Genomic DNA, 72,089 nt, shown 5'->3' with positions numbered 1-72,089 from the left:
ATCCAGTGTAGACAGCATTGCTTTTGTTTGAGGGCGCTTAACACACTCAGGCTCCCCTGCAGAAACGGGCCTGGCAGCTCACGTCAGGTCTAGACACGGTGAAAGTTACCTGATTGTGATGGATGGCCGAATTTACATGACACATTATAAATTAGCATTATAGTCTGCGATAGATACAGTGCCAAAAAGAAGAGAAGTGGATAAAAGGGGATAAAGACAGAGGTAAAGTAATGTAATGAATGAACAGTTTATCTAATTGCATTGTAGTAAGATACTATAATTTAATGGCAGTTATTTTTACCTCAAACTTTATGCTAGCAGTTGTTCTGAGTTCTCCAGAGGCCCCAGACAGTGTGATTTTGTAACAATCATGTCAGTTTTTAGACACATTTTTTATGACTTTTTTTAATTAATGTTGCAGTTTTGGGGTTGATATATGGCATTTTAAAAATTATTTGCCAAAATTAGTAATGATATTTATATACAGGTTTATTAAAAATAGCAAAGTTTTATGTAAAATTCACATTAAATCTGTATTGTAAAAAGTGCTATAAAAATAATGGGGACTTGACTTGAATGCTAGATGTAATGCTCTTGCTATTTGTGTTTAGGCTGTAATGTGTGTGTATGTATATATATACACCGGCCCTGATATTAGCCCTCTTGTGTTAACACTGTATTGGCTCCCTATTAAACATAGTATATTTAAAGCTGCACTCCGCAGTTTTTCCTCTTTGTCGCCATCTCTGTTCGAAATCTGCAATTGCAGTTATTCGCGGAATTATCAACTTTACGTGCGTTGTGCCTCGGCATGGCACAGCGCGGATGAATCCAATGTTTTGAGGAGAATGTGCTGCTGTCAGTCACCGCGCCGGTGTGGATACTGGCATTCGCAATCACAGATTCTACTTTTTGGAAGTATGACCAACATAAGAATTTTCACCAGAAAATGTCGTCTGAACAAGTAAGTAACATCCACTTTTGTTCTGACCAACTAAGGGGAAAAAAGCATTGCAGTAAATCGCGCCGATTAAATCTAACGATTTCTTATCATATCACATCAAACCGTACAAATTATACTTTGTTCTCAAATTGTTAATGTTAACAACATCAGCATTGCGTGACTACATTTAATGCCCTTCCGATATTTGTCCTTGTTTTCGCATGGGCCCGGTTGCAGTCTCTTTTTTTCTCCCAAGTCCGAAGTCTTTCGCGTTTTACAATGGGTGAATCCCCAGTTGTCACTCCACCACCAACATCCTCACACTCAAGCCGAGACACCTTCTTTATGTGTACAGATGTGACGTAATGACGCAAAGACATGCTCGAATTTCCTGCGGAAATCCACCAGTACCACTGGAATTAAAAACATTATTACAAGCTTACCATTTTGAATCGAGCTACGGCAAGCAGATAGTTTTGAACACTGGCTGGTTATGTATTTGCTCAAAAAATTATTTTGGATCATTTTTAACCGCAAAAAGCTACGGACTGCAGCTTTAAAATACCCATACGAAAAATATGTTTTTTCAAGTGTTCTTTTAGTATACTTCTTTTAAACTAAAAATAAGAAAGTATACTTTCAGTCTACATTTTATATACTTCTCAAAAATATACTTTATGTACTTCTCAGAAATATACTTAAAATTACACTTAAGTGTACTTGACTTATACTGAGAGAAAAAGTATATTTGGCCTTTACTTGTGCATAATCTTTTGATCGAGATATTCTTAAAAGTATAATTAAGTATTCAAAGTATACTTGGCTTGTAGTTGTCTTAACTCTTTTGATCGAGTAGCCTATTAAAAATACTTTTTTTACATAGTTTTTCATATACAGTCTTATGAAACTGACATTGTTTGAAAATATTGATTAGAATATTAATATAAAACAGATATGTTTCTAATTCTGCGTATCTGAATTTTTGTGTAGGCTAGTCCACTGGAAGTGTATAGGAATTGACTCTAATTCTAGTTTTCCCCTAGCCTGGGTTTCCCCATGCTGCCTTGAGTGCAGCGCGATTTTATTCACGCTGCTAGGCAGCCTGGATACCATGGACTAGATTTTCCCCTCAAATAGGGAACCAATCACAGAAAGGGGAGGGAGCAGCAAGACGATGACGAAGTCTATGCGACACACCGAAGCAGTTTGTTTATCTATGGATCCAACATGACAGACGTAAAAATATATGCATATTTTTAGGAACACATCTACAAAAATATGCCTGTATTTCAAGTTGATAAAATAATTTAAAATCCACATCAGTTTATTTGTGCCGACGCGCCACGCCCTCCCAGGATCTATAACGTTACCTAGGCTACTTTCACTTTTAAAAATTCCTCATACCCGCGCGTGCGATCTGCTTGCAGTTGTCCAGATGGATGCTGAGGAGTTGAAGAAAAGAATAGCTAGTGGAGATTGTAAAGTTGTCGACAATACGTCATCAAAAATCAAGTCCAGTGTGTGGGAGAAATTTGGAGTTATCTGAAGAAAGTATTGTGAAAGGCTTATTTGCTGCAAACATTTTCGTGTTGGATTAGCCGCAGATGTGGAACTTCATCCCCGAGGAAGCACGCAGAAACTGTGGTAACAAAGCAGTTCTATCGAACGGTATTTTTTTAATTTAATACTGTTAAGTATGTGTGGTGTGCAGGGCGTGTTTGAACCCAAAATTGTCAGATGTAGGCTAGACGAAATTGCGTGGCATATACAGTAGTGTTGTAGCCGCGTCTGTTCGATTGGTAAAATGTTATAAGGCTACTCAGTTTTGTGGTACGCTTAGCCAGCGATGTTCTTCATGTATCGGCCTGTTGACAGCTTCGGCTGAAGTTGTCCTTGTGTTAATTGTCGTGTAATAATAACTTCTGTATGACCTGGCAATAAACATTTTTGTAAGTGTGTCTATAATGTGATAGTCTAAACTGATTTTATTTCGGCTGGGGGTCGGGTGTCGGTTCTATTTTAAGTGGGTCGGTGCAGATTTTAATTAGTGCTGCTGTTGGAAAACGGGGCGGGTGCGGATTTACAAAATTGGACCCGTGCAGGACTCTGGTGTACACATAAATCTCTGACCCATCGTCGTCTTCTTCGTTGAGTATCTGTCGCTCTACATACGTCATCTGGTATAATTGAAACGATTGGCTATGAGCTACATACAGGCGCATTTGATAGACATTCGTAGCGCCCAATAAACGGCTCTGGGCATTCGTAAACCACGCCTCAAATACGAGAAAATGAACATATGGTTTCCAGACCACGTCTCAAAGAGAAAGAGGTCTGACGTTAGCCAGGCTAGTTTTCCCCACCATTGACTGAATTTTCCAGCTAAATCTTTTCACTGTTATACGGTAGGGGGCGTTATGACACATCTTCTCCGGTACAGAATCTCCGGATCAAAACACAGGAGAAGAAGAAGCTGAAAGAAGTGATAGAAGATTGTTCACTCAAATGTAAAATAACGTGATCATCAAACATTAAAGGAGCTGTATGTAAGATTGTGGCCAAAACTGGTACTGCAATCACTTTCAAATTACTGTATAGAGCGGTGTATCCCCTCCCCCTCCCCCTGACTCGAGGTTGCCAGATAGGCTGCAGGATCCAGCAGGAACGTAGGCTGCAGTTTGTAGCTACAGCTGTGGTAACTAGAGCAGAGCTGGCAACCTGGATGCTGAAACACTACTGACTTCGTGATTGGTAGATAGATGGAGGGCGGCGCTTCAGGCCAAAACACAAGATGACAACATCAACATCAGTTGAGGGCTGCAACTTCACTTTTTAAATGACAATATCCTGGCCGTACTACTTTTGTCAGTGATATAAGTATTTGAAATGAACATGATTTCTTAATGTCTAGTGACATATCAGGGCCATTTTATGATTAATTGAAATACATTTCTTACATACAGCTCCTTTAAACAGCGTGTAAATCAAAACTGCTTAATATTACCAAATAAAAATGAAGCGTAACCCATGAAGAGAAAACGACTGTGGAGCTTTGGGGGTGTTGGACTCGATCCACTCCATCTGTGTTTTGATCATCGTTCTGAATCTGATCAAGGCGTCTTTGACAAAAATGTGATTTTCACAATTTTTTTGTTTAAAATATTGCCTTTCTTTATGAAACTTACCGACATTCAAGTGTTGATTGAAAAAGGATGCATGTAGCTAATAAAATGTTTTTAAAATTAAAGTACAGTTAAAGGTATTTTTCAAGTATAAAAAAATATTATCTCATTTGAACATAGTAGTATACTGCAAATGCAAAAATAATATATAAATAGTAAACTATAAGTATAATGTTATGTTAACTTAAAGAAAACTTACAAGTATACTTGCAGTATAAACTACTAAACTAGTAGTTTACTGAGAGTACAATTCAGTGTGTACTTTCAAAAACAAAAATAAATTTACTACTTGTTTTAAAATTGTAAACTAAGTAGTTTACTACTCTTACACTTATAGTACACTTAAACGTATACTTTTATATACTAAAAGTGGGCCAATTTAGTCCCAAGCAGTATTGAAATAGTACACTTACAAGTTTACTACAAGTACACATTGATATTAGTATACTTACTACATAAAATATACTTAAAAATATACTTGAACATTACTTAAGTATGCTTCATAAAATTAACTTGAAGTAGGCTATACTTCTTTTTCGTAAGGGTATTGCTGATACTTACAAAGTATACTTACAATCATGGTTCGAATTACGTGGGAGCCAGTGGGAGCTGAGCTCCCATAGAGAGAGGATGAGCTCCCATGAAAGCAGTAAAATCATACACCTGTGGGGGTCTCTAAAAATTATCAGCACCGTTATTTTAAATTACAAATAAAGCACCTTTTCCTTCAGACTACTGTAGCGTGACTTAAAAGATAGGACAAGATGTCAAACACATAGATCTCGCGGGATCTCGGATCGTCATCACACTATATATTTATGCTTCGCTTTCAGCCAGGACTTTTACTGACTTTTTTCAACTCACAGAAGTGACGTCAACGTCCGATCTAGCAGTAGCATAACCCATCAGGCAAGTGTTATTTTAACATAGGCGTAATTTCCGGGTGGGACATGTCCCCACCACTTTTTTGCTAAGGTTGATATTGTCCCCACCAGATTTGAAACATCTCGCGGCACTAATATACCAATACAAATAAATAAAATATCTCCAGTTAACTAGCAGAGCATTCATTTAATTCGTTTGTTAAATATAAGGCAATCTAGCGCTGAAATGTGTTGTTTTTTAAATAAAGTGATCAAAGTGCTCGTTGCCGCTGTGATCAGTGGCGCAGATACTGTGTTCTCTTGTGGCTCGCGCACAGTCTTCACTTGGACGCGCGCTTCAGTCCGTTGTGGAGATTCTCTATTCGTTCCAGTGAAATTACAAAACAAAATGCACACAAACGTGTCCCTGCCTGATATACAACCACCGATAAACATAATTTGTTTTGATGAGAAAAAACAACAAAAAACTATAGCCTACGAGTGCGGATTAGAACCCAGGACCTCTAACACGCTCGGCAAAAGTTCTGCCACTGGACCACTTAATTAAACGCTTAAAATTGTCGGAATTATTTATTTATACACGTGAAAATGGTCACCACGATTATTATTATACATATATTAGACCTCATTAAATAACAAATTAAACCAAATGTACTATTTAAATTGAATTGTGTTGGTAACGCTTATTTATTAAACATTTTTATTTATTTACATCAGTAAGCTACTAGGCACATATCGTGACTGCAGCATGGTTGTGTATGAACTTTACCACCAAGCCACTAGGGGGCACAGGAGCACACTATCATTTTTTTGAACTTGCGAACGTTAACCCTTTTAGAAGAACTGGTAAACATTTGTTTCATGGCTAAAATAAAAAGAAATTGTGTAAAGTTTAGAACCAGCAGCCATGCCATCAAAAATAAAAATAGTGCTACCAACATCAGGTACAACTTTGGCAAAATTCGGGTTTATTTCAAAAAAACAAAAAACATCATCAGAGGACAGTCTAAATCCACCTGCTAGCATGGTGCATAGCACTGGGACTGAAGACGACTCTACCACTGTTACCACCACTAGTTCTGCTGCTGCTGCCGCTGCTGCTGGTACTGAATGTGGGACAGAGATGAATGTTACCTCAGAAAAGGAGGATAAAAAAGCCGGGTCTGACACTATGGACAAAACTGAGCAACTGCCAAAGAAATGGGGACTAAATCAGTGGAGGTCATGGAAGGAAAGAAACCCCTGGCTGGTTACAGGGGAGGGTGGACTTGGATGCATCATCTGCAAGGAAGCTAAGACTCTCTCACTTTCAGAGAAGAAAATTGGCGTGCATTTGTCGGATGCCTGGATCAATGGGACAGTGAGTAGCCCTGTGCAGAAGCAGTTGCGCAAAAAAATCTGCATACACCGTGACAGTCTTGCCCATAAACGAGCTGCTGAAATAGCAGATCTCAAACAAAAAGAAATACTTCCAAGCAATGTTGTCAAACTAAGTTCGGCTATGTTTGAGGAGACAGCCAGTTTATTCAGGGCAGCCTATACTGTTGCTAAAGAAAGGTTGCCTTTCTCAAAATTCAGTCCCATAATGAAAGTTAATGAGCTAAATGGTGCAACAGCGGGCCCTGCTCACCGATCTGATCACTCGTGTGCCAACATGGTTGAGCACATTGCAGAACAGATGAAAAAGAAAATAATTTCTAATGTGAAAGCACTTGATTCCCGTATTAGCGTTACACTTGATGAAAGCACAATTCATGGCCGTGCTTACATGATTATTTATGTGAGATGCGATGTTACTGGGAAGGGAGATCTGGACAATTTGTTTTTTGACATTGTTGAGTTGGACCAGGGTACAGATGCGGAATCTCTGTATAACGCACTGAAAAACAATCTTCAGGTGGCTGGGATGGATGCAGCGTTTCTTCGTAAAAATTTAATAAGCATAGCCACAGACGGTGCTGCTGTCCTAACCGGGAAACAGACGGGACTCGTAGAAAGACTGAAGACTAAAACAGGATTTTCCTCGACTTCAGGCAGTACATTGTGTTACGACCTCTAGGGGTCAGCCGCAACAGGAAAAGGAAGAGAGTCACACTACCAGAGAGATGACTTGTAATATGAATTTTATTGACCATGAAGGGTTAGCGTCAGGGGCAGACAAGGCCAAAATAACAAACAAAACAATCTTCTTTTTATAATCTAAATGACCTTAAACAAAATAAAAAAAATGAAAATACAGTTTAACTTACCTAACTCCCTTACCCATAACCAAAGTGAAAAAGCAATACAAATAAAATGGCATCTAACCCCCTACATCCCTTAATATGGTCACATTATATACAAGAATAATTACAAGCTTATTTAAGAAGTATCAGGTTGACAAGTTAGAATCGTAATCCAAGGAGTAGTTAAACAGGCAATAGTCAGATATAGGAGATAACCAGCAGTAGTTACATTCAACAAACACTCAAAGTTTCACCAAACACTATCTCTAAACACTATCTCTTTGGGCACAACACTTCAATCACATTTTCACTAAACACTATCTCTCTGGCATGACACTCTTAATTAAATAATAGTGAAACGAACAAAGCTGAAGAGAAACACAATTAAAAAGGTACGACCGCAAAGTACAAAGGCATAAAGCACAAAGTCAGCGAGGCTCAAAGGCAACCATGGTGTGTCAGGGGCGGTCCTTATATCCAGGTCAGGTGCATAGCTGGTCCAATCACAGTCTTCCACAGATTAACAGAGGCAACGCCCATCTGAAACACACGCTTGTGTACACACAAAGAGAAGGCAAGCAGGACACACCCACACACAAGGACAATTGATACAAACACACAAAATATCTCAGGATCCTAACACCCCCACCCATAAAATAAAACATTCTGTTTTACTGGTTGACACGGGACAGTGAGTCAGCAATGACATTTTCGATACCTTTTTTATGACAAATTTTCATATTGTAGCTTTGACAAATCAGAGACCATCGCATTAACCGATGATTGCTATTAGACATTTGTTGGAGAAACGTAAGAGGATTATGATCAGTGAAAATGGTAACAGGTTGTACACTCGAACCAATATACACTTCAAAGTGTTGCAAGGCGAGAATTAATGCAAGAGCCTCTTTCTCTATCGTACTGTAGTTCATTTGATGTTTGAGAAACTTTTTCGAGAAGAAATTGATCGGATGATTCAAATCATCTTCACCGGTCTGCAATAAAACCGCACCGACACCAGTACCGCTAGCATCAACTTCTATCAGGAACGGTTTTTCAAAACGGGGGGCAACAAGTACAGGAGCACTACAGAGCAGAGTTTTCAACGCTTCAAAAGCGGATTGACACTCAGAAGTCCACTTGAAAGAGACTGCTTTACGCAGTAATTCCGTAAGAGGACTGGCTACAGATGAGAAGTTCTTACAAAAACAGCGATAATAACCCGTCATTCCGAGAAATCGACGGAGATCTCTTCTATTATTCGGGATGGGAAAATCAAGAACAGCTTGAATCTTTGAGTTCAAAGGGCAAATCTGACCGCTACCGACCTCCTTACCCAAATATGTGACAGTAGCACAACCAAATTCGCACTTAGCCAGATTCAAGGTAAGATTAGCATCTCTAAGGCGTTTGAAGACTTCCTCTAAAATTTTAAGATGTTCTCCCCAAGTGCTAGCATGACACACAACATCATCTAAATAAACCTCACAATTAGATAAGTTGGATAACACAATAGACATTAACCGCTGAAAGGTGGCTCCAGCATTTCGAAGGCCAAAAGGCATGACCCGGTATTGTAGAAATACTTCAGGGGTGGCGAAGGCAGAAATTTCAGACGCTCGCTCTGTGAGCGGCACCTGCCAATAACCTTTCAGCAGGTCGAGTTTAGTCACAAATTTGGCATTACCCACACGATCTACACAATCTTCCATTCGTGGAAGTGGAAAGGAGTCAGCCTTAGTTAACGCATTAACTTTTCTGTAATCTGTACAGAACCTTGAAGTACCGTCGGGCTTGGGGACAAGAAGACATGGTGAACACCATGGACTAGAACTAGGGGCTGCCAGGTTGTGTTTAAGTAAATACTGAGTTTCTTGCTTCATCAGTTCTTTCTTAAGTGGATTTACTCGATAAGCACTTTGTTTAACAGGCGCATGTGAACCAACATCAATGTCGTGTTTTAGCACGTGAGTAGTCGTAGGCGAGTCACTGAACAAAGTCGGATACCTCTTTACCAAATTTAGAATGTCAGCTTGGGCAGATAAAGACAGGTGTGACAATTTTGTTGCAAAGTTTAACAGAGTTTCTGAATTGGGCAACCGAGCGGTTGAAAACGCAGCACTGTTCATCTTCAAACCATCAATTTCTGGTGAATATTCTGAGGGTGATACATTTACTGGAGCGACAATGACAACAGGGATCTTAGTCTCAGAGTTAGAGCGAGTCACATATGCCTTCAGCATATTGATATGACAGACGCGTGACTTTTTCTTACGATTTGGGGTGTCAACAACATAATCAGTGACACTCAGTTTCTCTTTAATATCATAGGGCCCAGTAAATTTAGCCTTAAGTGCCGAACCAGGCACAGGAAGTAAAACGAGAACTTTCTCTCCAATTTGGAATGAGCGCTGTACAGCTTTTTGATCGTAACGAGTTTTCATTTGGTCTTGGACAGAATCAAGAGAGCGTTTTGCCAGCTTCCAAACTTTATGAAGTCGCTCACGAAACGAGCTAATGTAATCTAGGACATTCGTTGTGGGAGACGGACGATCGGAGGAAAGGATCTGCTCCTGCAAAATTTTCAAGGGTCCACGCACGGTGTGCCCGAAGATCAATTCAGCAGGACTGAAACCGAGAGAAGCTTGTGTCGTGGTACGAATTGCGAACAACAATAGTGGGATTTCCTCATCCCATTCTTTCTGTTGATCAACGCAGAAAGTTCGGAGCATGGACTTGAGAGTTTGATGAAATCTTTCGATTGCCCCCTGTGACTGAGGGTGATAGGCACTAGATACCTGATGTTTGATGTTTAATTTTTTTATTACTTTGGTGAACACTTTAGACATAAAATTGGTTCCTTGATCGGACTGAATGTATTTTGGTACGCCAAAAGTGGTACAGAATTTAACGATTGCTTTGACAACTCCATGAGCTTTAAGAGAGCGTAGTGGTATCGCTTCAGGATACCTGGTCGACGTACACATTAATGTCAACAAGTAGGAATTTCCAGATTTTGTTTTGGGTAATGGCCCAACGCAATCAATCAAAATACGCTCGAATGGTTCACCAAGCACAGGTATCGGCCTCAATGGAGCTGGAGGAATGACTTGATTGGGTTTACCGGATAACTGACACGCATGACAAGATTGACAGAATTTAGAAACGTCTGATTTCATGGAAGGCCAAAAGAAATGTTTCAACATATTATCATACGTTTTTCGAACTCCTACATGACCAGAAAGTTCATGGTCATGTGCCACACTTAACACTTGTTCGCGGTAGGGTTTTGGAACGACAACTTGAACAACAGTGCCCCAGTCATCCTTAGCATGACCTGGAGACCACTTACGCATGAGAACGCCGTCTTCAAAGAAGTAACCCACTGGACACTCTGGCAAAACGTTCGGCTCAACAACAGCTGCAACACAGTGACACAAAGTTTGATCAGCACGTTGTGCCTCAATTAACTTAGTTTTTCCAAATGGGAAGTCAACATTGGGAAGTGCACACATTTTTAACTCAACTGCATCAACTTTTTCCTCTGTCTCAACAGAATTATCAGCACACAAAAAGGTTTTTGACAGATCGACAGAGTCTTTAGATTTCTGAGCTTGAGCTCGAGTCACTACACACGTACTAAATACATTAGGAAATTCTTTATGTAATGCATCTTCATTGTGCGCATCAGGAACGTCTATCACTTCTGGCAAACAGAAAACTTTGTCACCGGCCAGATCGTTTCCTAAAATGAGCGATACACCTTTAACAGGTAATTCAGCCCGAACTGCCAGTTTAACGTTCCCTGAAATAATCCCAGAACGTAAATAAACATTGTGCAAAGGAACTTTAACTACAGTGAGATCAATGCCCTGCACTAGCACACTGGAACCACAGTTTGAATGTTCAGAAAAAGGCAACACACTCTCTAAAATAAAGGATTGCGCAGCGCCAGTATCACGGAGCATACAAACGCGTTTTGTTTCAGAGTCTGCTTCGTTAAACGACACGACACCATCAAAAATGAACGGCTTAAAAGCAGATTCAGCGGCCGTATCCAGAGATACCGGCTCGGGGGAAAAGACATGTCGCTCAACTAACGCAACGCTTTTGGAAGTGTTCGCTTTCTTGCCAGCTTTACGTTTCAGAACGGGGCAGGCGGAAATGAGATGTCCCACCTCATGACAGTAAAAACATTCACGGTTTTCAGTAGAATCTACTCTCAAAACATTCTTAGGTGCCACTGGAGCATCCTTAGAACTGCGAACACGATCAGGGAAATTACGTTTTGTGGGTGAAAACACTACTCTGTGTGTAAGTACGAACTCGTCTGAAAAAACTGCAGCGGCAGAAAGAGAGGACACTTTCTGCTCATTTAAGTAAACCACGATTTTCTCTGGTAAACAATTCTTAAACTCCTCTAAAAGTATTAGTTCTTTAAGCTGCTCAAACGTGACTATTTTATTTGCGGCGCACCACTTCTCAAACAAACTTGCTTTGTCTCTAGCGAACTCAACATATGTTTGACTAGGGGTTTTCACATGATTACGGAACTTTTGCCGATATGCTTCGGGGACTAATTCATACGCACGCAAAACGGCATTTTTCATTACTTCATAGTCCAAGCTCTGTTCAAGCGTTAACGCGGAGCAGACTTCTTGGGCTTTACCCACGAGTTTACATTGTAACAACAGCGGCCAAACATTCCGCGGCCATTTCAACGTGCCGGCGATTCTCTCAAACACAGTGAAATAAGTGTCAACCTCGGTCTCTCGAAAAAGTGGGACAAGTGATATTTGACGACTAATATCAAATTCAGGTTGACTTACTTGTGGGTTGCGTCGAGGTGCAGGAATAGGACTCGGAGTGGAAGCAATCATGGGTGACGGCACATTCACGTTCATGCCAGGCGCATCAACAGCTGAGAGGTGAACAGGTGATTTAGTTTTGAGCTCCAGTTCCAGCTCCTTGAGCTTGATATCTCGCTTGGTTTCAAGCTCAACTGTGCGTACATGCAACAGCTGACTCTCATAACGCTGTCTGCCCAGCTCCACCTCTAACTCCTTCAATCTGATCGCCAGTAAAGGATCTCGCGGAGAAACTAGGTCGACGGGATCTATGCTGGCCAGCTCCTCAAGTTTGGGTTGCTCACCCTCACCCGCGAAAACTGGTAACTGAAATGCAACACCCGCCGACTCACTCCGTTCTGGCAAAACTCCGTGCTCCATCAAGTGTCTATGAATTACCTCCTTAATCTCCTGTTTCACTGCACCACGAGGAACTGTGATTTGATAAAAATCCGCAATCATGAACAGATCATCTTTACGGCAAATATCTAACTGTTCAGACGTAGGCTGAATCGCAAATTTTTCCAGTGCAAACTTTAAAGACATTCCGAATTCCCTCCCCCTCAAAGTGAAAACCACTAGCCAAACAACAATATACAAAGCAAATTTCATGAGTCTTTCTCTAACACGCAATGACGAAACTCCAATTGATTTTTACAATAAAATTATTTTTTTTTTTAAGACGAGCCCCCAATTTCTGTTACGACCTCTAGGGGTCAGCCGCAACAGGAAAAGGAAGAGAGTCACACTACCAGAGAGATGACTTGTAATATGAATTTTATTGACCATGAAGGGTTAGCGTCAGGGGCAGACAAGGCCAAAATAACAAACAAAACAATCTTCTTTTTATAATCTAAATGACCTTAAACAAAATAAAAAAAATGAAAATACAGTTTAACTTACCTAACTCCCTTACCCATAACCAAAGTGAAAAAGCAATACAAATAAAATGGCATCTAACCCCCTACATCCCTTAATATGGTCACATTATATACAAGAATAATTACAAGCTTATTTAAGAAGTATCAGGTTGACAAGTTAGGATCGTAATCCAAGGAGTAGTTAAACAGGCAATAGTCAGATATAGGAGATAACCAGCAGTAGTTACATTCAACAAACACTCAAAGTTTCACCAAACACTATCTCTAAACACTATCTCTTTGGGCACAACACTTCAATCACATTTTCACTAAACACTATCTCTCTGGCATGACACTCTTAATTAAATAATAGTGAAACGAACAAAGCTGAAGAGAAACACAATTAAAAAGGTACGACCGCAAAGTACAAAGGCATAAAGCACAAAGTCAGCGAGGCTCAAAGGCAACCATGGTGTGTCAGGGGCGGTCCTTATATCCAGGTCAGGTGCATAGCTGGTCCAATCACAGTCTTCCACAGATTAACAGAGGCAACGCCCATCTGAAACACACGCTTGTGTACACACAAAGAGAAGGCAAGCAGGACACACCCACACACAAGGACAATTGATACAAACACACAAAATATCTCAGGATCCTAACAATTGCCTTGCACATCGTGTAGAATTAGCTGTGAATGACTCATTGAAGGTGGTTGCAGGGTACAATCATTTAGAATGTTTCCTCTCCAAGCTCTGCGATTTACCATCAGTCCACAAAAAACGCAAGGGAGTTGGATCAAGCAGCTTCAGAGCTAAACATACATATTCTTAAAATCGGGAAAGTCTTTACAATAAGATGGGTGGCAAGCAGTTTCAACACTGTTAAAGCTGTGCTCAAGGATATTCCAGTGATGGCACATCACTTTCGATCAGCTAGTGAAGATGGGTCACGTTCTGGTGTGGAGAGGGCCAAATACACTGGTTTGCTAAAGCATCTTTCATCCACCGGGTTTGTCGAGGATTTGGCTACAATGAAAGACGTGTTGCGTGAGCTGCAAGGACTCTCCCTTAAATTGCAGTGACGGGACACTTCTCTGGTTGATGCAAGCCGTTTCATTCACCAAACAATTGAGGTGCTCTCTGCCATGAAAGACCGAGGGGGGAAAACTGAAATTAAAGTCAAAACGACCATAACCAGGGGACAGCTCAAAGGGGTTGTTCTCACCGAAGCGTAGCCCAAAATAAAAAAGACCCAGTTTTACCAGGCAATCGTTGACAATCTCACCAAGCGTCTCCCCGACAGTGACCTAGTGACTATGTTAAAGCCAGTGGATCAACACTTTTGGCCCAAAGAGAGAGCAGAACTAGTTATCTTTGGAGAGCATGAGGTTGCGACATTTGCAAAACTTCTCGGAGAGTCCGCTACTGAAGCAGTCAGTGAGTTCAGAGACTGGAAATTGGAAGGAGATCAGGGAAATACATTAAAAAGACTTTTTGGCAAGCAACACTGTTCTCCCGACCTCTGCAGAGTGCGAGAGAAGATTTTCTGCATGCAATGACACTCAATGACTGTCAGACCAGAAACAGACTGCGTGCCAGGAGCCTTTCTGCATTGTTGTTCGTGGACTTAAATGGGCCACCCCTCGACAGATTTGATCCTGCTCCATTCGTCCAATCATGGATAAAGACAGGACATCGGACGTCAGCATCATGGGTCCCAGGACCACAACCACAGCCTGCTGAAATCAGACCACTTTGGTCCATTTTCTCTGCATAATGGTAGGCTAATTAATGGCTTTTACTGTTTGCGTAATTTGAATATGAATTTAATTTAAATATAGGCCTAAGGGGAAAAAGATTACTCTAGTCTAGGAGAAGATGTTCTAAAATTTGTTTTGTATGATCCTGCCCTGTTCTTGACAGTATGTGTGTGTTAAGTGGAATTATCCTCCTTTCTGAATTTTCACATTATTTCACCATGCATGGGCGTGTTTTGGACATGTTATACCTCGGTTGCTGCTTGTTGTAAAGTAAAAGTGAATTAAATACCAAAGGATACCACTTTGAAGAGCCCATTCTTTGCCATGAGGACAACAAAGTCATACCATTAGTAGCAACAGGGTGATATAAGGTGGTTTATTATTGTCGTTTCTCTACTCCTGTATTAATAAACATTGAACTCAAAAGAATGAAGTGCAGTGTTAAGCAGTTTATTTATTAATAAATGCACGCACAATTATCCGTGAACTTGATAAATGTTGATAAATGTTTTATGCACAAACAAATGCCTTTCAACTTATGTGTGCAAAATTCAGAATTAAATGAATGTGCAGCAATTTGTACAAATAGAGAGTCTGTAGGCCTACATGTTGTAGCCATTAAATAAGCGTATTTAGTTTCATATTTGTTAAAATATTATAATGTTATTTTTTTCCATCTATGTTGAATATGAAAAGTGAACAGCAGGAGTAAGATAGGATGTGCAATATATCGGGAGACATAGAGTGGGTCAGACATGATTTTGACCACTTCATTAAGTTTTGTTTTGTAGAAAGCCTTTCTTTAAAGTGAATTTCGTTTTGTATAAATTGTATCTTCAGTTTTATAATTCTTTTAATCAACCAATTGCCTGGATTTAATAAATAAGAAGCAAATATAACGACAATATAATCATGACATGGAGGCGCTGTGGTCACTTGCATTGCTCGTGAATTGGAGCGCATCTCATCATAAATTATCCGTGAACTTGATAAATGTTGATAAATGTTTTACGGACAAACAAATGCCTTTCAACTTATGTGTGCAAAATTCAGAATTAAATGAATATGCAGCAATTTGTACAAATAGAGAGTATGTAGGCCTACGTGTTGTAGTCGTTAAATAAGCATATTTTCATATTTGTTAAAATATTATAATGTTATTTTTTTTCCATCTATGTTGAATATGAAAAGTGAAGAGCAGGAGTAAGATAGGATGTGCAATATAGCCTATCGGAAGACACAGAGTGGGTCAGAAAATGATTTTGACCACTTCATTAAGTTTTGTTTTGTAGAAAGCCTTTCTTTAAAGTGAATTTCATTTTGTATAAATTGTACATTATTATTATTTTTTTTTAATCAACCAATTGCCTGGATTTAATAAATATAGCAGACAATATAATCATGACATGGAGGCGCTGGCGCGCCGCGGTCACTTGCCTTGCTCGTGAACTGGAGCGCATCTCATCATAAATGATCCGAAACTCAGTGTATTATTATAAGTATACGTACTGTAGGCTAATAATAATTGTGCCTCATATGCCCCCCTTCTGGTGACGGCACTGCACACGCCACGCCTGCTCATTGGCTACTTTTTTTCTTTTTTTAAAGAGACCCCCACAAAGATGAAATCATAATTCGAACCCTGCTTACAATACTTGAGCAAGCTCTTAACGCATTATAGTCGTTCGCATCTATTGCGATCTCAAAATTCTGGCCAGTTGATAATAACTAGAATATCAAAATTGACTGCTGCCTTTAGATCCTTTTCCTAACAGTCTTCCTAACATTGTCCTGGAAGCAGAAACACTCTGTCAGTTTAAATCTAGACTAAAAAAATACATCTCTTTAACCTAGCTGTTAGGTGGGTGTGCATGTATAACTGTTCAGTGTGTGATTTCTTGATTTTTAGCTTGTAGGTGGAGTCGTGAGAAGTGGAGTGACGTCATCGGGGTTTCTGTTATTTAAACTGCGACGGCGTTGATGGCGGTCTCTCTCTCCTCTTTGCTTGCTGGGTGTCTGCACAAGACATTTTGTTGAATCACAATCGATTGATGTGAATTTTGGCTTGTGTAGTGCTCGTTTTCTTTTTTCTCAATAACCTTATTAGACGTTTAATTCTAACTAGGGCTGAACGATATTCTGTTTTAACATCAACATCGCGATGTGCGCATGAGCGATAATCACATCGCCAGAACATGCGATGTGAAGGGTAGCGTAGCACTTATGGTGTATTAAAAGAACGGTAGCACACAGTAAACAAGAGTTTGTTGTATGGCTTGTTGCTGCGGTGGCATTTGCACGTTCCACGTGCCTGCACAGTGATTGGTTCGCTGCTCACCGCTCACAGCTAACATTCACTGGCAGTCGGGACGAAGAGGATCCGCCGCAAAAAAAATGATGATTTCGTACCAAAAATCAAAATCAGCTATTTGGAACTATTTCGGCTCCAAAAAGGAGGATGTTGACCAAAAAGAGGTACTTTGCCTGGAGTGTTATAAAGTTGTGGATGGTTGTATTTTTCGTGTTCGCATTTATGAGGAAAAAACAATGTTACGTGACAGTTCTCCATTACGGACGCGACCGTTATGATGCGGCACTAAAAGAACTGCTTTAAAACTTTCACAGAGACCTAAAACAGAAAGCACAAAGCCTTTCTTTAAAACGAATTTAGTTTTGTATTAATTGTATCTTAATTTTAATCAGTGTTTCATTATCCAATTTCCTGGATGTAATAAATAAAAAGTTAATATAGCAGACAATAAATAATCACAACACGGAGGCGCCAGCGACTGAACAGCTTAAGCTATCATCCATGAACCGAAACCCGTATCTTATCTATCTAAATATATCTATTATCTACAGAAATTTCTACTTTTAAAAATAACCAGTCAAAACAAAATAAAACTGTATGAAATGTGCATTTCTCTCCGGCGTGTTCACTACTACGAAGATCGCGAGTCAGTATCATCAGTATCGATAGAGAATAAGATTTTTTTTTACTTATTCTGAGGAATTAGGCTATAGCCTAATGAACAAACAAACATCTGTTAAGAGCGCCGCCACGTTGGATTGCGTAGAACGTTCACCGAATTCTTACAGAAATATGTTCTAATTTTGGAATAAAATATTAAGTGACCTTTTTGTCACTTGTAATGAAGCTTGTTTATTAGTGAAATTAGTAATATCATGGAATGGTAATTATTGACTTTAGCCTGGATTGATGGCTCGCAATATCGCAATATATATCGTTGGGAAAAAAATATCGCAATGTGGTATTTTTTCCAATATTGTGCAGCCCTAATTCTAACCATGTTTAAATTAACAAATTTTATTGCGAATCCGACGCAAGTTGAGCTGTTTCAAATTAACAGAGCAAATCTTATGAAAATTGGTGCTCATTATAAGGTCATTTTTCGTAATACTTCTTCTAAACATGAACTTCAGATGTTGCTTGTTGATTCATTGCATAAACAAGGTGTTTTAGGTGATGAGGAACGGATGACGGATTATCCTGAATCAGCTGAGGGTAGCCCCAAGGATCTTACGATGCAGATTAAGAAAATGGGGCAGCAAGATAAAGAACACGACAGAGCTTTGTTGAGGGAGAGAGAGGAATGGGAGCGTGAGAAAGAGAGACGAAGAGAGCGTGAGAGACATGAACTTGAACTTGAGGCTTGAAATGGAACAAGCTTGCCACCTAATCTCGTGAAAGAGGTGTAACAGATACTTCTGATTTTGACGTGAGTCGTAATATTCGTATTGTTCCTCCTTTTCGAGAGCAAGAGGTTGACAAGTTTTTTGCTCTTTTTGAACATGTTGCCACCAATATGAAATGGCCGAAATATTTTGGCATATGTTGTTGCAGTGTGTTTTTTGTGGGGAAAGCCCAAGAAGCTTTTTCTTCTTTGCCAGTCGAAGAGTCTTTTATGAGCAAGTGAAGGTATCCGTTCTCAGAGTGTATGAACTGGTTCCCGAGGCTTATCGGCAAAAATTTCGTAATCTTCGGAAAACTGATGAGACTTACGTTGAGTTTGTTCGAGAGAAAGAGTCATTGTTTGATCGTTGGTGTGCTTCCATGAAAGTGAAAACTTTTGAAGAGCTCCTTGAACTGATTCTTTTAGAAGAATTTAAAAAACTGCTTACCAGAATGCGTTGTAACTTATCTAAATGAGCAAAAAGTTCTGAAATGTTCTGCTGCTGCTGCACTAGCTGATGAATATGTGCTTACACATAAGAACGTGTTTAGCATTGCACAGAAGTTTCCATCGGTTAGCAACAGTTATCAGTCTTCTCTGATCGCTGAACGCGAGTGAACGCTGGCGCAACCTGCTGCCGCTGCTTGCCGTTAGCTCACCTGTTCTGTCCTGGCTTCTGCCTCATCCGCCCTGCCTAAAGTACAATGCGGGCTGGTAGGAAATACATTCTGCTCGTCTGTGTCTGGCTCTTTCTACTGCCTGTTCACCTGCTAGTGACGGGCTTGCTCCAGTATTTGGCCATTGATCTTCTCCGGCTGCGCTGTCACCTGCCTGGACCTGCACCTGAGGCTCTCCACCTTCATCCGGACATCGCCTTCCAGCCTCGCCCGAGATATATCCACCGAGGGTCCCGCCGGAATTTCCACCACAACAGCTTAACTGCAATAAAATCCATCTGGTCCAGCTCTTCTCGCCCTCCACGATCCATCAACCGGGCTGTCGACCACAGCGTGTTAGCCCGCCTAGCTCGGTCGGCTAGCACCACCACCAGCTGTGACAACACCGCACTCAACTTCGCTCTGCTCAACATCCGCTCACTGACAGACAAGGGACATCTCATTCAGGACCTCATTTCAGATCGTAAGCTTGACTTTCTTTGTTTAACCGAGACATGGCAACAGCCCAACAACTTTTCTCAGCTTAATGAATCCACTCCTAGTGGGTTTGTTTACATCTGTCAACCACGCAGCTCCGGCCGGGGAGGAGGTCTCGCGATAATCTATCACGAGAAGTGGAAAGTCTCGCCGGTTTCTGTGCCTGTCTCTAGCACGTTCGAATCAGTTGTCTGCAAGCTTTCTGGTCCCACTCCAACCATTATTGCTGCTGTCTATCGCCCCCCAAAACCGAATAGTGAATTTTTAAATGATTTTGCTGTCTTTCTTACTCATCTATCCTCTCTCTCATCAAACATAATTCTGCTGGGTGATTTTAATATCCATATGGACAATATCAATCTGCTCCTCACTAAAGACTTTTCCTCCTGTTTAGAGAGTTTTGGATTCCAGCAACATATCACTTTCCCCACACACTTAAAAGGACATACCCTGGACTTAATTTGCTGCCCTGGTGTAACCCCTTCTGATTTTACACCTGCTGAACTCCCCATAACTGACCATTATCTTATCTCATTTTCAGTGAAACTCACTCTTTCCATCTTTAAAAAACCACGTTTTATTTCATTTCGGAATATAAAGAATATTAATCCTGCCACTCTCACTTCAAGTTTCCACTCCTTCTGCCCCCCCGACACTCATAATCTATCCTCCCCCGATGATCTGGTTTCTCATTACAACACTGGACTCCATAATATTCTTAATTCCCTTGCTCCGTTAAAAACCAGATCTGTTTCATTTTCCGTCTCTGCCCCCTGGTTCACCACCGATCTTCGTCTCATGAAAGCCAAAGGTCGGCAACTTGAACGTCTCTACAAGAAAACTGGTCTCACTATTCACAAAGAAATGTACAATGATCACATCTTACAATACAAGGACTCCATCGCTTGCACTAAAAGTCACTACTACTCCAGTATAATCACTGCAAATAAAGGAAACTCGAAGTCACTGTTTTCCATTCTTAACAATATCACTCAACCTCAGGACTTTCTCCCCCCTCACCTGTATACAACCAAATTTTGCAACTCCATTATGTCATTTTTCACTGAAAAAATCAAAAATATTCATCAGAACCTTGGACATATCCCTCACCACAGCATTTCAGCCGATTTTCACCCATCCACACATTCATTCTCTTCCTTCCACCTCCCAGCTATCTCTGAAATCACTGAACTGATCAGGAAATCTAAGGCTTCCACTTGCCAACTTGACCCCTTCCCCACACAACTTGTTAAAACTTGTCTCCCATTCCTGGTTCCGCACATTTCTGCTATCATCCACTCCTCTCTCACCACTGGAACTGTTCCAACATCATTCAAAACTGCTTCCATAACTCCAATTTTGAAAAAAGTGGGTGCCAACCCCTCTGACTACAATAACTTCCGTCCAATTTCAAATTTACCATTCATTTCCAAAATCCTTGAAAAAACAGTTGCCTCTCAACTCCATTCTCATTTATCCCAAAATAACCTGTATGAACAGTTCCAGTCTGGTTTCCGTCCACTTCACAGCACTGAAACAGCACTTATCAAAATCACCAATGACCTCCTTATGGCAGCTGATTCTGGACTCCTTACCATTCTCATTCTCCTCGACCTAAGTTCAGCTTTTGATACCATCTGTCACACCACCCTCCTCAACAGGTTATCTGCCATTGGTATCACTCACACTCCATTAGACTGGTTCACTTCCTATCTCTCTGGCCGCACTCAGTTCATTCAATTTAAATCTTTTAAATCCAGTCCCTTCAATGTCACTTCAGGTGTTCCCCAGGGCTCTCTCCTGGGGCCCTTGCTTTTTATCATTTACCTCCTTCCCCTGGGTAGTATTTTCCGTAAATTTAACATTCACTTCCACTGTTATGCTGATGACACCCAGCTCTACCTTTCAACCAAACCCTCATCCACTCTCCCACCCACCTCCCTTACTGACTGCATCTCAGAAATAAAAATTTGGTTTACACAGAACTTGCTCAAATTAAATAGTAATAAAACTGAGGTTCTCCTCATTGGCACTAAATCTACTTTATCCAAAACCAACAGTCTTTCTCTCACTATTGATAGTTCCTCCGTTTCACCCTCCCCCCAGGTTAAGAGTCTGGGTGTCATCCTTGACAGCACATTATCTTTTCAATCTCACATCAATAACATTACCCGGTCTGCCTACTTTCACCTAAGAAACATTAATCGTCTCCGCCCCTCCCTTACCCCCCACACAGCCTCCATCCTTGTCCACAGTCTCGTCACTTCACGTCTAGACTACTGCAACTCTCTTCTTTTCGGTCTCCCTCACAAATCCCTTCATAAACTTCAACTGGTCCAGAATTCAGCTGCCCGCATAATAACACGAACACCAACCATTCACCACATCACCCCTGTTCTCCAACAGCTTCACTGGCTCCCGGTTCAGGTTCGTATCCATTTCAAAGTCCTTTTATTAACATTCAAAGCCATTCACAACCTGTCCCCCCCATACCTGTCCGATCTCCTCCAGGTTCCAACCACCTCACGCTCACTCAGGTCATCCTCCTCCATACACCTCTCTGTCCCCCGTGCCCGTCTTACCACTATGGGGAGCAGAGCTTTTAGCCGATCTGCTCCCCGACTCTGGAACGCACTACCATCACAGCTCAGAAACATTGATTCATTTTCTCACTTTAAACTTCAACTTAAAACACATCTGTTTAAAACTGCCTATCATATCTAATGTATTGTAACATGCTCTGCCTCTTTTAATTGTTCTTAATATTGTTTTATTCTCTATTTTCTTTTTATTCTGCGCTGTTTTAAATGTATTATGTATCTTTGTACGGTGTCCTTGAGTGCCGAGAAAGGCGCCTTTAAATAAAATGTATTATTATTATTATTATTCTCAGCGTAATTTTGAACACACTCTGCCTCTGCCTGTCGATAAAGTGGCTGTGAGTTCTAATAAGTCTGTGTCCTAATCTGTTTGTTTTTACTGTAAGAAACGTGGACACATCATTTCTGAGTGCAATGTGCTCAAAAAGAAAAAAAAGTGTTCCCAAACCAGTAGGTTTATTGATGACGTCCTCACCACAGGTCGAATGACTGGAGTTGTTGGCTTCTGAAGCTGACGTGTGAAGACGAGGGGTATGTGCCGTTCATAATGTACAGATTTGTATCTTTGGCAGGTAATGCTAGCTTACGCAAACCAGTCAAGATGCTTTGTGATACAGGCGCTGCTCAGAGTTTTATTCTGGAAGGAATATTGCCATTGTCTGATGAGAGCTCTTTTGGTTCAATCGTCTTGGTAGGCTACAGGGATTTGAAATGGGCTTTATGAACATGCCTTTGCACGAAATTAAAATTCCCTTGTTGTTGTTGGAGTGTGACCATGTCTTCCCGTTCGAGATGTCAAATTTATTTTAGGGCATGACTTAATGGGAGGAAAAGTTTTTGCCAGCCCTGAGGTAACTGATGTTCCTCTTCCCTGTTCTACTCCTGATGCATTGGCTCAGATATACCCTGAGGTATTTCCTTCATGTGCTGTTACTCGCGCTATGACCCAGAGATTGAAAGATAAAAAGCCTTAGTAAGTCAGAAAGTGAGTGGAATTTTGATTTGAGTAATACGTTCCTCTCTAATTCAGATTTTGGTGAGGTTAAGTGTTCAAACTCTATTGACGGTTCAGACATTGGCGTTAATAAACGAGATGAACATTTTATGGGGCTCGATAAATTGTCTCTGTCCCACGAGCAGCTTACTGTTGAACAGAGAAAGATGAGAAAGCGTCATCCCTCTTTGAAGCTGTTGTTCCTGTTGAGCAACTCGAACATGTATCGCAAGGATACTTTGTTGAAGATGGTGCGTTGATGAGGAAGGGGAGACCACCGACTGCATCTGCTGATGATGAGTGGCAAATCGTTAAGCAGATAATAGTTCCCCCCTCATATCACTCTGAAATTTTGAGTCTTGCGCATGATAGCCCGTTTGCCGGTCATTTAGGAGTGAATAAAACATATGATCGTGTACTGCAGCATTTTTTCTGGCCTGGCTTGAAAAACAATGTAGCAAGTTATTGCCGAAGCTGTCATGTGTGCCAAATGATGGGAAAACCTAACCAGAATATTTCACCTGCTCTGTTCCATCCAATTCCAGCTATTGGTGAACCATTTGAGCATGTGATGGTTGACTGTGTCGGTCCCTTGCCTCGTACAAAGTCTGGAAACCAGAATTTGCTTACCATAATGTGCACATCAGCGCGTTTTCCAGAGGCAATTCCTCTGCGTAAAATTACTGCATCAGTGATTGTAAAATCGCTTATCAAATTTTTCTCACTGTTTGGCCTTCCGCGTATTATTCAATCGGACCAAGGTTTAAGCAGGCTCTGGATCAGTTGCATATCCAACACTGCACGTCAAGCTGATGCCATCCAGAAAGCCAGGGAGCACTCGAAAGGTTCCACCAGACCTTAAAATCAATGCTGTGTCCGTTTGTCTGGAGTTTCAAAAAGATTGGGGCGAAGGAGTGCCTTTGGTCATGTTTGGTAGTGAGGGAGGTTGTACAGGAGTTGTTGGGCTTTAGTCCGGCCGAGTTAGTGTTCGGGCATACTGTCCGTGGCCCACTGAAGCTGATTAAAGATCATTGGACTAGTGACATGAGTCCACATAACATTCTTGACTATGTTTCAGAGCAAGTTGCACCGTGCATGTGAGTTGGCCAAAGAGAATTTGGAGATGTCATAACAAGTAATGTCAGAAAGATATCAGCTCTGTCTCGTCGGCGGAAATATTCATCAGTGTTATTACAATGGCTAAATCCGAAATTGCCCCCTAAACCATCATTCACTATTCCCTACTGAAAGATTATGTGTATTTTCAGTTAACTTTAGTCAGATGCATTTACATTGTTACTGTGCCTCAAGATGCAATCAATTGAAACGGTGTCTGTAAAGGTGTGAACCAAATGGCCCATACCAAGCGTGCCGCACAAGCCCTGAAAAGTGAAGCCAAAACATCTCGATCGCCCCCCGGTGACTGGTCCTAGTATAGGTCATAAACCCTGCCTCCCTGTGTTTATTCAACGGGACTTGAGACCAACTAAACAATTTAATTACACTTCAAATATCTTTTTTCCAAAGGTGGTTTCTGCCATTTACTGTAGTTTTTATCACGCTGATGTAAATTCAAGTGTTTGTTTTTAAAATAAGTTTGTTTTTAGTTAGTTATTTGATGCTATAAAAACGGTGGTGTGACGTCATGATTGACAGCTGTGATTGACAGGTTCTCTGAGCGAAGTAGTCATTGAAGCACCAACAGACTTTTTTTCGGGATCTTCTGAGGACTGAGGAGATTGGAGCTTTAAATTTAATACCTAAATTTCTATAATTAATTATTTCACACCGAGAGTGAGGGCGGGGCCTTGATTTCGCGGCTTTACTTCCTGCTCACTACTGCGCAGGCCTGGTCCCGAAATCGCTACTGCGCAGACTCAAATCCCAAGATGTCAGCGCCATATCGGCACACTGGCGGCTTCAGTTCTCTCCAATGGAAGAGAGCGAAGGGGCGTTGTCCATATTTTTTACAGTCTATGGCCCATACAGACATGGGTGTGAAACAACATTGCTCAGGGTAGATTGCAGTGTAGATCGATCTCTTGTGGGAGGTCCTAACAGTTTTCCTTTGTTTGAAGCCCTTTTGTCTTCATTTATAAAGTTCAGTCAGACAGAACTTAGGGTTAAGATTGTTGAAGGGCGACATGCTAACATCGCTGCTGAAGGACTGCTACACTACAAACCTTCAATAAATTCTTCTCCCCACAAGAACTCTGGTCAAGCTTACTTATTTTATGTATTGGAGAAAGCGAATACATTGGCGAGCCACCCAAACCACTGCTCAGCCAAATACACCAAAATCTAACATTACGTTATCCACTAATACTGTTCACTTAGTGAGTGAATGATAACGAGTAAGCGAATTCGGACAGCTATTGAGTACACATCGGCTGTACACTATTTTATACACATTATTGCGGTGCAATGTGGGATTGAATGAGTGCACTCAATAACGTCCACTGTGGTTTTTCTATATTTCTATATTTTGATGTATAATATATTTTGCAGTTAACATAAAAATATATTGTCTCTATATTAAATATCTTTAAATCAGTAGTTTTATATTTATTTGTCATATTTATTTTGATTATGTTGTTTGCAGTACTTCACAGTATTGTAGTTCTTTACCTTATTAAAGCCGTTAAGTGGACTTTTTTTTGCCAGATTTTCAAATACTTTTTTTTGCATCAAATCATACTTTGTAATGTTGTGACTGACCTCATAGCATGTTGGTTTAGTTTATGGCTTATACATATTTGAGACTTTTTTAAATCATATTTACAGAACCAAGGCTGCTGTAAAATGGGAACACTGAAATAAATAAATAAATAAATAAATAAATAAAGTCTAACATTTAACAATAAACACTGACTTTCGATTTCACGGGGTCTTTAAGTTTAAATTTAATTTTTTTTTTTTGGGGGGGGGGGGGTATGCTTTTAAATATATATATTTTTGATAGTTGTCTCGTTTTTGTTTAAACGAGGATTTTCCCACAGATTTCGTGATTTTAAGAACTTTAAAAGGACTTTTTTTTTAATTGTTTTTTTTATTGAAAACATTATATAAACAGTCACAATATAAAACGAATAAACAAAACAAAACAAAAAAAGAGACAGGGGTATAATTAATCAGAAAAAAAATTACATATTAAAGGAAAAGATTAAAAGATTTACATATTTCAATTGTTTTTAAAGCCTTCTTGTTACATGAGTCAGAGATAGTCCCAAAGTAATGTTGTACTTCAGTAATCAAAACATAGAAAAGTGGTTTCTGACCTGAAAATGTACATTTATGTATATAAAATATTGTTAACAAAAAAAAGAAGATTAATTAAGAATATTTTGTTTTTGTGTAATTGCTCATTTTTCCAATTAACAATTCCAAACAAAACATTTTCCCAAAGTAGAGAGAAATCCTTATCAATGTTTTCAATAACAAAACGGGAAAAGTATTTCCATAACAATTTAGAATAATGGCAAAGCCAAAACAAATGCACTATAGTCTCTGGGTGCTGTCCACAAAAAGAACAGTTTGCATTAACATCTACCTTGAATTTCTTTAAGAAAGTATTAACGGGATATACACGATGGATAATTCGAAAGGAAACTTCTCTTATCTTATTAGTAATTAAGTATTTATTTGGAGTTAGCCAGACTTTTTTCCAGACTTTAAAAGGACTTTTATGTTTTCTCTTTGACACGCTCTGACGGCATTACGTCGTTTCCGGGACTGCGCTGCCTCCGCCTGTTGTTATTCGACAGATGGAAAGGTTGTTGTCTTGAGCCAGTCAGGATTTAAGGTCTGTAGTACAACTTTCAGCAAGAATCAAAATTTTGCACATGTATTCCAAAAACATGGTATTAATTATGACTTATCCCCAGAGCTAAATTAATGTAAACAACGTAATATGGCCATGCTTGCTTTGTTTGTTGATAGTTGGTCTCTCGTAAATGGCGCCAAAATGTGTTTTTATTGTGTTACGTTACATTTTCTGTGCAAAACGCATCCACACATGAGGGACATTGTGATTTAATTTCCTTTCTTTTCTTTCTGCTGTTAATTCTCATCAAACTCCTCCGTGAACTCCAGGTGAAACAACTGAGATCTACATGGCAAAGATAAACATGGAGTTTATTAAAGAGGAGAATCAGGACATCGGTGATTCAGAACCGTGCATAGTGAAAGAAGAGGAAACCGAGGAACTATTAGGTTGGTGTCCATTGATTTGTCAGGAACTGTACATTACATGTGTGCATTTGAGAGAGATTTTTATCTAAAGCGACTTGTTTTGCATTCAAGCAACAGGAAAAACAAAGCTTTAATCTTTTCACCGCATTTGGCGACTTGATAAGTGGTTCTCAAACTGTGCAAAACGTACCACCTGACGGGTAAAGTTATGTTTTTGTTTTCCTGAAAGTTGGGGGGAAAAAGTAACGTTACCACCTTTTGTAACGCCGAGTGCATTCAGGTGCTGCGCATTAAAGTTCATATAAAACATTTCGTTTATAATATCTAATTACAATTTTCTTAGCTGATAACTGTATGCATTTATAGACTCGTTTTTACAGATTATGGTATTTGAATTCAATGTGGTGCAATGTATAAAGCCAGTAATATTAAAATAATGATGTTTTTTTTCCTGGGTCAAAAATGTTCTTCGGTGGTGTTGGACGAACACGGCCAGCCATGCACACAATAAATCCCCCCCTCAAAAAACAAGCAAATATAATGTTTGTAATAACTTTAACCATTTATTCTATCTATCTATCTATCTATATATCTATATATATATATATATATATATATATATATCAGTCACTGTCAGGACAGATCATAAAACATAGGAAACTATTTAAATTTACATCTAAAAAGTTATTGAGTGACTGATTTGAGAAGTTAGTTATAAAATGAACAACAAAGTAACACATTACAGGTCGAGTGGCAGGTCTATTATTGTGCACTTACATATAGTGCATATAGTATCAGATTGTTTTTTTTTCTTTTTGACCCAGGTAGGTCGAACAGTAGTATTGAGGTAAGAATATTAAAGAAGTTTAATAAGAAATCAAATGTAAAATAATACTGGATGGTCTTCCCTGAATAAATTACATACAGATTAATCCTTAAAATTAAGGTTGCAAAAGTTAGTCATTCAAGAGCATTGAGTGTCAATGTTAATCACACAACAAAAGACAAAGAAAAGGTCGGAGACAGCAGCAGGATTTTTAAGGCTGGTGTTGCTTTAAGAGCTGCACGGATTTAACATAATGTTACACAACTTTCTCAACTGTTCACTTAAGACAAAACTGTCTGTGTTTACGTGCATACTCATCAAGACATTAATCATTTTGTACATACGTTTGTGTGTATTTGACCATTTAAGTACAATTTAATACTCGCAAGCTGTTTGTGTGGCGGCTTTATGTTTGTGCGCTTTGACTGTGCATGAACACTAGGAGAGCGTGCGAGTGCTGAGACGTTTAAACACTGGCAAGACTTTAAAGTCTATAATTTGCATTTCTTTTTGTGACGATGCGACACTGCCTAGATTGTGCAATTCCTGTGTAAACTGTGCAGCTCGCTTATAGTGCAGACACGATGTGGTGACGCGAAGCCATTTGCGCATTTTGAGATGGAGAGAGAGCGCAAGGTGATTCACTCATGCTGTTTGTCTCAAAGAAAGTTTTCAAATTACTTTAAGAAATATGAATTTTACCTCTCCTTCAACAATATAATTATTTTACCGGCGCTGTATGGAGATTTAGACGGTGCCACTGCCTGTCATGCCATACCATACCTCAAACAGCAGGTTGGCGTCTTCATGCATCGTCAGCATGAGATTGGCCTTTATAGAGACTGCCGATCAAACTCCCCAAAGCACTTCTCGGCCGACAGCGATCGGTAGCCGATCAGTCAGAGCACCCCTAATCGTTAGAGATTATATCATATAGGCTCTATCGCAGTATGTAAATGTATAGCACTATTGACACTTCAGGATCAGGACGTGCTTGATGTTAAAAAGAGTTATAAGCTCAATATATCCTGAAAAGGAACTCTCTGTACACACACAATTTTGTCAAAATGCCCATCATGTGGAGTATTCATGTAAAAACAGCCGGTTATGTCTCCAATGAAAGTAGACAGTTGTATCAGTATGATGGATCAAAAGGCTGCGAATGCACACGTAAACCTATAGTCATGATGAAGGTGTAACTCTAGCTGTTGGTCTGGTCCCAAACATAACTCCGGCGCGCTCGTGCATGTATTATTATATATATTATCGACAATTAATTTGATCGTCGATTCATCGTTAACATCCCTTATCACTGCCATTAAAATCACTGAAGCTGTTGATTACAACGCGAGATACACAAAGCTGCACTCTTGCGAAAACTCCTATTATAAACAATGAAATTGTGCAATTAGGGGTGGGCGATATGACCAAAATCGTATGTCACAATATGAGTAATTATAGTTCATGATAACGATATAAATCACAGTATAGTTATTTTTGCTTTAAGGTTTTTATGATATCAAAATTTGATACCATTGAAATTTCATAATTCTTATCATCATTTTCAATATAATTAAAAAAAATAATACAGGGTTTCCGCGGGGCATTAAAAGTCATTAAATGGATTTTGTGAAAATTAAGGCCTTAAATGGCATTAAAAAGCATTCAATTTGAATCCTACAGGCATTCAAATTTTTATATAGTTTTGAAGAAAATTTATATTATCCATTTATTTGAATATAGCCTTCATAATTAATATTTTTTATTTGGTGTTGCAAAATATGTACGTTAGTGTGATAAACGCGGAGCCAGTTTGGTGATTGCTTCTGGCCGGAGCAAAATTGCTGTGATGCGGAGGTGATGCGGGCATTTTGTACAGCGGTGGACAGGAATAAAACTAGACCAGAAAAATGGGAAAGTGCAAATTCCATTAAAGCAGAAGTGGCTGGAATACAGTTTAACGTTAAAATATTTAACGCAGAATCCATAATATTTGTGTCATCCTTTGGCTAGTTTTATATTATATGATCTAGGGCTGCACGATATTGGAAAAAAAATTACATTGCGATATTTTCTTCCCAACAATATATATTGCGATATTGCGAGCCATCAATCCAGGCTAAAGTCAATAATTACCATTCCATGATATTAATAATTTCACTAATAAGCAAGCTTCATTACAAGTGACAAAAAGGTCACTTAATATTTAATTCCAAAATTAGAACATATTTCTGTCAGAATTCGGTGAACGTTCTACGCAATCAGTGGTGGCGCTCTTAACAGATGTTTGTTGTTCATTAGGCTATAATTCCTCAAAATAAGTAAAAAAAATATATTATTCTCTCTCTCTCTCTCTCTCTAGAGAGATATAGATAATTTTCTATTTTTTTTTTTTTTTAGGTGTGTGAGGCGAGTAAGCTACCTTATACGCTGAGTTTCAGTTCATGGATGATAGCTTAAGCTCCAGTTCTAGGGCCCTATAATTTCCGCGATCACGGAATCGCGGACGGAATCGCGGAATTGACAAATTAACGCGGAATCTAGTGTCAACACGGAATTTCGCGGAATTTTACATATTTGGAATAAAATTCAGTTTTTGTGTGGGAGAAAAACGTATGTCTGAGGAAAATTGCATATTACTGAAAGAACGAGCAGAGAGAGAGGCCCGGTCGCGCGCGCGTCTTCAAACTGTCTTGCTCTCTCTCGCTCCCTCGCGCTTATTAATCTAAATCAATGGGTGTGAATTGTGCAAAAAAACACTTTTTACCTTGAACAGCGTTCCGCCCATTCAGCTGACATAAAAACACTTTCAATAAACTAAACAAAACCTATCCAATGATGAAATGTTTTCTGTGTTGACAAATCTTGTGCGATTTTCTAACTGCCGGGATAATCATACAACGCGTACAAGTCTGCTAATGATACGTCCGATTCGCGAACTAATGACTCCTTTGAACCGATTCACTTTAATGAATAGTTAAAACAACTGATCTGTCCAACACTGAATCGGTTCGGTGTATAACAAAATCAGTAACACTTTTTACAATAAGGTTCCATTTATTAAACTCATTAACTATTAATAAACTGCACTTCTACAGCTTTATTAATCTTTATTAATGTTAATTTCACCATTTAGTAGCCTACATTATTTAAATGAAAAGTTGTATTTGTTAACATTAGTTAGCTTAATGCACTGTGTGAAGTAACATAATAAAAATACAGGGTTAGGGTTAACTAAGATTAACAAAGATTAATAAATACAGTAACAAATGTATTGCTCGTGGTTCATGTTAGTTAGCCTAATACATTCACTAATGTAAACAAACCAAACCATATTTAACACCTCTTAAAATGAGAATTTTGTTTGTTACCTCGATAAATTTAGGGTCATTCTTATTTTATTTGTGTACATTTTAATCATTAACATTAAAAACACTCTTTTTACGGCAAAAATAACAGTAAAGGGTAAAAAAAAACTGAATTCCCAAAAATTAAAATGGAAAAAACGGAATTTGCAAAAATTAAAACGGAAAAAACGGAATTTGGGAAAAAATAAAACGGAATTTGGGAAAAAATAAAACGGATTTTATAGGGCCCTACAGTTCAGGCGCTGGCGCCTCCGTGTCGTGATTATGTCTGCTATATTTACTTTTTATTTATTAAATCCAGGAAATTGGATAAATGAAACACTGATTAAAATTAAGATACAATTAATACAAAACGAAAGGCTTTTAAAGAAAGGCTTTGTGCTTTCTGTTTGAGGTCTCTGTTAAAGTTTTAAAGCAGTCTTTTAGTGCCGCTTTCATAACGGTCGCGTCCGTAATTGAGAACTGTCACGTAACATTGTTTTTTCCACGAAAAATAAAAGACTTTTTAAAAAAGACAACCATCCACAACTTTATAACACTCCAGCAAAGTACCTCTTTTTGGTCAACATCCTCCTTTTTGTAGACGAAATAGTCCCAAATAGCTGATTTTGACTGATTGATGCTCTTCGTTCTTCGCCCATTTTTAGCTATAGGATTGCCAGTGAACGTTGGCTGTGAGCGTGAGCTGCGGCACAGCGAACCAATCACTGTGCAGGTACGCGGAACGTGCAAATGTTACCGCAGCAACAAGCCATACAACAAACTCGTGTTTACTGTGTGCTACCCAGGTGCTACCATTCTCTTAATACACTATGGGTGTTACTACCCTTCACATCGCATGTTCCAGCGATGTGACTATCACTCATTCGCACATCGCGATGTCGATGTTAAACAGAATATCGTTCAGCCCTAATATGATCCCACTCTTATTCATGCAAATGCTTTTAAACCATTCAAGAGCGACAAGACAAGACACTGCACTGCCTGTGAATGTCCTGTCTATGTAACACACACACGCGCGCACCAGTACCATAGACTGTAAAAAATATGGACAAAGCGTCTGTGACGTCACCCATAGTCTTTCTGAAGAACGGTTTTGAAGCCGTTTATGGGGGGTATGGGCGGCGCCATCTTGGAAAATCTTGGGAAATCCTAACCCCGCCCCCCTTCTGACGCAGCGCGCATCATTCAGCTCGCTCTGCTAAGTTACTCCGGTTCTCTGTGTATATTTTAATCTCTGTGTACATTTCAGGCAACGAAATATGTTATAAAACACCACACTAACTCTTTTCGTTTTCATTTAAAGAAATATTAAACATTATAGCCACACAAATGTTATTCACTGCACATAACGTTTGCCTATTTATAACAAAACGAAATATAAAACACAAACCTGCCTCGTTTTAAATATAATATAAAAATATTAAACATTTTAATATGGTCCAGGCAATATGTGCATTTGTACTAAACAACAGATGTTGCAGTAAACAACATTACATATCATATGCGTTGTATTAAAATTTAAAATGACAAAACTCAACCCAGTATATTTTTGTTAAAATTCAGTTTTATCAATATAAGTAAAAGGTAAAGTTACAAGAAGCTATACAAATAAAGCAAACAATTCAGTCATAAAAAGTCAGCGCTCGATCTAGTCTAACCATACAACGGTACAGTAAAATAGCTTATAAAGTTATGAAACTTCCCCTCAGCCAAAACGATTGCCCAGGGAACAAATGATAGATTTAACTTACGTTACGAGACCAAAAATCGCCCGTTAGATATACAGAAGACGAATCATGTTACCACTACAGAGACGCCAGAGACCGCGGCATATCAGAACGTCTAGCCGAGGAAAGCCTGTTCCAGGCGGGGTACATCGCGCCGAGCGCCCGGTCATCGCTGGATCTCACAACTGGATACAATTTTCATAAATCTTTATAAATAAACCACAGATTTGAGCTTTAAACAACTACATTCTCGCCTGAAAAACTCTTAAAACTACATTTCATGATACAGAAACAGTAGTATTATATGTCAACTGTATTAAAAAATGGCGGTTCTTATGTTGTCATTCTCCGTGCTCTGTCGTGTCAGCTGTCAATCAAGCTGTCAATCAAAGTTAACCACGCCCTTATTGTCATACATTTTATATCTAAATATGATCTAAACTAACGAGTTAGAAAAAAAATCACAGCCCTCATGGTTGTCAGGCACTCGGAACCTATTGAAAAATACAATAAAAGTCCATGGGACCAACCTGTAAAAACATGAATTTATGCTGTGAAAACGGACATTTTAACATGGGGGCTATGGACATTTGCTCCCTTTTGGGACCTTCCCCTAGCGGATTTTCGATGTATTGCAGTTTTTCGCACTTCCGGGTAGGCTTCATTTTTCAGATCAGAATGTTGCCGCTTGACCAGTACGGGCCGGTTCTAGGCATGGGCAGGGGTGGGCTAAGCCCATATATCAAAAATATATGAAGTAAATTCTGATTGGCTAAGCGTCTGCCTTGCCCACCGAATCAGAATTTACTTCATATATTTTTTTACTGAATTGCAGTTAATTTGATTTTTAACACGTTACACGTTTTTGGGTCAACCTACCCCTAGGTGTGGGCGACGTGAATGTAGAGACAAAACAGTTGGTTCAAAGTTTTACTTGCCCTGCCAAAATTTTCAGTGGCCCTGCTACAAAAAAAGTTATTGTTTTCTTTTTGACCCATATAACTTTGTATTCCAATTTCGATACCACAGCAAAAATTACTGGACTAACTAATATGAAGATCAATTATAAAGACAAGTAAACAGTCAAAAAATAAAATAACAAATAATCAAATAACAAGCGATAGATATAAATGGAATAAATATAATAGAACAAATATACTTATGAAATAAGCAGTGCTTAAAGTTTTTAAAGTTGGTCTAACAGTAGTATTAAGGTAGAAAAATTTGAATAATCAAATCTAAAATAACACTGCATAGTCTTTACTCTATAGATTAAATATAGAATTTTATAGAATGTATCAGTTCCAGAAGTAAAAAGTCAGTTCAAGGAATTAGATTTTTTTTAATGACAACTTATAAATCTTTAAAGACAGACCTGTTCTGAGCTCAGAGGTTATTAATCAATGATATATGCCTTTGCTGAAGCCATCACCCAGCATTATAATTTTACTTTATTTTTGAAACCGTCACATTTAACAGCTGAATTTGTCGTGAAAATCTACATTTCCCATGATGCTGTAATTTTCTAAATTCCACCAATCAAGTCAGAGTGAGCAAATCACACCAAAAGAGCTAGCAGGGAACGCCCACTCCCATGAAGCAACGCGAATGATGTAATCAATTCGGTCTCGCTATGCTGTCAAAATAGTAAAATTAGTTATAGAATGGTAGTTATTAAACATGACTAATAAATACACAACTGCCTTATTCTGTGTAAGAAGGCACATCTCACAGAAGGTGGAGCTCAACTGTCGTTATGAAGTGAGTTTGGAGTAAAAGCATGTTATTAAATGCTGTCTTTTGTTGGACAAGGTTTCATAAGTGCTTCTCATGTTCGGAAAGATGTTTGACGCTTGTTACCTTTTCAAATGCACATTATAAGTGACTCAAACTCAGTGCTTTACAGAGCCGTACATCAATGACAAGCTGCGCATAAATAATCGCAGCCTTTGCGATTTTAAAAAAAGCGATAAGCCAACTCGATTTAAGTGCGATTTCATGTAAATTAAGATTAATCGTGCAGCCCTAATCAACAATGAATTTAATTATTGATTCACATCTGTGCGCTGTGTGCCCAGAAACCCATCACGTCGCTTTACAGTAGTGAATAACACGTTTCTATGGATAAAACGCATATGGAAAATAGCGAAGGACACTATATTTATAAATATAGTGGAAGGAGGCTATATTTATAAGCGTTTCAAACAAAAGCATAAGCGTTTACCGCATCTTGCCCTGACGTGCTTTGACAGATTTATTTGACAGTTTACTGCCTCTGAAACGTGTTTTCCTCAGTGCATAACTTACAATTTATGGTTATATCCTTATCTGTAAATGTTAGAAAGTCCCACTAGTATTTCCATTTTCATCTTCAATGAACGAGTGCCGGTGTGCGCATGTGTGTCAAACAGACGGAGCGCAGTAGAGCAGAAGTGCAATAATTCTGACTAATACACATTTTGCTGAAATATTTTTTGTTAGAAATTAAATTTTTAAAATTCTACATGTAACAAGTAATCATATTTATGAGAGCAGTAACAGTAAAGGCACTATTGAAACATTTGATTATGTTTGTACCTGAAAACAGGTAGATTTACCTGAATTTCATTTGTGTCTTTATTCTATTGTATTTATCTATGCATTAATTTGTTTTTGTTGTTCTATTCAGATGCACTAGCCTACAAAATCACCCCAATCATTCTAGATTAATTCTAATTATTAATTCTTTACAAATAGGGCTATTCAAATCATCTAGTGAAATTTTCATATCGCAATATATATCGCAGGAAAAAAATACTGCAATGTCAATATCTTCCAATATCGTGCAACCCTAATGTACAACATAGCCTGCATGGATTCATCCACTGTATTGTTTTTCATAGGCTTTATACTACACATTGTTTGGAGGACAGCATTGGGCAGGATGTGGGACAACATTGTTTAAAATAATGGATTAGAATAAAATTAATTGGAATTGTATTTAATGTATAATCATTTTTAGATTTTTTTTTAATCCAATTAATCGAAAATTTTGTTTTGAATAAAGTTTGTAATGTTGTGATTTCACCTCGTAGCTGGTTGGCTTAGTCAATAGTTCATGACTTATAACGCTTTAACAAAGACCTTTTTTTAAACTCTGGGAAAAAATGAATAGAAGAAAATACTTATGGAACCAAGTCAGCTGAAAAAGTGGGTTGGTACTAACACTATTAAAGTTACTAAATCTACTTGGCATTAGTGATTTTCTTTTATTGTTAACATTAAGGACATAGACAACAGTAGATATATAAGGTTGCTGTCACTTTAAGACCTAATGCATGGATCCAGTATACTTATACACGTTTTCTTTCTCAACTATTTAACATTCACTTAAGGCATAACCAATTGATACTCGCCAAGATGGGCATTCTGATAATGTCTGTATAACCAATGAAGTGCAAGAAGACGTGAAAGAGAACTCAATTCAGTATTTGCTCTTCTGAGAGGTGGCTTTCTGTGTGCGCACTATTTTAAACCACTTGAATGGTTTAAAATGGCTTGAATGTTTAAATTGGCAGGACTTAAAAACAGTTGCAAGTGATAAACTTTGGCATGACTTGCCAAAAATGGGCCAGTGAGAATTCTGCCAACTGTCCCGAGCATTGTTCATGCTGGCCCTGGACCATCGGCCAGTCCTTATTGTCGAAACCCTGTGTATTAATGTTAAATCCTTATCAGTTTAAACATTCAAGTAATTTTAAACTGTTCAAGCGCAATAAGCTGTGATCGACACATAAACTGATGAATAACTGTCTTTAATAGTGTACACACCAAAATGCATCTAAAATGACATAACAAATATCAGTAGTCTAGCACAGTGGTTTTCTGTTCTGGTCCTTGGGACCCAACGCTCTGCACACTTTTCATTTCATGTAGCTCTAATGATCACATTATTAGAATTAGATGTGTTAAAGGAGACATATCATGCTTTTAAATCGTTCCTTTTTACATTTAAATCGTTCCTTTTTACATATAAATCATACATTTGTAGTCTATATAAAGCGGAAATGCAATGCTTGGGTCTGAATTCCTCATTAATATAGCTCCACAGGCCCCTTTTCTACCCCTTTTCTGATGTGCGTCTGAGAGCAACTCGTTTTGGTGAGGTCTCTTTAAATACAATTGAGACACTTCATACCCCGCCCCCTCTCCAGGTTGCAGCGGTGACACTCGGTTCAACTCCACCCCGTTCGGCCATTTTTGTAGTTTGATAGCAGAGATACGATTATCTAGCGGCACAGAAACTTTTTATTCACACGTTATTAACAAAATGTCAACAACGGAAGACTTGTCCAGCCAGCCTTACATGTTCGAGTCGGAGCCGCAGCGAGATGAAAATGAAGACGACGAACCTGCAGAACAACGTCTTCATATGGATGTATCGCAATGGTGTGTAACTGTAACGTTATTTACACGAAACTTTGGTCTTCCGACCTTTTACCACCGTGTCGATTTATTTTGATTAATATGTGCGAGGGAGAGAGAGCAAGACAGCGTCTAGTTTGGAGACGGTGTCTTGTTTACACTTTTGCCTGGCTCCGAAGAGAGAGAGAGTGTGTGCGCGCGACCGGGTCTCTCTCTCTCTGCTCGTTCTTTCAGTTAAACATGCGCCCTGTCACAAGCGCGGCAGTTCATCTACATTAGACGGTGTAATGAAGCGTGTGGGTTACTACATCCAACAACCGAACATTTTAACTTACCCTCTCGTAACTTCTGCATCTTTTAGCTTGGACTACAAAATTGCAGCGAGAAATAAAAATGGCGGATTGCTCGAAGTGTTGGGCCGGAAGTCAATGTCCTTATTTGGCAGTTCCGCTGCAAATACTGTGACGTAATAGTTCACAAAACGTCATAGATAACAGACAAATCGGAACAGGTTGAAAAATAAGGCCAAAACAGAATATAAAGATATCAACGAAGCACCTGAAGAGAATAATTTCAACTTTTCTGTACTTCTAAACACTCCAGATGTACAACAAAATGCATTTAAGGGCTAAAAAAGTGGATTTAGCATGATATGTCCGCTTTAAATGACCTGAATGTGAAAGTTTATGCATAAAAGCCCCCGTTGTGGGTCCCCAGGACCAGGATTGAAAAACACTATCAAATCTGCTAGCACAATGTCAGAATGAGCTATTAGCACACTATAGATCACATAAAAAGAAACACAAGTTACTTCATATCTATTGTTATCGGGCTTCTATCTTTTGTATTTCTTGTTTCACCTTTCTTGAACCAATTTTTAACAATTGAATGTTAATTGTAGGCCTGACGGAAGTAAAAGAAGAAAATCAAGATCTGAATGAATTTGACGACAACTTCGATTTTCAGACACCTGATCATTTCATAACTGAAGAAAAGAGTTTCAGTAACTCACAGTCTGAAAAATTCTCACAAAAAGGACACCTTAGGGATCAAATTACAAATCATACCAGAAAGAAGCCTTTAACATGCCATCAGTGTGGAAAGAGTTTCAAACATAAAGGCCATCTTAATGTTCACATGAGGATTCACTCCGAAGAGAGAGCTTTTACTTGCCTTCAGTGTGGAAAGAGATACACAAATAAAGAGAACCTTAAGCGTCACATGAAAATCCACACTGCAGGGCTTTTTTCATGTTATAAGTGTGGAAAGAGCTTTGCTCGTAAACGAACTCTTCAGCATCACATGAAAAGTCACTCTGGGGAGAATCCTTTCCTGTGCCAAGAATGTGGAAAGAGTTTCAGCAATAAAGGACACTTTAATATTCACGTGAGAGGTCACACTGGAGAGAAGCCATTCACATGCCCTCAGTGTGGAAAGAAATTTATTCATAAAGGACACCTTAATGAACACCTACGAATTCACACTGGAGAGAAGCCGTTCAAGTGCCCTCAGTGTGGGAAGAGTTTCAGTCATAAAGGATGCTTGAATGTTCACCTGAGACTTCACTCTGGAGAGCGGCCGTATACATGCCCTCAGTGTGGGAAAAGTTTTAGCTATAAAGCATACTTTAAAGTTCACCAAAGAATACACTCTGTAGACAAGCCATTTGCATGCCATCAGTGTGGAAAGAGTTTCATTCATAGAGGACACCTTAATGAACACATGAGAATTCACACTGGAGAGAAGCCATATATATGCCCTCATTGTGGACAGAGTTTCACACATAAAGGAAGTCTGACGTTGCACATAAAAAAAAAATCACACTGAAGATGGACTTTCCGCATCGTGCCATCAATGTGGAAAGAGTTTCAAACACAAAGGACTACTTAAGAATCACATAAAATCTCACACCAGAGTGAAGCCTTAAGCCTAATATCAGAGCATGTGGTGGTGCTAATGCACTGAAAATGGCTCAAATTACTACTTAATGAAACCTCAGCAGTTCATGAACCCCTGAACTACGTATAATCTGACTGGGTCTCATAATATGAAGGTTTTGTTTCTTGCTTACTGGGGCCATCAAGTTAAACATTAAGGCATATTTTTTTTATTAATCTTTAAATGGAACTGCTAAATGATGACCTATGACCTGCAACTAAAGCTATCATTACAGCAATATTTTCTGTAAAGCTGCTTTGAAGTAATGTACTTTGTTATCGATATACACTCCCCAGCCACTTTATTAGGTAGATCTTGCTAATACCGGCTTGGACCCCCTTTGCCTTCAGAACGGCCTTTATTCTTTGGCACAGATTCAACAAGGTGCTGGAAACATTCCTCAGAGATTGTGGTCCATATTGTCATGATCACGTCACGCAGTTGGTGCAGATTTGTCTGCTGCACATCCATGATGTAAATCTCCCATTCCAGCACTTCCCAAAGCTGCTCTATTGGATTGAGATCTGGTGACTGTGGAGGCCGTTTAAGTTTAGTGAACTCACTGCTCACATGTTCAAGAAACCAGTCTGAGAGGATTTGAGCTTTGTAACGATGCATTTTCCGCACGTTTTGCAATCAAAGATGCTCTTCTGCGAACCTCGGTTTTAACGAGTGCTTATTTAAGTTACTGTTGCCTTTCTATCAGCTTGAATCAGTCTGTCCATTCTGCTCGGACATCAACAAGGCATTTTTGCCCTCAGAACTGCCGCTTAAAGAATATGTTCTCTTTTTTGGATTATTCACTGTAAACACTAAAGATACTTGTGCTTGAAATCCCAGGAGATCTGCAGTTTCTGAAATACTTAAACCAGCACGTTTGGCACCAAAAACCATGCCACGTTTAAAGTCACTTAAATCATTTTTTTCCACTTTCTGATGCTCAGTTTGAACTTCAGCAGATTGACTTGCTCATTTCTATATGCCTAAATGCATTGTTGCTGCCATGTGATTGGCTGATTAGACGTTTGCGTTAACGAGCAGTTGTACAGGTGTGCCTAATAAAGTGGTTTGTGAGTGTATAAATAAAGCCTTATATAAAACTGACTTGACAACTACATATTTTTCTTATCGGGCAGTCATTACTGACACGATTTATGTGCACACACCTGAAGCATTCATATAAAGTCACTGGTCACACAGCTTTTAAGAGTACTGAATCGAGTTCTTGTTTGCTGCTTATTGTGCTTAAATGGTCAAATACACACACAGTTATGTCAAAATGCCCACCTTAGAAAGTGTTCACGTAAACTGTTTTGTCTTAAGTGAACATAATCAGTTGTGAGAAAATCTGATCTTTGTCATTATATTGTATCTGTGCGTTAAGGAACGGCAGACTAACATAGCTGTTGCTATTGGTGTCTGTAAATCACTCAGTGCTCTTGACTGAATGACTTTTGTAACTTCAATAAAAATCAGTGTATATTTCATACAGTGAAGACTATGCAGTGTTTCATTTGAAGTATTTCTGATAGACCTATCTGATCATTTTAAAGCACTGTTTACTGAATTAATGTCTTTGTACTATTGTGTTTATTTGTCCTATTACTCGTAATTTGTTTCTTTGTTCTTATTTTATTAGTTTACTTGTCTTTAGTAAGCTATTCTGTTCTATGATATTGAAATTGTTGAATTTTGAAAATTCAGTGGTATTTGAAATTTTGGTATCATAACTGTATTTAAAGCAACAAATAAATTACTCAAATATTTTGGCATAAGATTTTCTTCACTTCGTCCACTCCTATTGAACCCTTTAATCGCGCTCAAATAGACTTGGTGTCTAGGTGGTACTTGAGCACTTGGTGGTACCTGACCTAAAAATTGTAAACCACTGGCTTAAAATCATAATAGCAGTAAAATAACAAATTTACTACAAATTATACAGAACATACCTACTGTATATACATCTAAAATACATATTAAATTGCATATGAGTACTCTGGCAGATTTTTTCAGAATGACAAAAAAAAAAAAAAAAAATGTTTCTTCAGGTCTTTTGCCAATTTATCTTTAAATATGCGTCTCTTTTTTTTCTTTTTTTTTGGTATTTCTTGTTTCACCTTTCTTAAACTAATTTTTAACCATTAAATGTTAATCCTAGGTCTGATGGAAGTGAAAGAGGAAAGTGAAGAACTGAATGAAGTGGAGGACAATCTGAAATTCCAGACAAATGAAAGTTTCATAACGGAAGAAAAATCTTTTAGTAACCTACAGTCTGAAAGCGTTTCACAAAAAGGACACCTTAGGGATCACATAAAAAATCAGACCAGAAAGAAGCATTTAACATGCCATCAGTGTGGAAAGAGTTTCAAACAAAAAGGACATCTTAATATTCACATGAGAATTCACACTGGAGAGAAGCCTTTCTCATGCCCTCAGTGTGGAAAGAGATTTATTCATAAAGGACACCTTAACGGTCACATACGAATTCACACTGGAGAGAAGCCTTTCACATGCCATCAGTGCGGAAAGAGTTTCACACATAAAGCAAGCCTCTCATGGCACATGAATATTCACACAGAGGAAGAACTTTCCACATGCCAACAGTGTGGGGAGAGGTTCCCAAATGCAAGAATACTTAAGGTTCACACAAGAATTCACACTGAAGAGTGCCCTCTAACATGCCTTCTGTGTGGAAAAAGCTTCACACATCAAGAAGAAATTAAGAGTCACATGAGAATCCACACTAAAAAGAAACCTTACACATGCAATGAGTGTGGAAAGTGTTTCATTCATAGAGGACACCTTAATGATCATTTAAGAATTCACACTGGAGAAAAGCCATTCACATGCCATCTGTGTGGAAAGAGTTTCAATCATAAAGGATACTTGAATGTTCACATAAAAATTCACTCTGGAGTGAAGCCACATACATGCCATCAGTGTGGAAAGGGTTTCATTCATAAAGGACACCTTAATGATCATTTAAGAATTCACAGTGGAGAGAGACCGTATACGTGTCCCCAGTGTGGAAAGAATTTTAGTTATAAAGGATACTTGAAAGTTCATCTAAAAATTCACTCTGTAGACAAGCTGCATACATGCCTTGAGTGTGGAAAGAGTTTCATTCACAAAGGACACCTTAAAGAACACTTGAGAATTCACACTGGAGAGAAGCCTTTCATATGCCTTCATTGTGGACAGGGTTTCACACATAAAGGAAGCCTGACGTGGCACATTAAAAAAAATCACACTGAAAATGGACTTTCCACATGCCATCAAAGTGGGAAGAATATTAAAAATGAAAGAAACCTTGAGAGTCGCACAACAAGTAACTCTGTTGACAAACCATTTGCATGCCATCAGTGTGGAAAGCACTTCATTCATAGGGGACACCTTAATGAGCACATGAGAATTCACACCGGAGAGAAGCCATATATATGCCCTCATTGTGGACAGAGTTTCAGACATAAAGGAAACCTGACGTGGCATATAAGAACTCACACAGAAGATGGACTTTCCACTTGCCATCAGAGTGAGAAGGAATTCATAAAGACACCTTAAGAGTCACACAAGAATTCACACTGGAGAGAAGCCTAACACATGCCCTCAATATGAAAAGAGTTTCAAACACCAAGGACACCTTAAGACGCACATAAGAACTCGCAACAGAGAGTTATTTTCACATGAAGGTGTATTTTTACAAGAGTTATTGTAAGTTATTGTTACATGAAGGACAAATCATTGGCGCATTTGCTTTGATACGGCTGATTTTGCCTTTTAAACTACAATTGCAGTGAAAAATATAGGACATAACATCATGTTTAATACCAAATATGAGCCCAAATGACCATCATTGATGTAACAGTACAAGCCTCAGCATCACTGCAGTGCGTAGTTGGGGTTTTGTGAGTGGATAATGCAAATAAAAGTCTTGCAGTGCTAAAAAATGTCTTTGATTTTATTTTGGATGATGTAACTAACTTTTACAATCAAAAACTATTAAATCTGAGCCATATTAAATATTATTTGTGTGATTGTGTTTTAACTGATAAATAAATATTCAAATAAAGACGAAAAGGGGGTTTCAAGCATAAAAAAGTAAGTGTAAAAGAGCTTTAAATTTAGTCTTTTCCACATACATTAGAATATGTCCTGTTTAACTTTATATTTTTCTGAGCAAAACAATAATTACTACCATACATTTTCACTGTGATTTTACACCCACTAAAATGTCATTCAGTGTAATATATTTTTATGCAAAAAAATCTTATCAGACATTTTTAGTAAAACTATCATTTGATGACACATTATAGGACTCTATTTAAAGATCAAAGTGCAGCCCCCAAATACTAATTATTTGTCAATTTAAATCTTTATACTTTGCCAATATCCTTTAAACCATTAGGTTTTACCCATTAGTCAGCATGAAGTTTTTGTAAGGAAGTGAAAATCAATAAAAATATAATAAAATTTAGTAGGAGCCCATATTATTTTACATATTTTAATAAGTACAGCTAAGAATAAGTATATTGTTTCATTTTTACATAAATATGTTACAGCGAATGACCATGGTTTGTTACGCTGAATGACATTTTGACAAAAATGGAGAAAATATTGTCATTGTTTCCATTATTGCAATGTTTTGAATATTATTCTGTATCATTAAATTCCTGAGCAAATCACAGAAGCAGATGCTGAAACGAATAATCATTTTATTCAACAATGCATATCATATTCGTTAAAATTAACTGAACTGATGGTAATACTGTATAATCAATGTCTCTCATTTCATTGAGAACTTGGAACTTGAAGGACAAACACACACACACACACCTTAACAATTTTGAAACAAACTGGTGGTAATATCCTCATTTCATATACAACTTGGAACTTGAAGGACAAACAAACAAACAAACACACACCTTAACAATTGTGAAAAAAATGGTGATAATACAATACATTTCTCTCATTTAATCAATAACAGAGAGAGAGAGAGAGCTGCCTACTCGATAGATTTCTCCCAGTTTGCTGTAGTGAGTTTGGACTTCCTCAGGGTTAATGGCTCCGGTTCAGACACTATTGCCTTCACATCAGATGTGAAGTAAAATAGTTTGTCTGGTGTCTCAGGCCACACAAATGCATTCTTTCCAGCTCCACTTTGATGCATGCAGTTAATCTCTAATTCATCACCTTCAGTCCTCAAAACCTGCCCAACAAAGGGCTTGCCATCATGGAGGACCACCACACATTTGCCGGATAAGTCATCATCAGGTTCCAATGTCACAGAGGCTTCTGTATTTGTTCCACTGACCTCTTGGAGGGTTTGGAAGTCGATCTGCACTGATGGTCCACATTCACAAGTAGCATTGATTCTGGAGCAGAAACAGGATAACTCCCAATGGTGGATCTTCCCAGGCTTGTCTGCCACAATTTGGTGGATTTTTAAAGTGCCCTTCACAAGTGGCAACTCATTTTGAACAGCTTCGTCATATCTGCTTACCTCAGTCTCATCAATCCAAAAGTATTTGATGCTTGATGCTGTGTCTTGAAGGACATTGACGAGATCTTTTGGGTCCTGGGTATCTCCTCGCTTTCGTACAAAGTCATCAGCACATCTCTTGGCAGCACCACCAACTCCATCTGGTGCCCCTTTGCCATGACTTTTCTCTGAGAAGTTCCATGTCACTTTTTTGAACCCAGAGAGAAAAGGAACTGTGTTCATCAGGTAAAAATTCTTGCGATTTCTGTACTGGGTTACTGGGCCATCACTCATGCAGTGTAGTGCAGTGTAGCAGTGTAGCACTGGTTTGAGGTGAGCCCAGATAGCATGATCATCATGACGCAAAGAATTTGAAATTGTAACGTAGGACTGGTTAGATGTGTATGCTACACTTGTGTGAATGGTAGCCTGTCTTCGGTTGCCACCAAAACGAAATGCCTGCACTTCAGTGGCCAATTTGCAGGTATAGTTTTCTGAAAAGTCCATGTGGAGTACAGTCTCTTCCTCAGACAGGGTCTCTTTTAGACATCTACACTGTTCTGCCTGGTGGAGCCAATTATACTGGTGTTTTGCTAGAGAGTCAAGCTTACTATTAAAGACTTGCAGAAGATCATCCCAGGTCCAATTGTTTGTCTTCTTCACAATGTTGGTGAATGGCTTATCCCCTTCTACAGTCTTCTGTCTTTCCCACTGTTGCCACATAATCTTTACAGGTTCTTCAGGCACATCAGCCTCAATCTCACTATAGCAGCACTTGGCACATACACGGTACATGCAGTTTCTTTGGCGGGGGTCACAGACGATGGCTGCTATTAGTTCAGAAGTGCTTTAAGTTTTAAGCAACCCTTTTTGCTTGAGTTTTTCGACCAGAAGTTTAACATTCTCATGATCTATACAAGCATATGTTCCGATCATTTGCTTTTGGTTCAGTGATGTGAAATGGCCTTAAACGTAAGAACTGTCTGTAGGATACGGAGTCCTCTCTGGCCACCTCTGAGTTATACTTTCCATGGTGTTCTTTCAGTGTCTTAGTGAGGTTGGGTCTCTGAAATTTAGTTTAGTTTTTCGTTACAGTATCTTTCTTACCAGTTAGCTGTCGGCTGTTCTCATCTCTGCTGAGAAAAGAGTGGACCCTTTCTCGTCGTGCTGACTTTTCCTTCAAATACCCTTTCCTCTTACTGGTCATTTTCGCCCTGCTCTGTTTCTTAGACCTCTGTAAATCATTCCTTAACTTTCTTTTTTTTTTTTTTTTTTTTTAGCTTGGGCTAGTTGTTTTTTCAATTGGAAGAGCTGTTTTCTCAATTTCAAATTTTGCTTTCTCAGTCTTTTCCACCTGTTAGACAGATTTTCTTTATTCTCTTTTGGGGTGGAAAACAATTATGGTGGTTCTGGCAGAGACTGAAGCTGTTGAGTGGGTTCTGCAGGAGAGGGTCTTTCAATATTTTCCTCAGGAGGCTCTTCAAAGGAATCTGGTGTAAGATCCAGAACTGCCCTAAACATTTTGCTTCTGCCCTGTGTTTTCTTTGATTTTCCTGCCATTGCTTTCGCCTCTTCTCAGCTGCAGCATCTGATAAATTCCTGATTGATGGGTGATCAGTCAAGGCAGCTTGCTTTCTTCTCTGGTAGCTGAAATACAGATTCCATGCAATTATTGACATAACATTAGTGACATAGATATAAACTGTTATTAATTAAAAATACTTTATTTTTGGCAACATAAATGACATGTTATCAGGATTGGTATTATGGGCGGAGAATCCCCTCAGTGGCCTCTCTTGAACTTGTGGCAGAGGTAGGATGGACTCTCTATCTAAAAACAGCTGTATTCTGTAGGGCTAGGCTTTGACACAAATTTCATGATTTGATTCGATTTCAAATCAATTTGATATTGATTAACATCAACTGAAAACAGAATAGATTGAAAGATTGATTCTTGGGATTTACAAATCAGTATTGTTTCTTCAAAATGAGAATCAATTAAAATCGAGTAATCGATCTTTTTAACCAAGCCCTATTATTTTGACATTGCACTGCTCAATACCTTTCTCGTCTCCTTGCTAAAAGCGCTGCCCTAGCTACTGGGTCTGCGTTAACTTTCTGCCGGTGCCTAGTAACTCTCTCTTTGTTTGTGGGCATCTAAAATAAATCAATAACAAAAAGACAAAAATGCATTAAAACATTAATATTTATAAAGTTTCATATTTTTTTAGTGCTAAACATCCCTCATTTATCTGAAATATAAATAAAATTCTAAAAATGTTATCTAAACAGTGACACTGTCATTCAATGTAATGGATGACACTGTGGTGTAACAGACAATTTGCATTACACCGAATGACAAAACATTACCCTGAATGACGAAACTTCTACTTAAAGGATAACTGTCGCCAAAATGCAACCTAGGGTCTTTTTGTTAATCTACCCGAGGCAAACTTTCATTTAAAAGCAGAGTTAGAATGGAAACGCCACTTCTAAGTTTGACCGTATTTTCGTTTTCGGTCAAATTGCCTTTTGAATGGGAGTGCTTGGGGCACTACAATGATAGCATCAAAAATCACTATTTTTTATTTTTTGATCAGCTGTTTGTGTAATGAGTGCTTCCACACCGAACACGAATGTGCTGTGGCGAAAAAACAACGTTTATTTTTTTCGCTTCGATGTCGATTTCTTTTTACTTTTGTGATGTCAGAAAAGGCTTCAACCAATCACATACAAGGAAACAAAGGTGACGTCACAGTAACAATGAAAATCAAAAACTTCAAGGACAACGATTTGAAAGACAATGTGTTGCGTAGCATTGCTGACGACTGTGAGTATGTTGTGTGATAGTTATTTGTTGTTGTATAGTCCTGTGCTGTAGTAGGCTCGCAGGCTAGACTACTTTTGGGATAGAAAGCTAACACTATTAGGCAAAGGGCCTTTAATCTGCATTTAACAAAGCACGCTACAGTGTGCTTATCATTGTGAATCCATTTAATGCAACAGTTTGCCTGTGTTCAGAAATAAATCAGAGTCATGTCATTTAGGGAGACCTCGGTTCACATGAGGAACCTGCCATGGAACTTGGCCCGCTGGTGAGTTAAAGTAACGTCTGAATGTGTCCCGCACCCTCAGTGCCTCAGCTGATGCCCTGTTCCCTCGAAGACCTCTAATGTCATCCAGCTCACTGTCCTCTGCGCCATCAGAACTGTCAGACTCTGCACTGTGGTTCCCATTGCCCCTTCGCAGGAAGTTGTGCAGGATTCATGTTGCCCTCACAATGCTGTCGGCTGTCTCTGGAGATACTGGTAGACTCTCCAACACTGGCTGAGAATGCCAAAAACATTCTCAACTTCACGTTGAGCCCTGGAGAGCCGGTAGTTGAACACACGCTGGTCATCTGGCAGGTGTCTTCCAGGGTAGGGATGGAGGAGGAAAGTTTTTAATTAATTAAATGTTTGCTGTGATGCATTTACACGGCTTTGACCAGCAGATGTCGCTGGCGTGTTTAATAATAAAAAAAAAATTACATTTAATTCTATTTTCAAATATGATTGTTCTTTACATAAACCCAAATGTGTAAATGATCACAAGAGGTTTTTGTCATTTCAAGGACGGAAAGGAATCTTCATCCCTTTCTGTTGTCTCCCTCTCTCTCCTTTTCTCTCTCACTTGCTTCCCGGCACCATCTCTCTTTTCTCTCTCTTTCTCTTGCTTCTGCTTCTTGTCTTTCCTCCCTTGTTCTCTTCTGTCCTCCATTTCTCTCCATCGTCTCTCCTCCCTCTCAGCTGCTTTCTGCTCTCTCTCCTCTTCCCTCTCCTCCATCTCTCGGATTAGGTCCTCCAGGTCTTTTTGGTCTTTTTTTGCTCTCACTGGCTCTGGGCTCACTGATGATTAAGAGAACACAGCAACATCTGGGCCAGATGAGGCAATAGGGCAGGTGGAGTGATGGAGGGTATCATCCATGGCACTATACCATTTCCAGGATTCAGCTCTGGGCTCCTCATCCTCAGTGCTCACACCAGTCTGCAGACATTTCAGATCCTACAAAAATGCACAAGCATAATACAAAACCAGTCATTTTAACAGCACAATGTCATTTGATTTCTGTATTAAAAGTAACAAAATGATCTTACTTCATTTGCCCAATTTGATACATGCTCCGAACCAATATATATATATATATATATATATATATATATATATATATATATATATATATATATATACACTCACCTAAAGGATTATTAGGAACACCATACTAATACTGTGTTTGACCCCCTTTCACCTTCAGAACTGCCTTAATTCTACGTGGCATTGATTCAACAAGGTGCTGAAAGCATTCTTTAGAAATGTTGGCCCATATTGATAGGATAGCATCTTGCAATTGATGGAGATTTGTGGGATGCACATCCAGGGCACGAAGCTCCCGTTCCACCACATCCCAAAGATGCTCTATTGGGTTGAGATCTGGTGACTGTGGGGGCCATTTTAGTACAGTGATGGACATGGTCAGAAACAATGCTCAGGTAGGCCGTGGCATTTAAACGATGCTCAATTGGCACTAAGGGGCCTAAAGTGTGCCAAGAAAACATCCCCCACATCATTACACCACCACCACCAGCCTGCACAGTGGTAACAAGGCATGATGGATCCATGTTCTCATTCTGTTTACGCCAAATTCTGACTCTACCAGAAATCGAGACTCATCAGACCAGGCAACATTTTTCCAGTCTTCAACTGTCCAATTTTGGTGAGCTCGTGCAAATTGTAGCCTCTTTTTCCTATTTGTAGTGGAGATGAGTGGTACCCGGTGGGGTCTTCTGCTGTTGTAGCCCATCCGCCTCAAGGTTGTGCGTGTTGTGGCTTCACAAATGCTTTGCTGCATACCTCGGTTGTAACGAGTGGTTATTTCAGTCAAAGTTGCTCTTCTATCAGCTTGAATCAGTCGGCCCATTCTCCTCTGACCTCTAGCATCAACAAGGCATTTTTGCCCACAGGACTGCCGCATACTGGATGTTTTTCCTTTTTCACACCATTCTTTGTAAACCCTAGAAATGGTTGTGCGTGAAAATCCCAGTAACTGAGCAGATTGTGAAATACTCAGACCGGCCCGTCTGGCACCAACAACCATGCCACGCTCAAAATTGATTAAATCACCTTTCTTTCCCATTCTGACATTCAGTTTGGAGTTCAGGAGATTGTCTTGACCAGGACCACACCCCTAAATGCATTGAAGCAACTGCCATGTGATTGGTTGATTAGATAATTGCATTAATGAGAAATTGAACAGGTGTTCCTAATAATCCTTTAGGTGAGTGTATATATGTTTATGCAATTATTTAATATATACACAGACTTGAACACAAACACAAATAATTATCCACTTTTCATTATCAAAATATGGTTGAATATCTGGAACAGAATTTAGATAACACCATGAAAACTACTTACCTTGAGATCATCACGTCCAGACTCTTTCCAGTATGTTGTCACGTGTTATAAGGGTAGAGTGCTCACAAAGACTAACAAACTAGGAGAACAGTCTTTAAATCCAACTTAATAAAGGGAAATACAGGGAGACAGACTTCATAACATTTTTCAAAACAACATCAATACAAGACAAGAGCCAGACTGAAACTGAGGGCTTATATACAAGGCAAACAAAGGAGCAAACGAGGTGATTGACAAGGCACAGGTGAATGGGATTAATGAATTAAATTCACTCATTTCAATCACTGGAGCGGACTCGGAAGAAGGCTCATGGGCTGGAGTGGACTCTGGATGTGGGGACCAGAGAGGGGAACATTTCTTCAGAGCCACCCGGATGGACATGAAGGAAGGATGGACGTACTTCTGACATCAGGTATGCACTGTTGGACACCACCTTCTGTGCTCTGGGTATTGGAACCCTGATGTTGATTTCGGGACATGAAGGGGGACTTGGCAATGAGAACATACCAACTATGTGGGGAGAGCCACACGTCCAGAGCACCAAATCAAAGAACCGTTCTACGTTGTAACTAGAATTACCCACTGGTTTCCATGGGGAAATGTGTGGGTCCAAACCACTCCATAACAAGTCCATCACTTGTTGGTCCATTCAGGTTGAAAGATGGCTATATTGCACAAATTAATCCACGTACGATTCAATTGCTCAAACATTTTGATAGATGGAACACAGAATCTCTTCCGCTGAGTCCATATTTCAGTTTTGGTACTGTATTCTGTCACGTGTTGTAAGGGTAGAGAGCTCACAAAGACGGATTAATGAATGAAACTCATGGGGAAAACTGAGTCAAAGGAATAACACACATAACCCTGACATTGACTTTTTTCACTTCTCCGTGTCACACACTTCTCCCCTGCACTCACTCACAATCCCCATACTACTGGTAAATAGCTTCCTACTCAGCCCAACTGTGTGGATAACTGAGCTGATCTTTTTTTGGAAGTTAGACTCCAGAGCTTTGACTAAATCCACCAGTGCCATGCTGGGCACTTTAAGGCCCTTCTCTCCTTAGTTGAGTTCATTGTACTGTTTGTCCTTGTGCAATGTGTACTGTGAATTAACAGGGATATCTGTGGTCAAGATTTTACACTCCTTACAGGGACCATCTTCACTGTCTGCGAATTTCCCCACAACCCTACTGGTCATATACCCATCAGTGTAAACCAGTACACTTCCATCATGGTCAATGATACTGACAGCTGCTACTGAAACTGGTGGCCTCATCTCACTCAGCAGGTCCAGGACATGTTTTGGTAGGACACCCTCAGGGATGTTGACATCAGACTCTAGCACAGCATCACTGTTCTGGAAAAACACAATAGATACAAATATTAATCATAAAATGTACCTAATGATATATATGTCACGAATAAAATTAGACATATTATGACAATATTAATTAAGATTAAGTGCAGGCTTATTTACACATGCTTCCACTTAATTTTTTTCCCTCTCTGTATATTTTACAGTTATCACTGACTCCTTATTAACACCAGCCTTTCTGGTTTTCTTCAACCGCTTCACTTCTCTCATTTAACAGTTTGTTGTTGCTTTTGGCATGTCTGTATATATTTTATAGTCTGTTAACCAGAGTGAAATTCCTTGTGTTAATGCATAAACCAATTCTGATTCTGAGTTGCCTAGACCTCAAATTCTTGTAGATAGCTGGTCCTGGCTGAGTACTTTCCCTGGATTCTGAGATTCTTAGTTTTACTAGAGGTAGAAAGGTGATCCTGGCTGAGTACATTCTCCCTGACCTCTCTGACTCACACGTTGAGTGGATGACCACAAAGCAGTCCATCTGCTCTCCTTGATGGATTTTAAAACAAGTTATTGTAGTGTAAATATAGATTTTTTTTTTTTTTAATTCAGAAGAAGCAAAGATCACCTACCATGATCTCCAGAACTAAACGAATATATTTGGTGGGAATCAAACTGATTTTCTCGTGAATAGTCCATTGGCTGCTCCACCTGGTCAGCTTTGGGACTGCATTAGCAGTTACTGGTGGATCTGCATACACAGTGCCTGTTTAATCTACTCTACAATCAGAAGTCACTCTAGCATAGCTGTGTTTGTCCATAATCTTCTCAGTATTGATAGTGATCCTGGGACTATCCTGGAAGATATAGCAATTTTCAGCTGAGATCTGCTCCGTGTCAATGCTGACCTGGGGACTCTTCTGGGAGGCGTATGTGCTGAACAGCAGCAAAAAGGTGTCAAGGTCTTGCTCACAGTTGGTCTTCTCTGAGTTTTTTAAACATCAATCATGTAGCCACAGCCTGGTATTCACATTCAAACTGGACAGAGTCAGGGCTGTCACAGCTACCACCACGATCTGAAGACACACACACCATATTAAATACAGTTACAATAAAGAAATACAATAAACCATGCAATGCAAGGTACTGAAATACAATACTTATTTTTACAAACCCCTAATGGTTGAGTAGGCATTCTCAAGGCAGTCTTGATTCAGGCGATTTGTCAAAAGGTAGGACGCCTGGTGACACACTAGATCATTTTCAAGCACACAATGTTGTGCTGCCACCCCTCTACACATGGGATCTGCTTGGTTCAAGGGCGAGCGCTTACAAGCTTCAGGTGGGGGAGCCACTCAATACACTTTTCCAAGAATGGGAAATGCGTGGATCCATCTGAGAGAGCAGACTTCAGCTTATGGGAATCCTTGAGCTGCTTGGAGTTGAAGCAGTTGAATATACTATCAAAGTTTTCACAGAATTTGGCAGCTGCCATGAAGTTCCTCTGCACCTGATCTGTGAGCAGCTTTATCTGTGCCAAAGTCTTTATACCCACAGCAACGGAGTGGCTCAGGACCTGAGTAGCAAACCTTACTCTCATGGAAGCAAACGGTGGGAGATGCACATGCTTCTTAGTAAGACGGCAACACAATCGGATGTCCTGTTTGCTGTCGTAAATATGTCGTAAATATGTCGTAAATATATCACCATCCAGTGTGAACTCGCTGATGTGGTGGATCCCACAGGCAGAACAATCTGACAGCATCTACTTCAAAGTACGGCTTCTCCTTTGTTACACCAACATCAGCAAGCATTGAACGGTTACCACCTGTAAAAGACAGTATTACATGCATCTATTTATTCATTTAACCCTCACATTAACAATGTGGTAAGAGGGTGCTGAAACTCCAAGGTTTTCTATATAAGCGGAGTAAGGAAAACAAGCAATATATGCATTAGAGCAAGTTTTATTTTGACAAACATCAATAACAAATGGTTCCAACCATTCACAAACATCGAACAATCAAATAAACAAACTACTACTAATTGCAACACCTCATGGAAAAATGTTTCTTAGCAATTGTGGAACAGGGATTTTCCAGGCTCTTTCCACTTTTGCATAGGGCTTCAGCAGTGTAGGATTTGAAGGTATACAGCTTCTGTTCAAAAAATCCACATCCCGCTCTCTTCAGCTCAGCTTCTCACATCAAATTGACGCCTGGTAGTCTATTGCCACAAACAGTACCAGTGCAGTGAATTCCCTGCTGAGCCAGTGTAAGCACAAGAGGGACACTCATAAACCAGTTGTCGAAGAAAAGCTTGTAGTTATTTTGCTTGGGTATAGGCTGGACAAGGCGGAGGACAACATTGCCACTTGCTCCCACATCTGCTAGCTCAGAGGGTTGTACAACTCTCCCTGTTTAGATTTCTAATATGTATGTAATCCTATTTTTAATAATCCATAAAATATAAATGTATTATTTCTATATTAGGGATGCAGCATTATTAGAGACTCGTTTAAACATGAGCTGCAAAGGATTAATTATTCTAATCGGTTCATGATTAATGACGGTGTATTTGTATGGCGAACCAGCATTTCCAATTGATACAGTTTTAATCGTCTTTTAATACATTTTATAAATGTATTTTAATAAATTGATGCGTGGCTCGCACTGCACCTGCGCGCGGGGTTTCCCTCCCTGAGTCTTGACTCGCATTTTGAGAACGGCCGTCGTTAATACAGAATTCGCCCTTAATATAAATGTTTTAAACGATTTTAACTAACGTTAGCTTTTCTTTTTCTGTTCTGTAAATAAAGCTTAAATGAACTGTAGCTTCTGCATCAAATGGTAATCAAACAAAAACTATTCGTTTTTTTAATCTTCAGTAACACAATGTCATATATGGAGGAAAGAAGTTGATTAAAACAGATGGAGCCGATTACACCAGTTTAATGAAAGAAGGTAAGTTCTTCAACTATACACTTAAGGTATGTTTACACGACAACGGTGTACTAAAAACAGACGACAATGTTGTCAAAACGATCCCTGTTCACACAATTTTGCGAAAATGACTAACGCTTGTTAGACTCCTCGAAGAAATCTGAGTAGGTCAAGTTGAAAGTGGACAAAAGAGACTAATTAAAACACCAGGTGTAAACGGTAATGTGTCTGCCTCATCTACTTGTGATCCCATCGACCAAAACTTATAATTTTGAACAAATCTTTAATATGACTCGGGACTACCGAGTTGTCTCAGAGAGTGATTCGTTCATTTTGTGTTGACCGCGCATGCGCGCAACATCCCATAGTTCGAGTCATCGGGAGTCCGGGTTTGGCTCGACCGGGTCCTCCGAGTCTTTCGTTCTTCCTGTCAGTCCCATAGAGACTATGCTGTCAGTACCGGAAAGACAAATGATTAGTTCATCGAGTCTTTCGGGTCTGAGTCTTCGTTCTTTTGTCATGTGACCGCTGGTATCTCGAGAGATGAACTAATCATTTCTGTTTCATATACAGAACCTATGGGATGTTGCGCGCATGCGCGGTCAACACAAAATGAACCGGTACTTCAGTGCGTCTCGAAGTTCGAACTCGAAGACACGAGGCAGGGAACAGATGTGATCACGAACACGTAATGCGCGTGACGTCACCATTTTCACAGATTCGCGTTTTTTGTTGTTTACATGGAGACCGTAAAGGCATCGTTTTCAAAAACCTTTCACTTTGAAACCCGTTTCCAAAGATTTGCGTTTTCAGGCGCCAAAACGCTGTTGTCGTGTAAATAAATGGCCAAAACGCACAAAAAGTTTTCGGTGGAAACTGTCATGTAAACATACCCCAAGTTAAAGCTGTTATTGAGCTTTATCAGTTGCTGCATGTGGAGAAAAAAAATCTCTTTTATCTCTTCTCAAATGTAAAGTAAAGAAGAAATTTTCCATCGAAGACAAGGATCTGATATTGCAAGATGACACCGGTGTGGAGGTTGATGAGGATGTCTTCACTGACGTGCTGGAGGAGAAATCTTGTGATATACTTTGGAGAGTTGTTGACCAAGATTCAGGTAAGTGTCTATGACATACAAATACTTCCCTAGCACCCTTCATTAAAGTCTTTAAAGAAATAGTTTACCCAGAAATAAACAAAAAATGCTCACTCTTTCATAACAAATCGGCTCTATATTCTTTTTTTTTTCAGTGGAACACTTAATTTGAAGTATGTTGCTCTTTCACACACATTAAAAGTTGCTGCCTTTAAAGGGTTAGTTCATTCTTCATTCATGTCGTTCCAAACCTGTAAGACCTTCGTTCATCTTCGGAACACAAATTAAGATCTTTTTAATTAAATCTGAGAGCTTTCTGTCCCTCCATTGACAGTCCATGCAACTACCACTTTCAAGCCCCAGAAAGGTAGTAAAGATATTAGGGATGTAAAATATATCGCCACCATATTGGTATAAATAGGCCGATATATTCAATCAGATAAATAATTATTTCCTTCAGCTGAGAACGCTTCAGATGCAAACTGTTCACCATGATGGATTTGAATTTTTAAAAAAAATATTATTGGAATCACTTCAAAAAGGAAGATACAGTTAAATGCAACATGTGCAGCACAAATCAGTCGTATAGGCCTAAGCTTCATAAAAGTATAATGAGAACACGACTGTAAAAAGAATGCTGTGAATTATTTGTGCGTAGCGCGTTGTTGTGGAGAGAGCGCGTCCACAGAGTTACACAGTCAAGTTTGCTTGAGCGTTCGCAGCCTTTTGTGCCATTGTAAGTTGTAATAATATGTTTATTTTGTGTGTGTGTGTGTGTATATATATATATATATATATATGTATGTGTGTGTGTGTATGTTATGGCAAGCCGTTCAGGAAATAATTATATTTATAATATGAAGTCTGAATATATATATATAGAATGAATGTCTGAATATATAAAATGAATGTCTGAATATATATGGAATGAAAGTCTGAATATATATAGAATGAAAGTCTGAATATATATAGAATGAAAATCTGAATGAATGAAAGTCTGAATATATATATATATATATATATATATATATATATATAGAATGAAAGTCTGAATATATATAGAATGAAAGTCTGAATATATATAGAATGAAAATCTGAATGAATGAAAGTCTGAATATATATATATATATATATATATATATATATATATATAAAATGAAAGTCTGAATATATAAAACGAATGTCTGAATATATGGAATGAAAGTCTGAATATATATATATATAGAATGAAAGTCTGAATATATATATATAAAATGAAAGTCTGAATATATATAGAATGAAAGTCTGAATATATATATATATATATAGAATGAAAGTCTGAATATATATAGAATGAAAGTCTGAATATATATATAGAATGAAAGTCTGAATATATTTAGAATGAAAGTCTGAATATATATAGAATGAAAGTCTGAATATATAAAACGAATGTCTGAATATATGGAATGAAAATCTGATGTTATCAGCGCCATCTTGTGTTATTCATCTACTATTTTTATACACATTTTGAACAATGAGCGAGTCCGCACGAAATTTAGTAGCAGCAATTTTAAGTAACGATCATCTAATTAACACCCTGGCGAAAGCGTGTACGGGCCAAAATACTGGCAACCGTACTCAACATCGTTCTACTGATAAAGAAATGAATTCGCTATTTCATCGCGGAAGAGCGAATGCGGTGAATTCATAAGATTCATAAATTCCTTCGAGAATGATGCATAATGTTCTTTCAGCAACATTTTGTTGAACATGACTGCCCATAAGCGCTAAGAATGTTGCAAGAATGGAAATATGATCCTCGAGATGACGTGATGTAGACTCCAAATTGTTTATGTTGTTTGGAGTATGACCAACTGTTGCAAAAAAGTCTTGTAGCTCACCAAAGTATTGGAAAATTTCAGGGAATGACATTTTTAAATGAATCACAATTCAAAAGGCTAAAACAAGCTACACATTATTCAGTGAGAATTGTCAAATGTACACTTTCTTTTCACATATTCACACTTTCACATACATTTAGACTTTCATTCTATATATTTTCAGACTTTCATTCTATATATTCAGACTTTCATTCTATATTTATTCAGACTTTCATTCTATATATATTCAGACTTTCATTCTATATATTCAGACATTCATTCTATATATATTCAGACTTTCATTTTATATATTCAGACATTCATTCTATATATTCAGACTTTCATTCTATATATTCAGACTTTCATTCATTCTATATATATTCAGACTTTCATTTTATATATTCAGACATTCATTCTATATATTCAGACTTTCATTCTATATATTCAGACATTCATTCTATATATTCAGACTTTCATTCTATATCTTTCATTCTATATATATTCAGACTTTCATTCTATATCTTTCATTCTATATATATTCAGACTTTCATTCTATATCTTTCATTCTATATATATTCAGACTTTCATTCTATATATATTCAGACTTTCATTCCATATATTTTCAGACATTCGTTTTATATATTCAGACTTTCATTCTATATATTCAGACTTCATATTATAAATATAATTATTTCCTGAACGGCTTGCCATAGTATGTATATATATATATATATATATATATATATGTGTGTGTGTGTGTGTGTATATATATATACATATATAGAGTCGCAGCACAGACTAGCAGGAGTCAGATTTCATTAAAATATCTTAATTTGTGTTCCGAAGATGAACAAATATCTTACGGGTTTGGAACGACATGAGGGTTAGTAATTAATGACAATTTTCATTTTTGGGTGAACTAACCCTTTAGTGAAATAGTCCACATATCCAGATTCCAGAAACATTTAAAGTATTTCAAAGCTACTGTATAGCATTATTTGTCATTAAGTCACCATATGCTGGAAATATTTTCCTCTACCATAGCTCTTGGTTTTGAAACATGATAGTAATTAGTTGAGGGTTTTCTTAATATACTTAAGAATTTAAGAATGTTCTTTTAATCAGTATAGCTAATTTCAAAAGAATTGCTGTGAAGAGTGCAGCATTATAGTGCAGAATTACATCTTAAATTCAAATGAGTCAGGATTTATAAATAATATTATTAGGTTATGTTAAATATAGGCCTACTTTTAAATGTTAAACATTAAGAAGTTTGGTTCAGGACCAAATATAATTTTAAAATGGTTTTTTTTTTTTTTTTTTTTTTTTTTTTTCCACAACCAACATGTAATTAATTAATGTTTAAATGTTTCCAGAATGCCCAGTCCTTGATTCTTCTTGTAGCTCCCACCCTGACACACTATCGGTGTCCTCTGAGACTGATGAAAGTGCTGGACCAAGTGAAAGTGATTGTTTTGATGAAGCTTTTGAGGCAAAACAGGTGATTGTTAAAATTCCTAATTTACTAGCTGAATTGTTTAGCAGTTATTCACATTTTTATATTATGAGGGCATTATAGCACTTTAAAAAATTTTTTTTTTTTTTTATATATATATATTTTAGTTTGTCAATGGCATTTTGGAGGAAAAGGCAGGTGGACCTGCGATTTTGGCCGAATATAAAGAACATGGGAAACTCACAGACTCAATACGGCGACACTTAGTCAGTATTGTAGTTTTACACATTACTGACAAAGAAGGGTAAGGCAAGATTTAATATTCATAATTTATTAAGGTTTAGTAATCAGACCTTTTTTAGCGGATAAGAAAGTTATGTTTTAACTTCTCCCATATGCTCTTTTTAAAGCCATGTCCCTGCCAAAGAAACAAAAACTCGCTGTGCCTTGGGAATTGTAACACTATTTCCAGCACTCAAGGATCCATACTCAAAAACTGGATATGTAAGTATTGAAACCTTTTCTCATTGTGTTAAAGTACCTAATAGAAGCTTTAAAAATGGAATGTGAAGCCATATTTCAGGTTTTCAGCAACCAGGTCACATCTCCTGTTGCTTTAAGTCTTTATGTTTAGGGATGGACCAAACTTTTGGCCCACGAAAATTATCAGCCAAAAATGGCATTTTTGGTTTTTGGCTGAAAGAAAAAAACAAGCCAAAAGAGTGAGTGCTTAGCGTTCAGGTTTCACTCTCACTTAAGCTGTTATCACTGCACAGTGTGACGCAATATTCTGCTCTATGCTAGGGGGTAAAAGGATTGTAGTTGATCTGTGATCCATACGGACCAGGCCCCACGGTTCGGCACGCATGTGTTTTGCAGATTAATTGCTAAGTTTCACCATCAATTCGGGTACTCAGTCACATGCTGTTATCTGTGCGCATAGCCGCACACACCTGAAGGCCGCACACACACAGACAGGCGCTTTTCAGATGGTGTGTGAACAGCAAATTGATTCCTCTTTTGAATCTCTGTGCGCATGAACAGACACACACAAATTGTCAAAATACCAGTCTCCGCAAGTATTCTTGTAAACACAGGCAGTTATGTCTTAAGTGAACATAAAGAGTTGAGAAAGAAATCGGATGTGTATCAGTTTATTTGATCCGTGCTTTCGGTTAAAGTGACAGCAGCCTAAAAATACCTGCTACTAAGTCATTGTTAATCAAACAACAAAACACAGCTTTAACAAAGTTTAATTTGTTTAATTTAATTTTCATTTTGGTACATCCCTAATTATAATAAGTGCTGTTATATTCTGTATCAATGAGTATTTGCTAACTGATGCCTAGTATAGTGAGAGGTTCAGACTAGGAACATTTCTATGACCCCAAGAGCAATCAAGGATACATATCCTGGCGACTAAAAACAGTTTCACGTCAAAGCAAACACCACAGCACAAGGAATGCCAGGTCAAGTGCAACATGTGATGATGAGGGCAGTGGAGGGCCAACAGCTCATAGAGCCAATTGGAACCACTTGGAAAAGCAGCTGGAGGGTGACCAGTGCAAGGAAGCTATATCTTTTATGAATCATTGTGCTGAAAAGGACCAGATTTTTGAGAAGATGAAATTAACATTCAAGCACAGGCAGCAGATTATTCATGATGCCGTCAAGTGTGTTACACACACTTCTGTTGGATTTATGAATGAACTCTTACAGTGTTAAAATGTACTCTGTGAGTAATGTACATATTTCACACTTTCGAAAGTGTTATTTTAACTCCCAAATGGAGGGAGTCATTTATACATTTCAGGAGTGTTAAATTTGACTCAAATGTGTGAAATGTACACTAGCTTTTTTGCTGTGAAGAGACATTATACCAAGATAATGGGAGCTAACAACCACCAACCTGGTAATTGTTACAGATAATGCTGCTAACATAGTTGCTGCTACACAGCAACTTTGCACACATTAGGTGTTTCGCTCATACCATCAACATTGCTGCACAGCGAGTTCTGAAGCAGCCATCTGTATCGTGACTACTGGGGAGGATGCTCTCACTCTCAGAAAACCCCTTAGCTGATGGAAGTCCCAGGAGTCTGTCTTTCCCCCCCTTGCCAAGTAGGCTAAGCATTATCTATGCATCCCTGGTACTAGTGTTGCAACAGAGAGGGTATTCTCCACTGCCGGGGACATAGTGACTGCGCAGCAAAGCACGCTCTCTCCAGAACATGTAGACCAGCTTCTGTTTCTACAAAAGAGCCTAGACATTCCAGTCAGTGGTTAACAGTAAAGTAAACTCCAGTTTAATTTTCAAAAGTTAACATGCACTTTACAGTGAAATGTAGCAGTTCTTGTTTGTTCTAAAAGCACTTTATATCTAAATCTTAAATATTATAATAAGTGTTAAATATTTAATGTACAGTGATGATTGTAAATACAAAAATCTTGTGTCTTGGCAGGTAAAAGTAAAAATACTGCAACTTTTTACATTTGGACATTTTATCTCCACACAAGGAATTACTGCCCAGCCACCTAAGGGAAAAACTGATTTGAAAGTAAAATAAAAAATCAGCAAAAATCATACTGAAATGGTTGCTATCAAAGACACTGTAATAGTAACATTTCAACGATTACTGTAACTTTATATGGAATAGTTTTTCATCAGATGTAACATTCTAGTATATTGTTTGCTGCTGCTGTGAGGGTGTCCAAATCGACCTAATTTCGTAAACAACTGATCAGTACCTTGTCTCAGTGACTAGTTTACTTAGTGTACATAAACCTATGTATAAATAAGATGGGATCAAGATCTCGCACATCATAGGACTTTATTGTAGTTTACTTTTTTGTAGTTTAGCATGCTCAGTGTTTACAACAATGCCTGACTTTCTGGTATTAGGGCCAAACCATGGAGCCCAATAATCATAACTTGGGCGAACTACAAAGGGATTTTTACAACACAGACTTAAATTATCTTAAATATTCAATAACTTACTTGGAAAAAATCCCAGAACATTCATCTCTGTCGTGTGGGTATTTCACTGACTGCAAAACACACAAATTCAGGTGTGAGACTTCTTGCAGGTGTTCATGCAGGTGTAAGAATAAACATGACTGCACATGGCTTCAAAGTGGAGGAAACCATGGAGCACTGTGTCTTTCCTGGGGAATTTTGTTTTGGCAGTAGCTTCAAGTATGCTGAGTAGGGGAGAGCCGGGATGACTGAAATGCGGGACGGATGAACCATTGAGATTTCCTTGAAAACCACTCACGTCATGTACGTGACATTAAAACAAGTGTTTCAACCGTCCTGACAGCACCTCCTGCCAGTTAAACCTGGTCATAGGAAAACCACTGTTAATGTAGTCACACTATGTGTTTAAGCATTGAATAAAAAAGTGTTTTTTTAAATATGAATACAAAACACACAAACAGTGATTACCAAGATAAGTTCTAAACATGTTCCGTTTCATTATAAAAATGTTCCGTTTTCATGACCTCAGTTACGCAGGCTTGCATACCAACTTTCAGCAAGATTTCGCTGCAGATGCCCTGCCTCCTGCGAGAAGGAGGAGATGGCAGGGAAGGACTGGCTCACAGCATTTCTCCAGTGTGCCACCTCCCTGTCCATCCGCCGCCACCAGCATGCAGCGCGCAACCAGTTTCAATGAGAACAATGTGAATGTTTATAGATAGATAAATAAATACAATACATCCATAAATAAATACTAGTCTAACTATAAACACATGCTTCAGTTCATTTAAAAGTTAACATTTCATTTAGCAGTTCATTTGTTTTTGCAGGCATTACCACTGTGCAGGTGCTGGACAGAGTGACAGCCACCACGGGGGGAGCGGCAGGTAGGAGCAATGACTTCTGGGGAGAGGGGGACATTGGTCACCATCGCCTTCGCGGGTAACGCGCAGGGCAACCATGTACCCCCATTCTTCATATTCCCTAGGAAAAAATCCAAGGAGCACTTCGTCAGGGATGGTCCGGCTGGCTCCATTGGGTCTGCGAATGGATCTGGGTGGATGCAAGAGGCAGAATTTTTGCTTTTCCTCCAGCATTTTGCCAATCACACCCTTGTGTCAATGGAGTCTATGCTGCTTCTGTTGCTGGACAACCACCACTCCCACATCAGTAGCAGCAATAGACTTCTGCAGGGCATACGGGATTGTGATGTTGTCCTTCCCGCCTCACTGTTCCCACTGCCTCCAGCCCCTGGATCGAAGTGTGTTTGGTCCACTCAAACACTACGTCAACAAAGATGCAGACCTGTGGATGAAAACCCATCCAGGCCAGCATATGACCATCTATGACGTCCCCTCCCTGGTGGCAGCAACACTACCCCTGGCGGCAACAATATCGAACCTGGCGGCTGGGTTCTACTGCACCGGGATCTGGCCCCTGAATCCTAAAATCTTTGAAAAGGATGCCTTTGACCCGTTATTCATGACAGACCGTCCTCCTCCCCCACCTCCTACCCCATCACACAGTGCAGACCAAGTGCCGGAACCCTCTGCGACTCCAGGTACATTAAATGGATGGATGATGGATGGATAAATAAATGCATGAATGAATGTTACATTTAAGATTAACCAGTTCTTTAAAAAAATGTCATCCTTCCATTTACAGACATTGACATCCTTGAAGCTGCCAAAGAATTCAGCCCGGAGGCAGTCCTTCCCTTTCCTAAGGCTGGTCCTAGGAAGGAAAATAAGAGAGGAGGGAGAAGGAGGCAAGTGAAGTTTAGTGTTTGACTTGTCTTCCTTTCCAGTCATGTGCAGTGAATTCCAAATTGTTTAACTATCATTAGCCTACATTAAAACACAATACAAACACTTAGGCCTATATAAATCAAGATAATTATTGCCAATGTCCTATTTACCATTCTAGGACAACTGTGATCCTTATGGACACTCCAGTCAAGGCGGCTTTAGAGAAGGAACAGGAGCAGCGTCATCTGAAGAAGTAAATCGCCCCGCCTCCACCCTAGCAGCAGTTGCTCTGGCTTTGAAGAAGTGCCGTCGTCCAAAGAAGCAACTCTTCTCCATCCCTGCCACAACCACCTTTGCTGCAGTTGCTCCTGCATCCGCTCCTGCCATCGCAAACGCAGGTTCCAGGAGGAGGAATGTGTGGTGTGTGGCGAGGCCTTTAATTCCTCCATGCCTGGGGAAGTGTGGGTGCAGTGCCTGTTCTGCCTCCACTGGTCCCATAAGGCTCATGGTGCAGAGCATTACATCTGTGATCATTGTGACATGAATTAAACCTGTTAATACTGTTCATAGATGGTTATTTATCCTATACTGTTCATAGATTCATATACTGTTCCTAGACTTGTGTTTCTTTTAATGCAAATTCATTTTCAATTATGCAACACGTCATCTCTTTAATAATCATCAATTGTCCAATCTTTAATCTTCAATAAATTTCATTTATCGTCTTACGGTTGACCTCATTTTCTTCATCATAACAGACTATTCAACTAGCAAACACTCAATATGACTCAAGGAAGAAATGTAAGAAAAATGAATTGTAAACGGATTTGTCTGTCTTCGTCAAAATAGTCTATTAGAAAGATTACGCAAAATGCGCATAGGCTTATCACCTATTGTTTATTGGGCGACAGAACTAAAATGGTTAATATGAACCTTTAAATTAAAATAAATTACAAAATATCTTTGTAACAATATGTACATAAGTTACTTGTCAGGCATTGTTCATAAAAACAAGCATTAGATGAATAGTTGCCGTTTAAACTGTAATATTTCATCCGTCCCACCCCTGTGAAACAAAGCACAACTACCGTTCAAAGTAAATTTTTACTTAAATCATTCTATATTTGTATCGAATAACACATGATACTAAGAGAACACATACTGTATGTGAGTTGTTGATCACAAAAAAAAAAAAAAAAATCTATCTATAACCTTATCTTAGAAAACGACGTTTATTTGAAAAGTGTTTCAACTGTCTCGGCTCTCCCCTACCCTGCTAACAGCAGTGTGAGCCTAAGCAAATTCAAAGAGTATTAAGAAAAAATATTATATTACAGACCATTATGCTTATTATTACATAAAGCAACACCAACCTCAATAAATATGTAAAACCTGAAGAGCATTGCGAAGAATTACACACAAGTGCAGATAAAGCAGTAAGTGGTCATTAAACTTATGAATACCATCAGTGAATTCCTGGTATCTGTACATCATGTTGCAGTTGATACATACTTTGTAGTAAGTTAAAATTCCTTAATGGACTGTAAAAACAAAACAAAAAGTTAACTTTTTAAAATCTCTGAACATTTAATTTCAGAATATTTACCTTCAACTATGCCAGTAAAGGTCACAATCTTTGCTCTTGAGGTAATGAGAATGGGGTCACTTAATATGTGATTACCCTCACATTCGGAACAGAATGTTTCTTCGGGAATTAGTTGGTGTCAAAATTCCTTATGGAAGTGTCCATGTTGTAGACCACTAATCAAATTTTGAGGAAGGTCTACAAGGCAGAGATTTATTTTTCATCAAACCTTGCAACATCCTCTCTATACCATCAATATTAGGAGGGTACTAATGAATACCACAATCATCCACACCCTCGATATGGTTTTGAGTTATCTGAATGGAATCAGACCTTTCTATGGTTTTCACCTTCTGGAAAAGAGCCTTCCGACTCTGAAACAAATGCCACTTAGCAATTGCTTTGTTAATACAGGACTGTTTTGATTTATTACATGAACAGGCCCATGTAATCTTTTTACTGTCATGTACAACAGTCACTTTTCCAAACCTGCAGTAGTACGATATTTTTGGCTTATTCACTTTTGTTTTTTTTGTTGGAGGCCCAGAAAATGTGACCTCTACATGTGAGTGGCACACGAGAGTGGCACATCTTCTTTATTTGTCATGTGTTGCCTTTCGATGCATGCTTTTTTCCCCTACTTTCTCCAAACAATTTTTCAAATTCAGCATTGATATTACATTGCTCTAGCTCACACGTAACTCTGTCGTTTGCTTCCCAAATCCTTTTCTGAACATGTGTGGGAATTGACGGACCACTGAAAGATTTTTCCGCAGCAAATATTCAGTATTTGCTCTCAATACACTGGCAAAGTAAATGTCATTCTAATGTAATGGTTTCTTGAACATCTGTGTGCTTTCTTAAAATGTGAAGGTTCTTTTTATACATCTCTTTGCGTCACACAGACTACATTAAAACAATTTTCCTTTGCTTGAGGACGATGTACTGTTGGTGGCTCTGGTGGCATTCGGGCAGATGAAAGAGTTGGACATGGAGAAAAATCAATGGACACAGAAGGTGAAAGTCGAGGGTCAAAAAGAGGGCAAGTTGTCTCAGTCAGCAAAGATTGACATAAAGAAGTTGTCTGAGAAAGCATTGTTGGTGGAAACTAAACTACTGATGTAACTGGCTCATAACATGGACGCAGTTATTGCATGGACAGAGCAAAAACAATGTAAGTGTCTTGAAAACATGGACACAGTTCAATTGAATGGTAAAGCTCGCCCTCTTTAACAATACAGTTAAACTAAATGTACGAAGCAAACTTTGTACAAAGCTAAAAAAAACTCAACAGTGAATTAAGATTGCATGATTTATCTGTCAATAAGATGTATGTAAAAGTGTAGTTTGTTAATATAGCAACAGTGGGCTCCAAGCACATTTTCAGTAGGACGGAAAAAAGAGCATTTAATTTAACTTGTTAACCATATCCCACTTAGTTTTATTTTTTTTTACTGGTACTTTTTATTCATACTGTTGTACTTTTTTTTTTTGGGGGGGATCTCTCACTTAACTTTCTTTGCTTTCAATTATGAAATGATTCAAATGAAAACATTCAAATGATCTTACCTGGACTTACTTTTCAAAATTAGTAATAAAACAATTGCTCTTTTCTTGACAACAGGGAAAGCTAGCACTGTAAAACCAAACAGTAAAACTTCCATAAATAAAATGGGTAGTAATTACTCAAAAAAATAAAAACGTTCATTCGCCTTTAATTTTCTGTGCAATTAGAACGAAAGTGAAATTTTAAGTTTACAGCACTCAAATTCTTTCATTTTTTTTTTGTCAGTGCACTCAAATAGTTTTACTATAAATTCGTCTGACGTCACTTACGTCCGTACGTGCTCCTCCTTCAACTGCTAGCAGTCGCAAGTTTGTGAAAACACGCCATGTTTTTTGTTGCTCGCCTGACCCGCCTCAGATGAAAATTTGTCCAGCTAAGTTTTCAACACGTGAAAAACTCGATCATATTTTATAAAAAAAATAGCGTAGGAGGAGATATTTTTCGATCGGGAATTTGCTGTGGCGTTGTCTGTGAGGACCTTTGGTGAGAAACGCAGCATGCAATTTTCGGAACCTGCTGGTGACAAGATTTTCTTCGTTGTGCTGCCCGCCATTATATTCTTCTTCTCTTTGGGCACACTAATCTGGTAAGTTCCCTGTTTTATTTTCTGCAAATATCTTTAGTGTCTTAGCAGTTAATGTATTCTATGCATTTGCAAAGCGAATGAGGATTTGATCAATTGTATCCTGCCTCACTAAAGGTAAAAATGGATTGAATTGTTGAAGCAAATGTATTTAAATTATATATAAAAAAAAAAAAAAAATCTGTCTTTTTGCATCGATTGTGCACACATTAAATCGTTTTCGGGCAACAACTTTTAATGACCTCAAAATGGCGGGCTGTGACTCATTTTATTTGGCACGCATGAATTAAGTAACTTTAGCTGCTAACGTTAGTAGTTTTCATAGAGGTTTTTCAATAATAAGAAGCACGTTGTTCCACGTGTTGTACATTTTTTGTAAGGACAGGTATTTATAAATTGTATTTAAATAGTTTGCTCAAGCCAAGCTTGTGTTATTTAACCGAGTCATTTTTGTTCTTGCTTAAAATTGAACATTTCAAAAAGAAATTGTGCAGTATAAATAATATTTAAATGTTTAAGGTTTGTTTTATGTGATCAGACTGAGAAAGGATTAGGTCACTTTCAAAAAATTTTTTGCTGATAATTTACTCATCCCAATGTCATCCAATATTCTTCAGTCGAAAAAGAAATTAAGGTTTTTGGGGAAAACATTTCAGGATTTTTCTACACAGAATGTAGGCTACTTCAATGGCAACCAACTATTCCAATGTTCAAAGAAGGTTCAAATGTCCGTCTCAATGCAGCTTCAAAGTCTCTACACGATCCCAGTCGAGAAATAAGCATCTTATCTAGCGAAACGATAGGTCATTTATATATATATACTTTTTAACCAATGTCTGTCTTAAACCATCTCTGAGATGTGCCACGTCATCACGTTGGAAAGGTCACGATAAAATAAAAAATAATAAATTAAAACAAAGATGGAGGACGATTTTGAAGTCGGAGGAGAAAATGAGAGGGAGTTTTTCGCCCTTTCCTACCTTTTTGAACCGGAGTACACAGACAAATAAATGACGCAATGCGTGGCACATCTCAGAGATGGTACACGACGAGCATTTGTGGTTTTTGGCAAGTATATATATAATAATAATATAATATGTAAAAATTATTATTATTATTTTTTAAATGACCGATCGTTCGCTAGATAACACCATTATTTCTCAACTGGGATTAATGTCGAGACTTTGAAGCCTCACTGAGACAGACATTTGAACTTTCAGATCGCTGGTTGCCATTGAAGTCCATTATATGGTGAAAAATCCTGGAACGTTTTCTTTAAAAACCTTAATTTCATTTCGACTGAAGACAGACAGACATGGAAATCTTGGATGACATCGGGGTGAGTAAATTATCAGCAAAAAAATTTTTTGAAAGTGAACTTATCATTTAAGTTACATAACTGATTAGCATCATGTGTATTCACATATATTTTTTCTAGTATTTTGGCAAATATTACAACCTGACTAACTTCTCAATCTCTCTTTTTTCAGGCTAAAAGTGAAGCAGCTGGCAGTTCAGTTTGGTATGTTTATGTCCAATTATTAATACACATTCATTGCATAAATATACTAAAATGTGAATGAATATTGAGTACGCAACACAAATCGAAAAGGAAAAAAAAAATCAATGGCGTGGAAGTGCAAACTTTGTGCTGCTATCTTTGATAAAAGGTTACAGGTGCTTGAACACTTATCGTTTGCATCATGGCAATGTTTCCTCAGTCAGCCCATTGCCATGTCTCTATGAAGACTGTATCTGCACATTTCAATCAATAAATGCGTTGAAAATTCACTTAACACGATTGCATACTCAGACAGCTGTGCATAGTGTAAATCATATGGAATGTGTATCATTCATCTGTCCTGTATGTGGACTGAAGCAGCCGTTTAGCGATAAAACCCTTCTCAGTCATTTAAGGACACATTTAAAACAACATGAGACAGTGGACTGTCCATTCAGAAATTGTCAGTACTCTACCAATGTCTATTCCTCCTTCAATGCCCACAAAAGTAGAAATCATCCAGATGGTGATGTCTCAGATTTTAAGGACGAGATCATCTGGGCAGTAACTGACAGCCCCTCAATGCAAAGTCAAGTTGAATCTAATGAGCCTGATTCCTTTCAGGATTCTCTTGAGCTAGAGACTACTGACTTTAATCCTCTTGAGTCAAGATATGACACAGATGAATTGCAAGCTCAATTAAGGAACAACTTGGCTTCTTTATTCTTGAAAATGCACAGTGTTCTTCATGTATCAGATATGGCTATACAAGACATAGTTGAAAGTTTGGTACAGATATTCTCACTGTCCAAACCTCTTGTGAGAGACTCAATCATCATGGTTCTGCGAGAGCATGATCAGACTCTCAGTGAAGTCCTTCTTAATGAATTAGTGGAAGCTGTTGTGAAAAGTAACATCTTTGTCAGCTCTACTGCAGAAGGTGCGGAGCTGTCCACTGCTAAGCGAAGAAAAAGATTTGTGGAGAGTAACTATCCTCTGGTATTGCCAGTTCAATATACAGTAGATTCCAATGGACACACAGCCGTGTATGTTCCGATACTTCAAATGCTTCAAACAATGTTTAAAAATACTGATCTTCTTGAGAAAATTAAAGAAGCCAAACCATCGCCACCTGGAATGTACATTTCTCATGAAGACGGAATGTATTTCAAACAAAATGAGGTATTGTCTGAGGCAGGAGAGCTGAAATTGTCACTGATTCTGTATGTGGATGACCTTGAATTAGCAAATCCTTTAGGCACAGCTAGAAAGATCCACAAGCTTTGTGCAGTGTATTGGTTACTTGCCAATTTGCCCAGCAAGTATAGATCCAGCCTACATGTCATACAACTAGCTCTGCTATGCAAAGTATCAGATGTGCAGAAGTGTGGTTACGAAAGTGTTCTGTCACCTTTGTTGAAAGACTTGCAAACTCTTGAGCAGGATGGTGTTTTTATTGAAAGTCTCGGTCAGTGCATCAGGGGTACGGTGTTGTTTGTGGCAGCTGATAATTTGGCTGCTCATGGTCTTGCAGGATTTGTGCAGTCTTTCCAAGGACATTATTTCTGTAGATTTTGTTGCTGTACTGCAGATCAAAGACAGACCAGTGAAGTTTCTGAAGGAGATTTTAGAATGAGAACGAAGGACTGCCATGATCTTCATGTGCAAAATGTTGTGCAAGGAGAAAATGTAACCCATTTTGGTGTTACAAGTGAGTGTGCTCTCAGCAAGGCACTGCAGCATTTTCATCCCATTACTGGATTCCCACCTGATATTCTGCATGATTTGTTTGAGGGTATTGTGCCTGTTGAGTTGGCCTTGTGCATCAGTGAAATGATTCGAAAGAAGTATTTCACCCTTGAAGATCTAAACAAAAAAATTCGCACATTTCCATATCAGCACACTGATAGGCTTGATAAACCTCAGCAAATCCCCAAAAATTTTGTTGCCAAACGAAACATTGGTGGGAACGGGCATGAAAATTCCACTCTGCTGAGGTTATTACCACTTATGGTAGGAAGTAAAGTCCCTGAAGGAGATGAAGCATGGGCCATATTGATGGACCTTAAAGAAATTGTGCAGCTAGTGTTGTCTCCATCTTTCACAGAAGAATCCATCCAGTACATGCAAACTAAAATAAGTGATCACAGACAGGTTCTTAAAGCAGTGTTTCCAGACTTTAAACTCAGACCCAAGCATCATTATATCGAACACTACCCAGAACTGACCAAGTGTTTTGAGCCTCTGGTTCATCTGTGGACCATGAGATTTGAGGGAAAACACCGCTTTTTCAAAAAGGTGATACATGACACACAGAATTTCAAGAATGTCTTGAAATCCCTGGCTACCAGGCATCAGCACATGATGGCGTATCACCTCAATGCACCATTTTTTTTCAGACCCCACATACAGGTCTCAAGTGTTACTACTGTCCAAGTCACTACTCTGCCTCAAGTGGCAAGAGACTTCATAGAGACCAAGACAGACAGCCAAAACATATATAGTACATCAAAAGTCTCTATTGATGGCACAGAGTATGCAAATGGAATGGTTGTTTCCGTAGGACAGGCAGGAGGACTTTCAAAATTCAGCAGGATTGAAAATATACTGCTTGTGAACAACTCTGCTTCCTTTCTTTGCAGGAACTACGAGTCCTGGTACAGAGAACATTTAAGATCATTTGAGCTGACATCATTGGACATCTTCTCTGTGCATCAACTTTCGGAACTAAATGACACAGTAAGTCTCACGGCATACACTATCGATGGACATTTGCTGTTAACACAGAAACGATCTATTTTGATCAGAGATTTGGAGGTTTAAACCCATTTAGAAATAGGAAAAAAATACAGTCACCTAGAATAGTTTGTCGTCAGAATAGTGTTAAAGGGATATCAACAATTAAAATTCTTTTTTACATACCT

The 72,089-nt window shown here is 38.6% G+C and overlaps 2 protein-coding genes across 3 annotated transcripts; both read left to right on the top strand.

Moving 5' to 3' along the window:
* Window positions 1-26,862: 26,862 nt before the first annotated feature.
* On the top strand, window positions 26,863-43,617 carry LOC307161226 (uncharacterized protein). 2 transcript variants are annotated; one of them, XM_079875837.1, is made up of 3 exons: window positions 26,863-26,945; window positions 27,236-27,355; window positions 41,759-43,617. In XM_079875837.1, exons 2-3 carry the CDS (start codon window positions 27,256-27,258, stop codon window positions 43,159-43,161), a joined length of 1,503 nt encoding a protein of 500 aa, XP_079731963.1. In that variant the 5' UTR covers window positions 26,863-26,945; window positions 27,236-27,255; the 3' UTR covers window positions 43,162-43,617. The 2 variants fall into 2 exon arrangements, with proteins under 2 accessions (XP_079731963.1, XP_079731964.1); XM_079875838.1 differs by lacking the exon at window positions 41,759-43,617 and adding an exon at window positions 38,564-41,613.
* Window positions 43,618-62,006: 18,389 nt separating this feature from the next.
* LOC307162361 (uncharacterized protein) lies at window positions 62,007-64,656 on the top strand. Its single transcript, XM_079877603.1, has 3 exons — window positions 62,007-63,742; window positions 63,847-63,949; window positions 64,108-64,656. The coding sequence occupies exons 1-3, from the start codon at window positions 63,142-63,144 to the stop codon at window positions 64,184-64,186; spliced, it is 783 nt and encodes a 260-aa protein (XP_079733729.1). The 5' UTR covers window positions 62,007-63,141; the 3' UTR covers window positions 64,187-64,656.
* Window positions 64,657-72,089: the final 7,433 nt, after the last annotated feature.

The sequence above is a fragment of the Squalius cephalus genome (genome assembly GCF_949319135.1).
Source record: "Squalius cephalus genome assembly, chromosome: 7".
In the NCBI taxonomy this organism is placed as follows: Eukaryota; Metazoa; Chordata; class Actinopteri; order Cypriniformes; family Leuciscidae; genus Squalius; species Squalius cephalus.
This window is presented reverse-complemented; position numbering and strand designations above follow the sequence as displayed.

Bases quoted from the DNA above. Each gene is read 5' to 3' on its own strand.
- LOC307162361 (XM_079877603.1), top strand. From the start codon at position 63,142: ATGTACCCCCATTCTTCATATTCCCTAGGAAAAAATCCAAGGAGCACT. The intron at 63,743-63,846 runs GTACATTAAATG...TTCCATTTACAG, and splicing joins GGAACCCTCTGCGACTCCAG to ACATTGACATCCTTGAAGCT. The intron at 63,950-64,107 runs GCAAGTGAAGTT...TTACCATTCTAG, and splicing joins AAGAGAGGAGGGAGAAGGAG to GACAACTGTGATCCTTATGG.
- LOC307161226 (XM_079875837.1), top strand. From the start codon at position 27,256: ATGGCAAAGATAAACATGGAGTTTATTAAAGAGGAGAATCAGGACATC. The intron at 27,356-41,758 runs GTTGGTGTCCAT...TGTTAATCCTAG, and splicing joins GGAAACCGAGGAACTATTAG to GTCTGATGGAAGTGAAAGAG.